This window comes from Nannobrachium achirus (genome assembly GCF_963921795.1).
Source record: "Nannobrachium achirus genome assembly, chromosome: 18".
Taxonomy (NCBI): domain Eukaryota; kingdom Metazoa; phylum Chordata; class Actinopteri; order Myctophiformes; family Myctophidae; genus Nannobrachium; species Nannobrachium achirus.
Window position 1 is genome coordinate 49796875 of NC_137825.1, and position 72089 is coordinate 49868963.

At 40.8% G+C, this 72089-nt stretch overlaps 3 protein-coding genes across 3 annotated transcripts; 2 read left to right on the top strand and 1 right to left on the bottom strand.

Annotated features, from left to right (window-relative positions):
* Nucleotides 1-12852: 12852 nt before the first annotated feature.
* LOC308303166 (calcium channel flower homolog) lies at nt 12853-20326 on the top strand (the record flags this gene model as incomplete). The annotated part of the gene is made up of 5 exons (XM_080747490.1): nt 12853-12967; nt 15845-15917; nt 17125-17250; nt 18450-18557; nt 20248-20326. 5 exons carry the CDS (start codon nt 12853-12855, stop codon nt 20324-20326), a joined length of 501 nt encoding a protein of 166 aa, XP_080603616.1.
* A 4866-nt stretch (nt 20327-25192) lies between these two features.
* Nucleotides 25193-36653, bottom strand: rexo4 (REX4 homolog, 3'-5' exonuclease). The gene is made up of 8 exons (XM_080747559.1): nt 36128-36653; nt 34961-35280; nt 33694-33846; nt 31820-32013; nt 28281-28369; nt 27231-27305; nt 26674-26748; nt 25193-25477 (listed from the first exon to the last, which is right to left on the bottom strand). The coding sequence occupies exons 1-8, from the start codon at nt 36359-36361 to the stop codon at nt 25334-25336; spliced, it is 1284 nt and encodes a 427-aa protein (XP_080603685.1). The 5' UTR covers nt 36362-36653; the 3' UTR covers nt 25193-25333.
* Nucleotides 36654-40266: 3613 nt separating this feature from the next.
* Nucleotides 40267-60392, top strand: LOC308303167 (P2X purinoceptor 5-like; the record flags this gene model as incomplete). The annotated part of the gene is made up of 12 exons (XM_080747491.1): nt 40267-40394; nt 41409-41559; nt 42060-42131; nt 47715-47790; nt 48122-48218; nt 50686-50766; nt 50989-51130; nt 52994-53130; nt 59092-59185; nt 59376-59441; nt 59635-59729; nt 60305-60392. The coding sequence occupies 12 exons, from the start codon at nt 40267-40269 to the stop codon at nt 60390-60392; spliced, it is 1227 nt and encodes a 408-aa protein (XP_080603617.1).
* Between the last annotated feature and the right edge of the window lie 11697 nt (nt 60393-72089).

The following is a 72089-nucleotide window of genomic DNA, read 5'->3' on the forward strand; positions in this document are numbered from 1 at the left end:
ATATAAGGCTTCGCGAGCGCATGCCTTGTCGGGTCGATTTAAAAAAAGAAAACGCCAGGGGTGTTCATTGATGATGTAACTAACGGGGGTAGTAGTTATGGAGGAACGCGTCTAGACTTTTCAACGGCCTCCGTTGATGCCCTGTGTGCGAGACGAGTGGAAGATGACACCATGTCCTTTTGAGATACTACCCCCCCCCCCACACACACACACGCGCGCGCGCCCGTGCGCGCGCTCACCCCCGTTCCACCTAGTTTTCTATATTATGTCTGCGTGAGCTGCCCTCCTCCGTCCCCCGATGGTTACACATCAACCTTCCATTTCAGGCCTTGACACCTCCGCTCAGAGGCGTCAATTGGGTATGGCACGGTATGGCAGCTGCCATACCTTTGGCTAAAGGGGGAAATAATAAAATGTACTTTTCATCGTGCCTGTTGCTAAGGTATGGCAACATGACTGGTGTCTTGCACGCGCGCGAGGGCGCGCGTGCAAGACACCAGTCATGTTGCCATACCTTAAGGTTTTTCTGAACTGACGCCACTGCCTCCGCTCTCCCAGTGCTGCCTCAATAAATACTACACACACACACACACACACACACACACACACACACACACACACACACACACACACACACACACACGCACCCATGAAACACAATACAAACACAGACAGGGTCAACCACGCAAAATGCCTATGGTGCATATAGATAGACAACAATTCACACACGGATACACCACAGGAACACACACACACACACACACACACACACACACACACACACACACACACACACACACACACACACACACACAGTGATGCTGATGAAAGCATAGAGACTGCTGTGATCTATTCTAGAGGATGCTGTGTGGAAACAACACCCACCCCCTTTGTGCAAACAGGATTTATGGTGTGAAATATCGGTTGCCATAATCAGTGTGCAATTCCATCGGAATATCGGGACATGTGTCGGAGTTATTAACTGTCATTGTAGGATATAACAGCTATAGGCTGACGATTCTGGCACAGCATCAGTAGCCACACTTGACAGGTTACAGGTAGGGATGGGACGATAATCGTAATTATCGTTTATCGTGATAAAAAAAAACACACTCACAATAATCGTATCATGGAGATTTACATTTATCTTGAAATTGTCCAAACCAAAATTCTCTTTTGATAAAAAGAAATAGTGGATCTACTAGCTCACAATGCTACCCAAATGTTCTGCAGCTCCAGGATAATGGCTGTTGGGGATATTTGGATTATCGCAATAATATCGTAGGCTACATCGCAATTGTTTTTGGTCACAATATTCGTGACATGAAATGTTCATATATCGTCGCATCCCTAGTTACAGGATATGAGGATAAATGTAGCACTTTGAGCAGATATAAAGCAGATACTTGTTGAATGTAGGGTTGGCCTACACACGGTGTGTTTTTTTCTCCCTTTCTTTTAAAGCGGGCCAAATATAGAGCGTTTGTTATTGGAGGTTGTATAAACGCAGAATAATGCCGCCACCACCAAAAAATACAGACATATACACCAGACAACGCCACGGTTAATACTCACTTGATCAAAGATCAATCAAAACGTAGTTGTCTTTTCTTTAAATTGTTCTTTATGATCTCAGAGAGATAGTATCCAGTGTGATCGCAGGCATTCATGCAGGAGATATTTCCACCCCCCGATTATAACACATCAAAATAAGATTACGCGCGCCTGTTGAAAACCAGGTCGTTGTTTTTTTTTTCTCACGTCGTTATTGCCGTTTATTGTTACTTATAGCTTATGGTCATGCTGATGATGGCGAGGGATGAGTCTCTCTTGTATGAAATGAGGCAGATGTCCCTCTTAAATCTATTTTCCTCGACACCAGCTAGTGTTCCCCCCTCTCTCTCTCTCTCTCTCTCTCTCTCTCTCTCTCTCTCCCACCTGCACGTTATTGCCAGGAGAAAAAAAAAACTAAAATAAATGCCAGCCTTTTCTTTTCTTTTTGCTTTTTAATGTCTCTACGCTTCCATGGGCGCAGGGTGTAGCTCTATTCAATTCTTCCTCTTAGCATCTCCCCCTCCCAAATGTTTCAATGGAGAGATCTGGCTTGTGGCGTGGATGGTGGAGACACCGTGCACCCTGTTCCTTCACGCACGCACGTTTCTCTTTCTCTTTCTCTCTCTCTGTCTCTCTCTCTCTCTCTCCCTGTTGCTTTGGAGGAGCGTCACCTTCTGCACTAGGCTATTATTCCCCCCCCTCTCAGACGATACATGTGGGCGGATTATAGAGAAAAGATAGAGGGGTGGGATAATATTATCATAGGCTACACCAGTGGTTCTCAACCATTGAAATTTCAAGGTCTCCCCTTAACTCTGACAGTGTACAAATGGAACCAAATGGACCCGTTACAGACTTGTATGGGCCAATTTAGACCCCCATAAAGGAACGAGAGTCCCAAATTTTTGATGTGGTGCTGAACTTGACAAATACATAATCAATGCCAAGTAATACACCAACCCTGGCATATAGTGATTGTGTTACGGTTAAATGTGTTTAAATCTGGTTATTTAAATTAATTTAATTTATTATCTATAAATTCTATTTATAGATTCTATACAGAAAAAGACAAACAAGAACATGCTAACACTATTTTGACTATAATAGAGCTTACCATCCTTGGCTGCATGCTGCTGTCATCACACACTGGTACCAAGCAGAGTGTGGTGATATAGCTATAGTATTCCCATCATGGTGATGATATTAGTAGAATTAGCCTATATATATATATATATATATATATATATATATATATATATATATATATATATATAATATTTAACGTACGTGCAAGTACAGCTTCTTAAACCACTTAAAAAATTGTGAAATATGAGATACATAAAGTGTGGTTCCAGTGTAAATAAGCCGTAAGGCTTTCTAGGATCTCTTTTTACTTGTACCAGTGATTTGTGCTGTCATGAAACTGTACTTTTTTTCTATTGCAAACTGCTAATAAATTCTTCAATCAATCAATCAATCAATCAAAAAAACATGGCTTGGCTAGCTGATCTAGATACTATAGATATAGGAGCTTGTAACCTGCTATTTCTTTAGAGAAAAAAGGAGAAAAAAAGTGAATGTGCCCAAATAGGCATGGGTTTAAAGTGGTTAAGAGCTGCCTCCCTGTTAAAGGGTGCCAAAGAAACTGTAAAAGCCCAATCATGTGATGATGTCCCAGACTGTTTAAAGCAGCTTAGCCAGACACAGCTGCATCTCTCTCTAGAACAGGGGCCTTTGACGTTTTCAGGCCAAGGACCCCTAATAGCGGAGAGAGAGAGAGGAAGCAGGGACCCCCAACAATCTTATCAGAGATTCCATGGTTTACATGAGTGTATTTTGGATTCATGACAATTCTTCAGAAATTCAGTTCTTTTTCCCCTCTACACCAAACCTCTTTGCCGAATATAGCAGATCTACAAGCTCACAACGCCTCACAGCGCTTGTAGATCAGCTATTTTTGGTTAAAGTTCTCAGATTATGAACAATATGGTTCAAGTGGTTAATATAAAAAAGAAAAAAGTTCCTATCACTCAAAGATTTGGAGGACCCCCTGTAGTAACTCTGAGGACCCCCTGTTGAAGACCCTGGCTCTAGAACCTGTTGCCAAGTGCACATTTCTTTGGAGCAAGGTAGATCCAAAAGGTACCACAAGAAGCATCCCAGAATGATGGGACGGATATCAGTGCGGCTTATAATTATATGTCACAAACACCAAAGTTGCTTCCTGGTATATTATAATTTAAGGCAGGGGTCTTCAACGTTTTCAGGCCAAGGACCCCTTAGTTGAGAGAGAAAGAGATGAAGCAGGGACCCCCACAACCTGTTCATAGATTCCATATGGTTTCATTGTTTGACAGCACAATCATCAGTGTATTTTGGATTCATGTCAATTTGTGTTATCAGATATGTAACCACTTGAACCGTCAATACTTAATAAACTTGACCTTTCACTCTGTACTTAGTCTGCTCTTTTCCCCCTCTACACCAAAGCTCTTTGCCAAAAAATAGCTGATCTACAAGCTGCTATTTTTGGCTTAAGTTCTCAGATTATGGACACTATAGGGTTCAAGCGGTTCATATTAAAAGAAAAAAAAGGAGAAAAAAGGTAACATCACACAGAGATTTGGAGGACGCCCTGTAGTAACTCTGAGGACCCCCTAGGGGTCCCGGACCCCCTGTTGAAGACCCTTGATTTAAGGACCCTCTCGAGATGATTATTGGGCTATTATTATCCTTTCAACAAAGGTAGGCTATATAATCATTTGCCACAAGGACTTCACTTCAGACAGCCCCTGCTCTATCAGAAAACTAAAGAGGGTGGAAATCATTCTGAATTCTGTGTGCATAATATGAATAATGCACAATTGGTTGAGTGGTGGTAAACGTTCACCAAGAAAATAGTTGGATCTTTTTCCACCCCTTCAAAATTCTCTACAGCCTATAGAACTATTAGCCTATAAAGCATACATGGGCAACTGGCAGCCCGGGGGCCACATGCGGCCCCCACCTTCACTTAATGTGGCCCTCAGGTTAATATTGGAATACTGAATATAGTATTGATTTCAGCTGTTACAATTCCAAACATGAACTGCTTTAATTCCGTCAGTCTATTTTAGTAGCTTAATGACTAGTTTACAATTTATTTTTTTATGTCCAATGTATTTGTATTTATTTAGGTTCATAAAGTTAACATGAGTATATAACTAAATGCGTTTGAAATGAAATCAAAATGTTACATTTCAGGATTCCAATTAAAAAATAACAAATATAATCCAGAGAGCTTGTAGATCTGCTATTTTTGCTTATTTTGTATGAGATACTAGAATGACAAAGTAGGACGTAGCAATATGCAATGTGGCCCTCTGGAGTGAGTGTGAAAATATAGTGGCCCTTTCCATCATCAAAGTTGCCCACCCCTGCTATAGAACTATAGCCTATAGGCTACTAGTTGATTTACCATTCTGCTTGACCAAACATAACCCCATAAAATAAGAACCTCATCCTTTCACTGCTTCTTCAAAGACAGCCGTCTGCATTCTGTTTTTGCCAACCTGCCTGGCAGAAATAATGAATGTGGCGCATATATTATTCATTTCAACTCGTCTTCAGAATCAAAAGTGAACAAGTCATCGGAGACATCCCGTTTTAGCCTCTTGGTGGCAGCAGTTGAACAGCACATGCATGGCACACAGAGGCGCTCAGGCTGCGGTCCCGTGGAGACATCGTGTGGCAGAGGAGAGAGTTGCAGCCATTTATGGGGTGGGGCTGACTGCCAAGGACAATGACTTGTTATTGTACCCTGCCTTGAAGGGTGTTGAGGTGACAAGCAACAGGGAATAGCAGTGGGCGTTTTCTAGTGCCACTAAAAAAAAATCGGCCATTCATTTTTCCCATATAGAGATGTACAAAATTATTGTATGAATTATTATTATTATTGGTGAATCGTGATCATACAATCTTTTGATTCTGTGAAAATTAAAAAAAAATAAACCTGCTAAACAAAGGGTATTTATTAAATGTAGTATAGGCCTATAATTAAATATACAAAAAAAAAAAAATCTCACAACATCAAAGGTTTTATGGTTATGATTCACCATTGAATTGATTCATTGAATTGATTGATTAATTGATAGGCTATATATATTTGTGTAAATCCCAATGGGAAAAAAATAATGGCCCATCGTTTAGTGGCACCAGAAAACCACGCCCACGGCTATGCTCTATACAATTGCAGACAATCTAAGTTTAAAAAGATGTAACATGATTTACGGGTAAAGAATGCATAACAATGATCATCTATCAGGCCTACTTTTCAATATGAGAGTAATAGCATTTGGATTAAGCCAATATCCAGTTAAGAATAATATCTATTGGATGCATTGGAGACTCAATGGGATCAATATACGTCAATAGAATGTGACACAGTAGGCTAGTTCATTATTGAGAGCAAGCACTATTCAATATGTCCTATCTTACAGCATGATATATTCAGGTCCACGATGGAAATAAGCCCTTGGGGGCTTGCTGTGTTCTCCCTTTAGCACCATTTGCATAATTTGTACCACTGTACCTTTTTTTGTAAACTGTTAATAAAGTATTCAGCATGTTATATGTACAGTTTATTTGTTGTTGTTTTTTGAGGTTCCTGTAGGTAGGCCTTGATAACGCTGACGAAGACCTACAAGGTCGAAACACGTCTGCATGTTCTTTTGAGCCGTAGGCCTACACCGAAAATACTTTTTCTAAATTGGAGTGTTGCGAGCTTTCTGCTTTGTCGCAGGCATCTTTCTCTACTAGGCCTATGAGCATTCATGGGCAACATCGTTCATATTGGAATACCGATATATTCAGTTACAATTCCAAACATGCAAAGATGACCCGCTTTAATTACGTCAATCTATATTAGTAGCTTAATGACTAGTACTAGTCTTTGTTTTATGTCCAATGTATTTGTATTTAAGATCATAAAGTTACATATAAATGTATTAATACAAAATATTAATGTTCAGGATTCCAATTAAAAAATAGCAAAGAATTATTCAGGATTACAATTCAAAAATAGCCAAAGTAAGCCATTTACCATGAGAGGGAGTGGGCTGTTGGCTGATTTACCACTGTTTTAAGCCAATCAGAATCCAGTATCTGAACATGTGACCACAAAAAGTGGTAGAACTACTATTTTTGGCTATTTCTGACTATATATGCATTGTGCCCTCTGGAGTGAGTGTGAAAATATAGTGGCCCTCTGGTCTACATCCTCAAAGTTGCCCAGCCCTGCCTCTATGAGGCCATGAAAGAATCTTCAGAAAAGCAATCACACAGGAGGCACACGTGTCATGGCGAGGAGAAAGGATTGCCGGCCCTGAGGTTGCAGCAGGCTGATTGCAAGAGAAGAAACGGTGCTTTGATGACTCGCCCCCGGACGTCTATCTTCGTCATACGTTACTGAGCATTGAGCAAGGCACCTGACCTGGACTGTTCAGAAACCCAGCGCTGAGGTATATAATGTACTCCAAGCATCTGTTCTGGGACCAAAACATGAATACAAAACATAAGGTTTCTTTACGACAGTGACAATATATGCTGTTACAATTCCAAACATGACCTGCTTTAATTCCGTCAGTCTATATTAGTAGCTTAATGACTAGTATAGTAGTATTAAAATGTATATTTTTATGTCTAATGTATTTGTACAGTATTTAAGTTCATAAAGTTAACATCAGTATATAATTAAATGCGTTTGAAATTAATCAAAATGTTACATTTCAGGATTCCAATTAAAAAATAACAAAAGATAATTCAGAGATTCCAATTCAAAAGAAGCAAAAATAGCTGATCTACAAGCTCAAAACGCATTGCAGTGCGATGCGTTTTGAGCTTGTAGATCTGCTATTTTTGCTTCTTTTTTCTATGAGATACTAGAATGACAAAGGACGTAGCAATATGCAATGCGGCCCTCTGGAGTGAAGGTGGAAATATAGTGACCCTCACCATCATCAAAGTTGCCCACCCCTGCTCTAGACACTTAAACTTTATGTTGGTTTGTTTACAGTTGAGTGAGAAAACAATGTTTCACATTAAGTTAATCATCTGGGGACACCCCCCCAAAATAATTGGGGGGGTCATGTGTGATGTGATTTCGTCATCAAACGATAAAGTCGACTTCAACTCAACTTTTTACTGAGTCGAGTCGACTTGCAAAAATCACAAGTCGTTAATGCCCCAACACACACATACACACGTTTCCTATATGCAATTGTGAAAATAGCAGATCTACAAGCTTGCGTTGTGAGATGGTAGGTCTGCTATAATGCTTGTAGATCTGTTATAATGACCTACAGATCATTATAGCAGATCTATTTGCACCATTTTATATAACTCAATGTTTGGGGGCCGGGGTTATAACACAATTATCTCTGCTGACATAACTTTACGAAGGGAACCCCTTCATAACATGAATGAACCTCAGTTTGACCAGGATGGTACAGGCTACAAATAATGCAGCAAAGTCATCAGTTTTAGACAAATGCATGCTCTGTCGCGCCAAGAATAGCAGAACTATAACTCATGCTTGTAGGTCAGCTATCTTCGGTGCACAATGCCGTGAGTATTAAATCAAGCTTTGACAGAAATGTCTTGCAAAATCCTCATATTATGCCAGTGTCCTGCTTGCACACCTGTCAAGACCTGCATGTGCACATAATATATCAGTATTCTGGTATTAACCTGCGGGCCGCATTAAGTGAAGGTGGGCACTTACATGTGGTTCAACTGGAAGATTGGCATCAACTGTGCGCAGTAGGCTACATGCCTCAAGATAGAGATGCCAGGGTTACAGTGCAATAACACTGAAGACTCCCGAATTGACACTTATTAGCCCGCAGACCCCCATTTGAAAAGATATAGCAGGGACCCCCATGAGAGAAGATTTATACGGCTCCAGCAGTGATTCTGAACCATTATAATTTCAAGGACCTCAATTTAAAGGAGTAGTCCACCCCCAAAATGACTTTTTTTTCCTCTATTGATTACTCATGCCATGGAGAGTAGAGTTCAATAATATTTTTTCGTTTTTTGTCACATTCCTAAGACAAAAATTTGATTCGAGTAAATTTACCCCCATTGATTCCGGATGGGGACCCGTTTCGAAACGGGTCCCCATCCGGAACGAATGGGGGTAAATTTATTGTTATCACATTTTTGTCTTAGGAATGTGACAAAAAACAAAAAATATCATTGAACTGAAAAAAGGTCATTTTGGGGGTGAACTACTCCTTTAATGGCATTTCTATCTCTGAGACCCTAATTTATTATGTAAAATCAATGTAACTCTGAGAGTGTACCGAAATGGGTCCATTTAGTTCCATTTGTACACTCTGAGTTACAGATCCATAAGGTTCCATTTGGTTCCTAACTGTTATTTAGCCGGGGACCCCCTGGAACGCCCTCAAGGACTCCTAGGGGTCCCCGGACCCCACTTTGAGAACCAATGCAGTAGATGCAAATCTTCCAATTGAAGTAGAAATTTCCCACCATCATCCTCTGGACTTCCAGACGCACTATATATAGCAAATTGGGTCATATAAAGTTTTGAATTGCCCAGCCAGGAACTGTATTTGAGTTTTGCACTTCCTTTAGAGAATAAGGTATGACTATGCATCATGTGCACCAAACTAGATGGGGAGCAGTGTTCATTTTGTTGACTAAGACTAAACTAAAAGACTAAAAGATTTTGATATTTTGTCGAAAAGACTAGACTAGACTAAAACAATTTCAGAAGAATAAGACAGGACTAAGACTATGTGGTGTGTTATTCAAAAGAGACTAAATAAAAACTTGCTGAAAAGATGAACATCGATGGGGAGATTACAGATTAAAAACTGTGATGTAGGATCATTTCCTCTGCGATAAGTTATCAGCAGTGGATGGTATCACCAAGCACGTCAGTTTTATATTACATAAGGTATTTTTATATGCCAAGCAGAACAAATTAATTGTAAAAAAAAAGAAAACTGGTCTTTGGAACAGCACCTTAAAAAACATTGTACCTGCTTCTTTCACCTGAATATTATGCTGTTTCAAAATAACATGGAAACACCTGCATACTGTATATCTCTGCTGTCGGGCCGAAACCTCGTAAATCCAAAATGTTCATTTTCGGGAAAATTAGCTCAAGTGGAGTTAGGAGGTTTTGTCCAAAGCACTTTTTACTACTTTCCATTGGTTCAATATTATTTTTAACCAACACAGAGACGTAAAGGGTGTTCAATAGCCCTGATTTGTAAAAAGTTGGCCAAACGGGTGGAGTTAGCTGGTTTGGCAGAATGTGTGGAGTTAGGAGGTTTTGTCCAAAGCACTTTTTACTCATTTCCATTGGTTTAATATTATTTCATTATTTTAATTTAAAAAAAACTCGAAAATGGAGGTTTTGTCCAGACAGTGACGATATGCTAACATTATAAATATCACCTTTATTGGTTCTCTATCTCTTCCCCTAAGCTCTCACTCTACTCTATCTTATGACGGAGGGGAAAAAAAAGAAAACTGTAAAACTGTGATACGACAAGAAAAAAGGATTCTCATTCTAAAATCGTGTAATCATCATAAGTAATAAAACATCTATTGCATTGCTTTTAATCTCGAGTCTTTGTGATTTGGTTCAGAACATTTTCACTCTGCTTTTCAAACTAATAAAGTCTGCCCATCACCTCCTGATACCTAAAACTATGACAATTTGCTTAGTAACTGAATCTTGGAATATCACCTCTCACTTAATAGTGCAGTGCATTGAGAAGACAAAAATGAAACCTTCATCAGAATGAGAATGGGAATACTGCTAGGTTCCTCAGGTATGTATTTGTAGCTTTCCAAAGAGTGCTTTTATCGCAGTGTTGTTTTTGACAGCAAATTTTGTTTTAGGTCTTTTTTAGGTCTTTTGAATAAAATATCATTTAGTCATAGTCACCTAAAAGTATTAGTTTTAGTCTAATTTTAGTCGACTACATTTCATACGATTTTAGGTGACTAAATCTACAGTTGAGTTGGTCAACTGAAATGTAATTTGGCGGGCCTTGATGGCATCGTAATGACTGATTTTACACTTGGTTGTGTGCTGAAATGTGTGCTGAAATGTCTAGATCTGCTATTTTCAGCATGCAACCAAGAGCTGAGAGCAACCAAACATAAAATGACTCTCTTCTCCACTAGTCCCTCCCTAACGTTTTAGTCTAGTTTTTATTTTGTTGACAGTATTGTCAATATAGGCTATTTAGTCTTAGTTTTAGTCATCACAGCTTAGTTTTTATTTCATTTTCGTCGGTGAAAAAAACCCAGTCGACAAACACTGAAGCTCTGTTCTCTTGTAAATCAACATTCACTCCAGCTACAGTATGTTTGGGCTCCTATGTGAAATGCTACCTCCAGCAGGGACATGCAGAGAATGTTAGAGAGGCAGGGGCTTTCTAAAAGGGCCTTTTGTTGGAAATATCGAAAATAGCAGACCTCCAAGCTCGCAAAGCATCGCGCTGCGACGCGGTGTGAGCTTGGATGTCGGCTATTTTTGTTGCGTGATACCACACTGTATAAGAACTATAAGCATAATCAAGTCAATACTGGAGATGTGGCGTAACAGCATGGATTTCTACACAGAGAGGGCAATTCTTTCAACGTAAGATGCTGCATTCAAGTTCAGGAGAGTTTGGACGAGGCAAGTCTCTTGAATGCTGCCTTCAGGTATGGCATGGAAAGAGGACATTTGCATTTCTTTCATGCAGTAAAAACTGCATTCATGGTCTGGACTCTGGAGAGGACACTTTTTACAGACGGATAAAAGGGCAGGGGCTCAAGCCCCCTTTGATGTCTATGTGAAATGCTACCTCCAGTTATCTGTGGTCTCATCCTCTACTCTACACATTTTCTCGGAAGGGGGGGGGGGGGGGGGGTCCCTCAGGGGCCTATCAGCGCTGCACTATAATGGTCACGGCCAGATCTGGGTCTGTGTCAAAAACAAAAAACAGAACAACAACCATGAATCAACTCATTTGGGTATTAGCTTACATTAGGGTCGGGTGATATAGACCCAATCAAATATTAAAATATTTATGACCAAGTACATCGACATTGATATTCTGGCAATGACTATTGGCTTTCACAAAATATTTGCATACAATGACGCCTGATTATGGATCCCACTGGGAAAGATGGATGGAAACGGCATAGAGTGCTCGTTTTCACAGTTATTGTCCACGACATTGCAAGCGGCGCGAAGGCCAGCGGACCTTGGGCCAGGGCCGCGCAAGTTACGAAGCCGTGGTGAATGCAATCGTTATATTTTTTATATATAAGCGCACGATAAACGCCATGATAAGGTTTTGGTGCACCTCGCGCGGTCCAAGTGACTACAACGGAACGCTCCCTACGTCCGGTTCAGCCAATCACAAGCTTCAAAAATGAGTCCAGGGCGTGGTTATCCATCTTTCCCAGTGGGATCCATAATCACGCTACAATGACACTTTTGATCAATAATCATCAGTAATTCTCATATAATAACAAAGTGGGTCGAACGGCTAGAACAGTCATGTAAATTCAGGAAATTACATGTTGTAAAGCAGCCTCTAATATCCCGAAATCAATCCCAGACGATATCTCATGTCTCATATGACAATATCGATACAATGTTGAAATATTGCCAGCCCCAGCTTACTTAACTACTGCACCATTATTTTAGTTTTTGCACATAGTGATACTGCTAAATAACCTAAGCCTTGAGGACAAAAACTAAGACTAAATATATTGGCAATTTCCTCAACAAATAAACACTAGACTAAAATGCTATAGGGAGGGACTAGTGGAGAAGAGATCCAGTACAACTGAAAGTCATTTTATGTTTGGTTGCGCTCGGATGTCCTACAAGCTCAGCTTTGAGCTTGTAACTCGGCTATTTTCAGCATGCAACCAAGTGTAAAATATGCCATTACAACACCATCATCTGGCCCGCCAAAATACATTTCAGTCGACAAAATCAGGTGTAGATTTAGTCGACTAAAACCTTGCATTTGGTCGACTAAAACTAGACTAAAACTAAAACTTTTCAGATGACTAAAATATGACTAAATCTAAATGGAATTTTATATATATTAAAAAGATCTATGGCTAAAGCTACAACAGAATTTGCTGTCAAAATCAACACTACTAAGCTAAGGCTCACTGGTTCATTGCGAGCAAGTGTTTGTGGCTAGGTAGGCACTGGGCTGTGTCACATCTAAATGATGCATGAGGTCGACCAGGTAGCCAGACACAATGAGCGCCGAGGAGGCTACCGCAGCGCCGACCAAAACCTCCCCGGAGGAAGGAGAAGACATATCATGGTGGTACCGATGTCTCTGCAAAATCGCCGGGGTGATTGGAGGAATATGTAAGTCTTTGATAAAGTTGTTTGTTTTGTATGGGGGGGGGGGGGGGGGGGAACACAATGGCAGACCGTCTGCTTACCACACCTTCTGGCCTCGCCTGGGTGATTATGGCTGTGTGGATACTGTAAACCCGAGTGGGAAATGCCACTTCAAAGTTACATTTAGCACGCTATTTAGCTGTTTGTTGAGTTAATGTGGCAGATGTGACTGACACTACCTTCCTTACAGGTTGCATTCAAAGTTGGCCATGATTCTGCTGTATGCCTACACCAGGGACGTGCAGAGAATGTTAGAGAGGCAGGGGCTGAAATTTCTAAAAGGGCCTTTTGGTGAAAATGTTGAAAATAGCCGACCTCCGAGCTCAGAGGTCGGCTATTTTCATACTTGATACCACACTAAACTAAGCATAGAAAAGTCAATACTGGAGATGTGGCGTACAGCATGGATTTCTACACAGAGAGGGCAATTCTTTCAACACAAGATGCTGTATTCAAGTTCAGGAGAGTTTGGACATGGCAATTCCCTTCTGTATGGCACAAAAAGCGGACATCTGCATTTCTTTCACCATTGTGAAAACTGTATTCATGGTCTGGAGAGGGCACTTTTTACAGACTGTTAAAAGGGCAGGGGCTCAAGCCCCCTTTCATGTCTATGTGCCTGACCTACACTGTTCTTTCCATAAAAGTCACCTACTAGTGGGCCTTTGAACTTGCCTGGTTAATAAACCAGACTCCATCACACACTTCGTTACACCGGTGCGGTCTGGTTTATTAACCAGGCTACCTTTGAACTACAATGAAAGGAGAAGTGAAAGCAGTGGGAAGTGAGATATCTACGTCTTTTTATTGAAGTGTGTTTATACACAACACCTACGTTCTGACGTAAAGCATGTCATTTAACAGCACTGCTGCTGGGCCAGACCAGCAGTGGAGTTTTCCATTATCTCTTTCCATCTAGTTAGTAGTAGTTGGTAGTAGTTAGTAAGCTCACACAGTTTAGTCTTACATTTGACGTAAACCGGTCTGTTCCAGGGAACAGACTTACTGACTCAGACATTACAGATAGTCAGGAGTGATATTTTGCATATTTTGCTCTGCTGGCCTCCTCCCCTCCCCTCCCCCACCCGTCCTTTTCTCTCTCTCTGTCACATTAGGCAGCCTACTGTCACCAGAGCAAGCGGGCCCTGTATCACATTCAGCCATTGGAACGTTGCATATTCAATGGGCTCTGTATTATTCAGGACGCTCGCGTGTTTAGGACGGCGGTCCAAATAGGCAACTGGCACGATACCGTACTCCTTTCCACGAGCACACATAGACATCAACGGGGGCTTGAGCCCCTGCCCTTTTGTCTGTCTGTAAAAACTGCCCTTTCCAGACCATGAATGCAATTTTTTTACTATGGTGAAAGAAATGCAAATGCCCTCTTTCCCTGCCATACCTGAAGGCAGCATTCAATAGAATTGCCTTGTCCAAACTCTCCTGAAGTTGAATGCAGCATCTTATGTTGAAAGAATTGCCCCCTCTGTGTAGAAACCCATGCCGTTACGCCACATCTCCAGTATTGACTTGGTTATGCTTAGTTCAGTGTGGTTTCACACACCGAAAATAGCCTACCTCCAAGCTCACAACGCGTCTTTGTGAACTTGGAGGTCGGCTATTTTCGGTGCTTCCACCAAAAGGCCCATTTGGAAATTCCGGCTCCTGCCTCTCTAACGTTCTCTGCACGTCCCTGCTCCTTTCTGTTTGGGGTTCCAGCTGATGCCTGTTTGACCACAGCAGGGCTGTCCTAATTCGTTTTGAGGGGAACATTCCCAAAAAGCACAAAAAACAAGCCCGCCGCCTTGTCTGTCACAACCAGTGGTGTAAAGTAACTGAGTACATTTACTCAAGTACTGTACTTCAGTACACTTTTGAGGTATTTGTACCCAGTATTTCCATTACTTTTACTTCTACCCCACTACATCTCAGAGGCAAATGTTGTACTTTTACTCCACTACAATTATTTGAAAACTGTAGTTACTATTTACTTTGTAGATTTTGATTATTGTTAAAACAGCATACATTAACCACTTCAGCCCATTTCAGCCTTTTGAAAATAGCCAATCTACAAGCTCACAATGCGCCATGATGCGACGCATTGTGAGCTTGTAGATCTGCCATTTCCAAAAGATTTTTTGAAAACGTCGTTCTGCATAATGAGTACGTTCTACTTTTGTACTTTAAGTATATTTTGATACCAATACTTTTGTACTTTTACTCTTTTGAATTCTACGTCTACATTGCAGTATTGATACTTTTACATAAAGGAGTATTTCACCACTTTTCAAACCTGTCTTCATATAATAGGTCCTCACTAATGTTCATGATAAAATATCACAATTTTTTTCTACTCAGTCCAAGTCTCCTAGGAAAGCTGTGGGAAGTTCAGAATCCATCGTCTTGTGACATCATCATTTTCCAGAAAAAAAATGTAATCAATATTTTTGAAAAAAATATTTAGATTTTTAATATCGCGAGAACAATGGCTTCCACTTTAAAATTGCAACTTTTCAGGAATAGAAAGCCTGCAGTTTCTATAAGCTGGATTGGTAATCGATGATGTCACAAGACTATGGGTTTCTGACCAGCCCACAGCCCTCCTGAAAAGCTATTTTTGAGTGAGGACCAATTATATGAACATAGGTTGAAAAGTGGTGGAGTGCCCCTTTAAGTAAAACGTAAGTACCTTTTCCCACCACGGCTCACAACATCCTTCTCGTTCCATCACAAGTCACTTCACACGTGCAACCTTCCCCACAGGCAGGTCATTGTGTAATTTCCCTGTGCTGTAGTAATTATTCCTCTCATTACTAACACTGTTTCTTTTCTTCCTCATAGCCTGTGCCACCCTAGGGATATGGAACTGTGTTACTGTGCATCCATTAAGCATTATTGCTGGAATCTGGATGATGTAAGTCTCCTTAACAGAGTCATAGAACCACTTTGTACATATAAACCTGGATTCATGTTTATTCTGACGCTAGCTAGTAAGCAGCAACTGTATATGGACCAATACTTAGGGCTGTCACGATTATTACATAATCGTCTAATAGCAATTATTTGACATAATCGCAATTATTTTGTAATAATCGTCATAATCGTTTACTTTACATGTTGAAAAATGTTTATCCACCCGTTTCCGCGGGAGTTTACTGGAGATTATTTGGACCTGTTTGCACCACACACTTCCGGTTTAACAGCAGACATACAAGCTCACGTTGCGTCGCAGATGCAACCGTTGTGAGCTTGTAAATCACACTCGGCTGCGGCGCCGGAAGCTCGGTACAGTGTCTGCGCAATGCACTATGGGGCGTTGGAAACTCGTGGATATATGTTAAAATATTAAAAAAATAGTGGAAACAGACGATCTACAAGCTCACAACACGTCGCAATGTGACACGTTGTGAGTTTGTAGATCGGCTAGTTCCACTATCAATGTTCTTTTTAAAGTGTAAAGTTGTCAAATAATTATGTCTTCATTTCTTTGTATATTTAGGTTATGTGTCATATCTGCCCTGTGCAACTTCAAAGCCTAAAAGCCAAACAGAAATGTAATTGTCAACGACAAAAAAAACAATTAAATCATTAATCGCAATTATTTGAGTGACAATTAATCGTCGTGTAAAATGTCATAGTCGTGAACGCCCTACCAATACTTGTTTTGATTAGCACTTTCAAAGCCTGTCTGTTATTTGTTATCCAATTGTCCAATTTCTGTTTGGCTTTTAGGCTTTGAATTTGCTCATGGCAGATGTGACACAAACTAAACATAAAAAGAAATTACTGAAATATTTGACAACTTTACACTTAAAAAAGAACATTGATGGTGGAAATAGCCGATCTACAAGCTCACAACGCGTCGCATCGTGAGCTTGTAGATCTGCCATTTTTGTAATTTTTTGAAAATATATGAACGTTTTTCAACATGGAAACGATTATGAAAAAGAATCGCGGTTATGTGAAATGATTGCGATTAGACGATTATGTAATAATTGTGACAGCCCTAGAACCAATACTTGTTTTGATTAGACCTTTCAAAGCCTGTCTGTTATTTGTTATCAAATGGTATGTACAAGACAAGTCACTGCTGTTTTCCCCCTCACCTCCTGCCTCTCAAGGTTGAATGCCTTCGTGCTGTTCCTTTGTGAAGTACCATTTTGCTGTCAGATGGTAGAGTTTTCTAACGTCGTAGCAAACCGGGCCAATAAACTCAAGTCCTGGCAGAAAGGAGTCTTCTACTGCGGGTGAGAAACATAGCGAGGCCTTTTGTATTTGCCTTTAGTATAGATCACAGTGGCATTATAAAACACTATTATGGAGTGTGAAGTCAAATGTATAGTATACTTACTGTACAAAGAAAAAGCAAATCGGCTGATCATGTGGACTTCTCAAAACTGAGTTGCGATACCTAATTTCTGCAATGTACTTAAAGTACAACTTTGTTTTTTTACAACAAGGATTCATATTTTAGATTGTAATCAGAGATGAGTGTTAAAATGTTTTCATTTAGCGATTTTAACTATTTTGATTTCAGTGGGTGGGGGCATGCGTACAAGTGGCTAAATATGTCTTTCCAAGATGCACCGCGATCTTTCATGCATGGGCAGATGTGACTTATGGGGGCTAGTAGTGTTACTGTACACAGTACCTAATAAAGAAATCGCCGGCTTATTGTGTCTAAAGACACAAGAAGTACACATGCCCCCAGCCACTGAAACCTAAATCGCTAAAACGATAGAAAACAGTACATGAAAACATTTTAACACTCATCTTTTCTTTTCTCAATCTAAAATGTGAACCCTTGTTGTAAAAAAAAGTTGTCCTTTAAAATGTCTCACATATGTATGCGATAAGGTCTTGCTGCGCGGTCATTATGGCTTATATGGACACGACGGGGGGAATTATCAGCCCTAAGTGTCCATATAAGCCATAATGACCAAGCAGCAAGACCTTATAGCACTTATTACCCGGCTAAAACATAAAATTAATAATTTGACTCAAAACTAAAATCAAAACAAAGTGTTTCCTTGTTTACAGACGGCTGAAAGTGCGTCCCCCCGAGCGCAACACGGTCGCCTTGGAAAACAAGGAAGTGCTGATCAAATAGAATCCATTTCTGTTACTGCGTCGTCTATTTCTCGCCTCAAATGTTTTTAAAGACATTCTTCAGAGCAACGTTTGGTTGTAAATGTCGCTGTGTGTTTGTTTACATGGCTGACATGTTGGATACGGCACGAAATCCACGCAGTGCAGCCTGAATACAACAGCTGCTCTGAGCCTTTGATTAGGCAGCGGTGAATTATAGAGCGGAGCGGTCATTATACGCTCATAATTCACCGCTGATTTCAGCGCTCTACCAATCAGAATCAAGCATTCAACCAAGCCGGGTAATAAATTGACGTAATCAGTTGTTGATGTTTCACCATTGGTTTCTAATCTACAGAATGGCTCTGGTACCCATACTCATCAGTTTCTCCATCACCACCTTGTTTGGAAATGCTGTTGCATTTGCTACAGGTGTTCTGTACGGCCTCGGCTCCCTGGGCAAAAGGTAAGACCCCCGTTACGTTCTAGGCAGGGGTCTTCAACGTTTTCAGGCCAAGGACCCATTAGTTGAGAGAGAGATGAAGCAGGGACCCCCACAACCTGTTCATAGATTCCATATAGTTTCATTGTTTGACAGCACAATCATCAGTGTATTTTGAATTCATATCAATTTGTGTTTTCAGATATTTAACCACTTGAACCGTTAATACTTAATAAACTTGAACTTTCACACTGTACTTAGTCTGCTCTTTTTCCCCTCTACGGCAAAGCTCTTTGCCAAAATTAGCCGATCTACAAGCTTGTAGATCTGCTATTTTTGGCTTAAGTTCTCAGAATATGGACGCTAGGGTTCAAGTGGTTAATATAAAAAAGGATGGGGAAAAAAAAGTGTTTCTATCCCTCAAAGATTTGGATGACCCCCTGTAGTAACTCTGGGGAATTATGTTTTAGCAAATTCAACATAAAAAAGGTGGAACCAGGGCGGGACAAGGCAGAAAGATGACAAAGGGTGAATTAGAGCAGTGTTTCTCAAACTTTTACATTTCAAGGTCTCCCCTTAAAGTAGTTCACCCCAAAATAACTTTTTTCTCCCCTATTGATTACTTACGTCATGGAGACTTGAATTCAATATATATATATATATATGTTTTTGTATTTGTCACAAGACAAAAAATGTATTATAGTAAATTTACCCCCATTGATTCCAGATGGAGACCCAAAAGGATTTGGGTTCCCATCTGGAATCAATGGGGTTACATTTATTGTAATCAAATCTTTGTCTTAGGAATGCGACAAAACAAAAAATATTATTGAACTCTCCATGGCGTGAGTAATCAATAGGGAAAAAAAGGTAATTTTGGGGGTGAACTACTTCTTTACCTCCGACAGTATACGCGTTAGGCCGGTTAGGGTCCATTTGTATACTGTTAACAGACCTTACAGAATTGTATGGGTCAATTTAGACCCCATAAAGAAACCCACAAAGTCCCTGGAAAACCACTGAATTAGAGTATTTGTTATGCTTTAAGGTTGTAGCTCCCAAAACGAACCGTGTTATTCATCCATTTCATGGTTTGTGTAAACCCCTCTGGTCATACTAGCCCCTTTTCGACTGCAGCTTTAGCACCACAACACACCACACCACACCACACCACACCACACCACACCACACCACACCGCACCGCACCACATAAAAATATCTACATTTTCCATTACACAAAAGTACCCCTATCGGTAAGAAACAAATTGACCCTTTTAACGGTGATTATAATACAATATAAATTTGTATTACAACTATCCTAAATTATAATACACTATCATGGATTATAACTGTAATTATAATACACTATAAAGTATTAATGTATTACTATGATAATTATAATACACAATAGTAGATTATAATAGTGGTTATAACACAATACAATCTATTATCATGTATTACAACTATATCCTGGTGGTCTAAATGCAAAAATCAGTGAGTGATCAGTCATTATGAAGTGTTTGGCCCTGTTTGGCCAAGCACAGACCTACTCTAGATTGGATACTTTTTAGTACCACGTTTAGTACCACTTTCACACCACTTTGTGGAGTGCTGTGGTGTTGGGCCTGTGGAAAAGGGGCTTATGTGCCTTCTTTGCAGTTTGCACTAGCTTCTTGTCTTCATATTCTTTTGTTCCTCCATCCTTCCCTCACAGGGGAGATCAGGCCTATGCCGGACTCCAGAAACAGGAGGAAGAACAGAAGATGGCGGGGACAGCAGAGGCGGCTCCTTAGATCATTTGGAATTCATCAATATCATTTCACTATGCTTAGTAAAAACAGACCTGATTTGCACTGTACTCGATGAGTTCTTTTTCCATCTACAGAAAACTCTCATCACCAAAAATAGCAGATCTACAAGCTCACGACACGTCACAACGTGGCGCGTCGTGAGCTTGTAGATGGGCTATTTTTGGTGAACCTTCCCCCAGAATAAGGATGCAGGGGTTCAAGTAGTTACACGTCAAGTATAAAGTTATTTTCAGTCAGTTTCTGAGGGAAACAGATAATGTCTCCGTGACATATCCATACCACATCTCAGGAGGAAATATGTGCATATTTAAGTCACATAATAGGATGTAAGATTCTAAAAATTAACAGTGTAATTCAGCGACGCCGTGGATTCAAAAGTTATTTACAGGGGTGCCGCGAGTCAAAAACGTTTGTCTGCTATTCCTTCCCTACGTCTTACTCATACAGAATTGGATAAATATGTTTTTAGACTTTGACCTACTTATTGAAACCACTGCTTTGTTGACTTGGCAAAGCATTATCTAGATATTAGATGTAAAGAGCAACTGTATCATATGATATGGCCATGTGTAAGGCGTGAAATGGAAACAAATCAATCAAAATAAAGTGAATCATATTTTTGTGCCCAAATAATTGGTCCATTATGCATACGCTAATAAAATAATTCAATTTGACAGATATTTTAATGTTTGAATGGAATAATATATCCTGGAAGATGGTAATCATCATAAGTTCCTCTTTATTATGTCTACCAGTATATAAATTGCTGTGATAAGATTTTCGAACATGAGGCAGATTCATCCCACCTATGAGCTAATCTGAACAGAATTAAATGATGTATTAAACATGTTCTACCCTCAAGAAATATGCATATTTCATTTCAAGTTCCCAATATAAATACTTGTATATCATTTGTTAGCTTTCAGAACGTTGTACCATTGGGGAATACAGTATATCCAATATTCACCTAAAGGAAACATAGAATGACCATCTGTTATAGCTGAGCAACACCACAGATCATCTGAAGCAGTGGAAATGTGTCTTTGTTCGAATGTTCAATCTATCCTTTGCTGTAAGAGATAATGGCCCGGTTTCCCAAAGCGGTTTTTAGCCCATCGTAGCTAACACATGGTCGTAGAGACTTAGCCCTGACAGTCATGTTCCTGTGTTTACATGGGTTCGGGCAGAGCGACTTATTTAGCCCCCTACAACTACACCATCATTCAGATTTCATAAAGCGCTTAATAAGGTCTCACTCCTGTCTAAATACGGTACGGCATTCTATAATTACCCGAATCCTCCGTGTTCTTTAATAAGAAGCATTTTTATCCAATCCCTTTTTGTTTTCCCATGTATTTCCTGACATTCCCCATGCGCACCAACCCCATTGAGATACACAGACAATGATCGGATAAAAATGCTTCTTATTAAAGAACAGTAAGAGTAGAGGTAATTATAGAAAGCCATATCGTATTTAGACAGGTGTGAGACTTTATTAAGCACTTGTGAAATCTGAAAGTTGGTGTAGTTGTAGGGGGCTAATTAGGTCGCCCTGCCCAAACCCATGGGAACATGACGGTCGGGGCTTGGTCTCTACGAACGACCATGCGTGAGCTATGATGGGCTAAAAAACGTTTTGGGAAACCCGGCCAATGTATATAATCTGTTTAATGATGTGAATCCTGTGTGAATTTGATTTGTTTCTGTCTTTGATGTTATAATCTGGACGATCAAGAACTACTGTTTCTACTAGCACTGCTTTCATGTTAACTCCTTGTGCAAAATTGTTTCCATACCTTGGAAAATAATAAAGTGTTATACCCTTTTTCAACAATGTCCTCTATTTGTTGTTCTCTCTTCACTTTTTATTCATGATAGTTTCCAGGAGAGTCTGCACCTCCTCCAAACCAAGAGGGTTGGATCAACATACAACTCTTCAATAACACAACATATAAAATATACCTGAAACATAGCGCAAAAATAAATTGTCATGGGCCAATGAATCTCAGGATCGCTGGTCCATGTGTACAAGTATCATATTTGGCCTACAGCATACACATTTAAAACAGATATTAATTCGCCTGGGTATCCTGCACATTTTTAGTAAATAACATTCCTAGAAGAACATTAGCAAAAATAATTTATAGTTATTATAAATTCATTCTATTAAGCCAGAGAATGGCCGAGGCAGGCATTTCCACACTACAGACCAAACAAAAACGCATTTACCACCACCGGTACCTGGCCTGAAGAGCAAAACTAGATATTGTTTTCAGATTTCCAACACTTTGCATGTCTTCTATAATCCCGTTTTGAATTAACGTAATACAGTATACTGTATCTGTATCTGCGTAGCACTTTATGGCCTTTTAAAACAAAGTGTATTATTACATCCTCACCATCGCCACCATTCTCACATCGGGTGTGCATATCGTTGTTGTCGGGTGGAAACCTTGTATGTCCAAAACCGTAAACCGTGAAAACGATTTAAACTAGTGAAAACAGCCAATCTATAAGCACACAACGCCTCACGGTGCGAGGCGTTGTGTGCTTGTAGATCGGCTGTTTTCACTACCTTTGTGCAACAGCCTTGTATGATGAAGCAGGGCTTTACTTGGTGAAAAAACGTACAAACTTGAAACTTGGGAGATACGAAGTTTCTACCCGACAGTGACGATATGATTTGCCTACTACAAACAAACTCATCACGTGGTCCTTGTCCAGTAGTGACATCTCTCTTCTTGCAGACTGGTTCCCTTTTACACATTGAGTGCCCAAGATGAAACAAAAATCCCATAGTGCCCAAAACGTTACTGCTTTTACATTATTTCGGAGGGATGTAATCCGAGTATGTCTTGTTTTTTGTTTTGCGATAGTATTTTCTTTCACTCAGAACAGAAAAATAACAACCGCGGCCATCAGTGCTTTTCTAACGGCCGGTAGAAAAGGGCTCGTTTTTAACACTGCTACTGCTGTCTATTGCCATGTTTCCATAAGCTTATTCGGAAATAGGAAGCGAATTATGATAAATTTGCATTAAGACAATTGAATTTAGCCTGTTTCCATTTGCGGGTGTCATTCGAATTAGCGACGGTCGCATGAGTTGATCGGGCTGATTTTTTCAGACCCAACCGAGACGTGAGCACTGCACGTCTGACTGCTGTGACTTGATCGCTGCACACACAGTGCACACACATCCTGCAAGTTTCAGCGTCCTCTGGAAGGTGGCCGATCTGCAAGCTCACAGCGCGGCGCGGAGACGCGGATGCGAGCTGCTGTGAGCTTGTAGATCGGACAATTTTGGCACGCAAAACCGCGTGATGAGGAAGGGTTAGCCACGGATGGCTAGACTCCGGGAGGTGAAAACGGGAGGAATTTACACACGGTCCGTGTCACTCCGTGTGTAACAAACGACCGGTTTGTTTTGTGGGCTAACACTATAGAATGGACGTTAAGCGGCAAGGGAAAGTGTTAAGTTGGAGGACTATATGGACCTAATAATCTATTCGCATTTATTGTCCGACTTGTTTCCATACACAAATGCGCATTTAGTTTATTCGATAAAGCCTCAAAATCCACCTCCTCCAAGCGGATAAAAGTTTTTGCGGATAATGAAAGTTTATTCGAATTTTGAAGTGTTTCCATAAGAATATTTAAGCGAAAAAAGCTTAATGCGCATTAAGAGGATTTATGGAAACGCCACTTAACTCATTCCCTGCCAGGCCCGATAGTCCCGAGATTATTCCAATGTCTTTCCCCGCCAGGCCCGATAGTCCCGAGAATAAAAAAAAAAAAAGATTTTTGACCCCCAAAAATGGAGTAGGCATGATAGCAATCGCGAAATTGCATGTTTAACCCCCATAGCAACCCCATCTTTCAAGCATGGCAGCCATTTTGGCAGCCATCTTTGTTAAACATAGTGGCTGTTATCTCATGAATGCCTGAACGGATTTCCATTCGGATTTTTTTGTTTGAAAGCTGTGAGCAATGTGGACACACGTGGTGCATTATCTAGGCATGGGTGTGCATGATCCGTGCACACCCAATTACATGGAAGTCTATGGAGACGAATGGCAGGTGGGAGTACGGAGGTATGTTAAAATGGCGGTCAATGTGTTAAGAAGGAACCGGATTTCCCGGTCACGTGATACCCCGTAACCCGTTGCATTTGGGAATTGGAGTGTTTCTCTACACGCGGCTGCCTCATACAGTAAGCTACAGTTCAATATAAAATAATAGCAGACATGCCAAACGCGTCGTGGCACTGTCCATTATCAACATCGGCCACATAGTTTATATCAATCCTGACAATTTCCCCCCAAATTGCTTTATTTTTTTTAGATATCGTGATTGGTTATGTTTTGTTTATATTCAATAAAAAGAATGTACCTGAACATTGTTGTTGGTGCTCATGCTAAAATGTCAGTTTGACATACATTTTAATGGCTTGTAATAGAGTAATACAGTCACTTTAGACCAAATATATGGTTTTTCAAAAGGTTGAATTACGAATACCTAGCAACTTTAAAGGACCAGGTCACCTCTGGGACAACCAGATCTTATTTTATTGTTGTGTGGGACACGATCAACACAATCCTGAGTTATTTTTTGTGTTCAATCTGTGTTTTTAGATAATTTAGTATTTCAGCCGATTTCAGCATGCTACAACTGGTCATATGATGCAAAATGCATCATATGACCAGTTGTAGCATGCTGAAATACTAACATATCTAAAAACACAGATTGAACACAAAAAATACAAAAAATAATTCAGGATTGTGTTGATCGTGTCCCACACAACAATAAAATAAGATCTGGTTGTCCCAGAGGTGACCTGGTCCTTTAAAGACAACTCGCAGACAGTTTGTCCAACACATCAAGGGCAGTGAAGGACACTTTTAAATGCTGAGATCTAGTATACACGGCATACACTTATGAATAGAAGTCGATATTAGACTGTTATTGTCCGTCAAGGGCCAGGTGAGATGGTTAAACTTGTTCACCAGGGACAACAGGGGCTTCCTTCTGTCTTTCTGTGTACGATTCTCTTTTCCTATATTTATCTCTTATGTCTGCTTCCCACCTTTTCTTCACCATTGTGTACAGCCTCATGGTCGCTTGAGCATCTTGGACCTGGAAAACAATGGAATAAAGAGTAAGGACATCAGTCAGAAGTATGTTCACATACAAAGGAGTTAAAGCACAGATATAAAAAGCTAGATGCCTCGTTCACCTCTGCGGTTCATTGGAGTGACGTGCAACAATTGAGTACCTGAGACGAATAACAGTCTAATATATATATATATATTTTTTTTTAATATAGATATTTTTTGATTTACCAGACTGTAAGCCACAAACTAGTCACGTTTAATCTGTTAAATTGTTAATGCACTCCCTCCTCAGTTTGTTCAATTGTCTGTTTTAATGTTATCTGCTCCCTTTGAATGCTGAATATTGCTTGTACGGACTTACACTGCTGTTCCACAAACGGTTGGAGATATACTGTTTTTCCACTTTCAGTATTATGTCTTATAATTCCTAATATATATGAGTTAAGTAAAATGAATATAATTCAACACAATGAGGGGGGTGTGCATCAAGAATTTAACAGATTAAAAACTTCTAGTTTGTGGTTTACAGTCTGGTAAATCAAAAGATTATCTATATTCAAATCTTTAAAAATATGGACTTAGACTGTTTTCCATCTGCCTCTGATTGGCCTAGTAACTTCCCTATGCGTGACGCACGTGGAAGCGATGCACAAGGATTCCCTTGGTCCCTCGATACATATGAACCAGAGCCGAAGGAAGCGTCTACCTTTCTATGTCTAAATCCCAAGACTGAAATTTATTTTCAGACCATGTCCCAATAAGTCTTATTTTTTAAACATGGTGCGTGCAGGACACACCAATATTTGGGGTGTTTCCCTGAAATTCTAAACTTTATAGAAGTGTCTTCTGAAGTTCTGTTGTATTCTATGCCAGTCTGGCCAATTCAAATACTCATATCTTGAAAGTATAACTGCTTTTTAGTTTGGAGACCACTTGACTAGCATTTTGATGACTTTAGTAATATGCATATTACATTATTATTACGTATTACATTCTAATTCATGCAGTGATGTTCATCATTGTAACTGTAGCACAGAAAGGCAATGGTTAGTGATTACAATAATAAGCCTAAAAGATCGTTTTACATGTTTCTGTTCTCATGAGAAAGCAGAGCAAATAATGAATAATAACTAAATATGCTGTATGGATGGCCGATATCACAATGAATTTATTAAAGTATAGGGACCTCAAAAGGGACTTTTCCTGAGGTTGACTTACGGATGAATGTTCCCCCTTTTGGACATCCACATTGAGTATCTTTCGGCTGAGGAGTTTCAGCGAGGGTCGACTACTCTAAAGGAGAGAGAGAGAAACAAAATACGTGAAAAGGTCATCTCGGGAGTTGGCCCGTCACAATTATTATGTGATTGTCCAATCGCAATTATTTGAGATAATCGCAATTATTTTGCATAATCGTTTCCATGTAGAAAAATTGAAAAAATAGCAGAAAAGGCAGATCTACAAGCTTACAACGCAGCTTGGAGATCTGTTATTTCCGCTATTTTCAACGAAAGAAAAAATAGTATGAGTATAAAATTAAAAAGTATAAAATTATTAAATATGTCATTAGTCTGCCCTGTGCGGTTTGTGATTGTGAAGCCTAAATTGCAGAAATTAAGTTTGTATCATATGTTCCAGTCTTCAACGCCAAACACACAATTAAATCGTTATTTGCGTGACAATTAATCATCAAGTAAAATTCATAATCATGACAGCTCTACTCAGGAGCAGAAACACAGAACCCTCCGCAAGCAACAGTGTTAAGTTTCCAGTACCTTCACTTGCTTCTTAAATGGTTTATATTTCTGGGTGTCTCTGATGTTCTTCTTGGGGTGATCCAAGAGTAAGATCTGAAAAGAGAATGTTCAGAGTTGGTTCATGAATGACTGCTGAAAACAACAGATGAAACCGGTCCAGTCCATGCTAGGGATGGGACCATAAGCGATATTATCGTTCATCGTGATAAAAAACACTCACAATAATCATATTGTGGAGGTTTAATTCATCGTGATATTGTCCTCCGTCATGCACTGGGATCAATTCACCTTTTATTTGCCGAGCTGCATATCCGGTACCACTTAAACCCTCTAGAATTGGGTAAAAGGTACTTATAATATACATACTTGATAGTCTTTTTTTCACACTCCATCAAATGTCTTTGCTAAAAAATAGACAATCTACAAGCTCACAACGCGTCGCAACGTGTTGTGTGAGCTTGTAGATATGCTATTTTTTGGCAAATGTTCCGCCCCAGGATAATGGATTTTGATTATCGCGATAATATCATTAATCGCATTAATTGTCACAATACTCTTTTGTCACTTTACTGTAGAATAACAAATGTAGTTTGTATGCCATTCTTCCTTCCATTTCATTCTGTTGTTATACACAACGATTTCCAAAAGCATTCTTTGATTGTGCAAATAATTGAAAGTGGCAATGTGAAACCCATAAATTGTATGGAAAACCATACGGGTGGGTCAATGAATATTTAAATGGGGCAATTCACTTGTCTACACAGACTACAGAGGGATTTATTTAGCTACACAAGGAATATGTGTACAACTTGAAAGATGGGTTTGTTCCCATCCGTGAGGGGGAATGCATACAGACGGACACATTAGATCCCGACTACTATGTTTGATTGGGAAAAAGCGCTGCCTGTCTCCAGACTGGGTTCCGCCCAAAATCCCTTCTGTGATCTTGGTCAGTGACAGACTCAGAAGCGTAGCGACTCTGAGGCTGTCTCGAGAGATTACAATAATGGTGATATGACATTTTCATATGGTCCCATCCCTAGTCCATGCCATCAGACGCAGGCTAACCTTTATGTCATTGTGCACAGCGTGGCCCACCAGGATCCTCCCCTTCAGGATGTCAGCAACCTCCTTCTGGACAGTAAGCACCTCCTCCCCTGCAGCACAGAATAACATGGAACACACATGTATGCCAACTCAGGATATAGTACAAGTAATACACAGTAGTACACAGAATGACATGGAACACACATGTATGCCAACTCAGGATATAGTACCAGTAATACACAGTAGTACACAGAATGACATGGAACACACATGTATGCCAACTCAGGATATAGTACCAGTAATACACAGTAGTACACAGAATGACATGGGACACACATGTATGCCAACTCAGGATATAGTACCAGTAATACACAGTAGTACACAGAATGACATGGAACACACATGTATGCTAACTCAGGATATAGTACCAGTAATACACAGTAGTACACAGAATGACATGGAACACACATGTATGCTAACTCAGGATATAGTACCAGTAATACACAGTAGTACACAGAATGACATGGAACAAACATGTATGCCAACTCAGAATATAGTACCAGTAATACACAGTAGTACACAGAATGACATGGAACACACATGTATGCCAACTCAGGATATAGTACCAGTAATACACAGTAGTACACAGAATGACATGGAACACACATGTATGCCAACTCAGGATATAGTACCAGTAATACACAGTAGTACACAGAATGACATGGAACACACATGTATGCCAACTCAGGATATAGTACCAGTAATACACAGTAGTACACAGAATGACATGGAACACACATGTATGCCAACTCAGGATATAGTACCAGTAATACACAGTAGTACACAGAATGACATGGGACACACATGTATGCTAACTCAGGATATAGTACCAGTAATACACAGTAGTACACAGAATGACATGGAACACACATGTATGCTAACTCAGGATATAGTACCAGTAATACACAGTAGTACAGGTACACAGAATGACATGGAACACACATGTATGCTAACTCAGGATATAGTACCAGTTGAAAAACGAGGAAACTTGAATCTGCCCTCTCCCTCTGTAAGAAGACAGCTCCACTGGTTACAATTCGTCTTCAAATGTATTAATTTTAATTATCCACAATATCTAAAACAATACTTGTCTCCATTTTTTAAAATTGTACCATTTTTGGCCACTGGGGGGCACTGTTCACTAATATATGAGACAGCAATGTGTTCACTGCTCTCTGGGCTGCCTGTGATACTGATAAAAAAATATAAAAAATGAATTCATGTAATCAGCTTTCTGCACACCTTCTTCAAAATGGCCGCCAAAATGGCCGCCATCCACATGCTGTAATTGTTTGTGTGTTAATCTAAAAATGGATTTTTCTTGGGGTTGATTATATTTTTCTGCCAACTGCAAGGGGGCAATGGACATCTTCTGAGAGCTTATTTTTTTCAATTTTTTTATGGCTGAAATTTCTTAGATAGAGGTTTGGCAAAACCCTTGGCAGGGAATGTGTTAATATGATTAAAAAATAGCTGTCTTCTTATTATGAGAGTACATGTACATGTTTTTAACTTATAATAATGAATAACTTTTGCATAACTTTAGAGTTACAACTTTATATCTTATCCTTTATTAAGTATGACTTTATTATATACTATCACAACAGTTATGACATCCATTATTCTGCTTTTTAATGATCCAGTCTTTGTTTGACGGTTCTGTTTTCCTTGTTGTCCTGTTTGTTTACTTGTATTGTCTATTATTCTTTCTATTGTAGGGTTGATTTGTTTTGTTTTATGTTTGAGTTATGTTCTCAGGGTTCCCACACATTTTTACCAATTAATTTCCAAAACTTTTCCAGAATATTTAACCCGATTTCCAGGACTATATAACAATAATTCATCTCAATAACGAGTCGCTTACTCCTATGCGCAATGCCCAAAGACAGGTAGTGTATGCCAGTGGTTCTCAACCTTTTCAGGTTCGTGTCCCCCGAAATAATCATATTTTAACTGGGGACCCCGGCACCCTGACGAGCACTAAGAGTAGAGGAATTTTGTATAACACGGTTTTATAAGGCGTTGTGAGCATGTAGATCGGCTATTTTCACAATATTTGAGAATTTGGCCAATGTTTAATTTGTCATTTCAGAGGTATTAACAAAATCAATAACCAAAGACAATGCATAGCTATTTTTTTCCAGGACCTTCCAGGACCCTTGATCAATTCCAAAACGTTTCCAGTACCAGGGAGATAAGCGACCCTCAGGTCGCTTGTTTACACGCAGCCTCATGGTGGCGCTAGAACAGAACTGAACATGTGCAGGTAGACGTGAAGATTTTAAGTGGCATGTATGCCTATGGGTTGAGGGAATGTGCGTGGCTAATTGCAAGGACAAGGCATGTGGTGTTCATGATTTGCGGAGGGAGCAATCCAGCAACCTCTAAAAGGCAATCGTAGCCTATCAGGAGGGAATATGGGAAATGGGACAGATGCATGTTGATGACATGAGTTGCGTCTCGCTGTGCGTGGTTTTTAGGCAACATCTGTAGGAGCGGTGTCCATTAATGTTGTCTGCAAAAAGCAACCTCATGGTGGCGCTAGAAGAGGGGCATGTGAGAAATCAGGGGCGGAGGTTGTGGTTTGCCAGTCAAGGAGTGTGTGTGCAAAGTTTGGCATGGATAGGGGCAACGGTGCCGGAGATAAGAGTAGGGCCAAAAGTGTGACGTGACGTGACGGACAGGCGGAGGGACTGAGCGGACAGCCAGTGGAGGTTATGATGTTTTACTGAAATTAAATATCGGGAAAAAATATCGGGAAAAAAATGCACACCAGAGTGCGGTTCAGTGTTGGTGTGAATGCAATCTGTGTCAAATGCAGGAAATGTACCACAACGTGGCATAGTGGGTTGAAGAATCTTTCAACACAGGGGGAAAAAGCGCACAGGTACGTACAGGAGTGAATGCAAATGCACTAAATTAAGAATGCAAATATTTTTGCAACTTCACCCCCCAATCGCACCGAGTCTACCCAATTAACACTTCCGCAGCCTAACCCGGCTGACGGCTGTAGTTGGGTTGGCAGTGCCATGGTTACCAAGGTAAACAGACGCTTGCTGCGGGTGCTTGTGAAAGGCGCTGGTGCATAAGTCATGACGCAACGCGCACAGAAGCAAAACGGAGCGTCTATGCTCCATTGACTCCTATTCTATGCTCCAACATAAAAACGTCTGTATCTCTGAATAAGGTGCAAATAACGCCGAATAGGCAGAGAGACACTCTTTTTCACACCATCACTCAATCCTGATCTCCTTCCTGTATTCGTCAGATTACACACATGTGCACATGCAGACAGCTTCTGGGGCTCTTCCTAGCTCTTCAAAATAAAACGACCGGCTATGGCAGCAGGCGTTGTGTTAAGGGTGTGAATCTGCCCTGAGAAAATTATAAGGCAATATTAACCTAAAAAGAAAACGTGACAACACAGTGACAAAAAGGTCTTAGCGTTTGCGTCAAGTGAATTCCAGAAGCGCAAATGTGAACGCTGTCTGTCAACTTACCGTTTACAATGTCCTCCGGTCGGATGCCACTGACAAATGTCCTGTAGTCTGTCACTTCCTCCGTGGGCTTGACGAATTTGTCGTAGATGCACTTCCCGAACTGGTTGACGAGGGACACGCGTGCCACTATGCTGTCCTCTCCATCGGGGCCCACTCCCACCATCTCACAGTCCATGGCCACCGCTCTCGTGATGCTGACGGTTGCCATGGTAGACAGGAGAAATGGAAAAGTGGAAAAGTGCCTTGATCATAGGGCTGTCACGATTATGACATTTTACGTGACGATTAATTGTGACTCAAACAATTGCGATTAACGATTTAATTGTGTATTTGCCGTTGACAATTACATTTCTGTTTGGCTTGCAGGCTTTGAAGTTGCACATGGCAGATATGACACACTAAATATACAAAGAAATGACTGACATATTTGACAACTTTATACTTTAAAGAAATAACATCGATAGTAGCATCACACCGCGTTGTGAGCTTGTAGATCTGCCATTTCCACTACTTTTTGAAAGTGTTTGAACCTATATGAACATTTCTCAACATGGAAACGATTATGACGATTATGCAAAATAATTGCGATTACCTCAAATAATTGCGATAAGGCGATTATGTAATAATTGTGACAGGCCTTCTTGATCACGGCTGTTTTGTTATCCCACACCGTGCACGTGTGGAGGTCAGATAGGTTAAATCAACATTAAATAACGTCATAAAACTGGTAATAATCGTTTCAAAACGAGGGCTATCGCCTTCTATGTCTGGGGGGTGCGAGACACCAGTGTTTATCAGTTACCTGGTACTGATAAAAGAAAAAAATCTGTTTGTGACTTTTTAGGTTTTCCCCTTTCAATATTCGCGTTTCTAAAGAATCAATACAGCACAGAACATCATAATTATGCCCATGGCATAGTATTATTATAATTTTAGCTATAGCGTTGCAGGCAAGCTTTTAACCCGTCTGGAACGCATCTGTGTCACTTTAGATTTTAACCACTTTAACCATTATTTTGTACTTTAGCTATTCAAACATAGCAGATCTACAAGCTCATAGCGCGGCACCGAGTGCCATGCTTGTAGATCTGCTATTTTTGAAAAAAAAAAACATGAAAATGTGTGCAAAATCTACAAATCTTTGAAGATATGTAACATGTACTGTATATATTTTAATGTAACTCAAATCTTTGCTTCTCAACATATTTTGAGACGGGGGTCGGCGGTCAAACACATAATTCTGGGGTTCCTTGACATGAAAAAGTTTTGAGAACCACTGATCATAGCAACATAAAGTTTTTCAAAAAACTGTTAGGATTTAGAAGACATCTTGTAGAATAGAGTACTGATGTTTAGGCCTAGAATTATTGAATGCTTTAATTATTGAAAAATAACAGATATACAAGCTCGCAGCGCGGCACAGCTTGTATATCGAGCTTGTAGATCTGCTATTTTTTTTTCCAAAATCATGAAAATGTGTGCAAATCTTTCGATATACATATGTATTTTTAAAGCGAACGTTTGTTACTAAAATTTTGCTTTTGGGGGGTCCCTGGGACTAAATATTTTGAGATGGGGGTCCGTGGCCAAATACATATCATTTTGGGGGTCCTTGACATGAAAAAGTTTGCGCACCGCCGACATAGAAACATATCTTTTTCAAAAAACCTTAGAAGGATTCAGAAGACACAAAGAAGTACACAAATGTTCAAGATTTTTCAAAAATAGCAGATCTACCAGCTCGCACTGCAGCACTCGGTGGCCATGCTGTGAGCTTGTATATCTGCTATTTATTAATAGCTAAAGCATAAAATGACAGGCAATAATGCGTACCTGGTCTAAATGGGAAACCAAAGCCATGTGACTTAACTCACCCCTCGAAAGCTCTCTCTTTGACGAGGGCACTCTCAGTGTCCTGGGAGGGCTTCCTCTGAATGCCTTTCTTCTTCCTCATGATGTCTCCTGCCTCCGCTCCCAACGCCTCCTCCACGTCGTCAGGGTCCACGTCGTCAAACCAAAGGTCCACTCTGCAGCGGCACAGTGGAAAAGAGTGTGTGTCAGCGACGGAAGCTGCCGGACATGTTCCTTAGCTTCTACTTTGCTCAATAGCTAAGGCCTTGTTTAAGTTTTGTCTAGGAATGGGACGATATGAAAATGTCATATCACGATTATTGTGACAAAACGGTATTATCGCGGTAATCAAAATCCATTATCCCGGGGTGGAACATTTGCCAAAAAATAGCAGATCTACAAGCTCACAACGCGTCGCAGCGCGTTGTGGGCTTGTAGATCGGCTATATTTTGGCAAAGACATTTGATAGGAGAGTGAAAAAAGACTGTAACAAGTACATATATTATAAGTACCTTTTACCAATTATAGAGGATTTAAATGGTACCGGATATGCAGCTCGGCAATGCAGCCCAGTGCATGACGGAGCACGATAAATTAAATCTCCACGATACGATTATCGTGAGTGATTTTTATCACGATAAATGATAATATCATCGTGTATCTTCCCATCCCTAGTTTTGGCGCAAGATATTTGTTGCTTTGAGTTCCTATTGTATGCCTAATTGCCTATGTGTGTCTTTATGCTTATTTTAGTTGTTTTGTTTCTCGCTAATGATTCTCTCTGGTTTATTGTGATTCTTGTTGCTGTCTCTGACATTTTCTGTAAAGCACTTTGGTCAACTCTGTTGTTTTTAAACGTGTTCTGTAAATTAAATTGGATTGGATAATGTTGCTTGTCGAAAATAAATAATTTCCGAGCAAGAAGTACTTACACTTTTAACTCAACCCAATACACCTTTTTTCATATGTTAAAAAATAAGCAAGCCCACAGATCGCAACACGTTGGGCGCTTGTAGATTTTTGTTGAATGTTCAATTTTAAATGAATGCTGAATGTTTTCATTCACAACTGCTTGGCTGAAGATCCATTGATTCTATAGCCCATGTCATTTTATCGGCTCTGTTCAGACCAGCACTGATCCGAGTGGACCAGACCCCTCGTGCCGTCGGATTTTCAGGCCGTCGGAATATCGAGATTTAGCCATGCCCAGTCAAGGATGTTAAGGTTTCTCTGGTTAATGCAGCTTCATAACAAAAGAGACAAATGTGTATTTAAAGCTGTATACTTACTCCGTGGGCTTCTTCTCTTCCGGCGGCGCAACTTTCTTTTTCTTGGACGCGTGATCCGAAAATGTTTTTCCAGCCTCGTGTTTCCTTTTGATGGCTTTAGATTGTGGTGGATTTGAGGCAGCCGGACCATTGACATTCAATTTGGAGCCCTCTGGGACAGGTTTGCTCGGAACAGATTTGTTTTCACCAGTTTTTATAGTCTTTGATTGTGCGTGAGAGGTGTGTTTCTTAGAATTCTCTTTTGGTTGTTTTGTCAGTGTTTTTAAAGCAGGACTCTGCTTCACGGGCTCCTTCTTCTCTGGTGGATTGTCCTTAAGCAGCTGTAGAAAATAGGAAGTAAACCGTAAATATAATCCTTAACAGTGGTGGGGAGAAAGTACTCAAATGTTTTACTTAACCCATTTAGGCCTAAGTCCGATTTGAAAATTACCAACAGTTTTACTAGAAAATGTATTACACAGCCTCTGTAGCAGCTAGAAACAAAATTCCAAAATTATTTGATAGCTTTACCTTTGGCTTTTCATAGAATAATAAATAAACACAATACTGTACTACATACTGTACATGTACTGTAATACACAAAAATATGTTCCTGGCCTGAGGAGGTAATACACTTTAATGTGTACCCGACCGTGAAAGTATAGATACAGCAATGTAGAAATACTATGTTACAAGTGAAAGTCTGGAATTCAGCATTTACTTGAGTACAATAACAAACGTATTGGTATCACGAATCGATGTACTTAAAAGTACAAAAGTAGAAAGAACTTTGCAGAATGTCTCATTTCACAAGTTTTCAAATGTATAAAATGTATACACGTAATCATCTTTTGAAACTAGCAGATCTACAAGCAAGCTTACAATGTGTCGACTCGCATGGCGATGCATTGTGAGCTTGTAGATCCGCTATTTTCAAATGGCCTAAATGTAGCCTAGCTAAAGTTGTCAAATGTAGTGGAGTTAAAGTACAATATTTGGATCCAATATGTAGTGGAGTAAAAGAAGTACAAGTATTGGAAAATGGAAATACCCAAGTAAAGTACACATACCTCAAAAGTGTACTTTAGTTACTTTACACCACTGATTAATAACTGTGGTGGTGAAATTACCAAAGATTAAAACTTCACTTTACACAAAGTTAACTGACACAGATGTCCAAACCCTTACCTCTAACAACTGTTTCCAGTTGGCAGAGAACTCCTGGGTGTCTTTGGGAGGTATGGTGGGCTTCCCCGGGTCCTTGGGTGGTGCAGGCTTTTTCTTTTTGGAGTTGTGATGATTCTGCTTCATCCAGTCTCGCCTTCTCTCCTTGGCGTTGCCTTTATTGTTCCCCACTGATGTCGATTGCCCTGCTTTAGCTGTGGCAGCAGAGGCTGCTTTTTGGGGCTTTGCCTTGGACATGATCGTCTCTCTTGTGGGTTCGAAAGGTTAGATTTTTGGATCGATCAGGCTCGGCTCTGGAGTAACGTTGCACACCCTCCGCTTGCTGCTGGCAGACTTGCTAACTACTAGTAGCTACCTACACGTTTTAACGCCACAAGAAGCTATAGTCAAGTCTGATCGCACTTTATTTTCCCCGAATCTAAAATCTACTTAATACCGGCGATAACACATGACTGAGTTATTTTTGCCAACATGTTGTTGAAGTTACTGTAGTAGTCTACTTACTGCTTGCTGCTGAAACAAGCGTGCCATGCTGTACTGTGTACTTCCGTGGTGTGTAACAGCAAGACGAGTCCGGCGGAAACACTTGTAGTAGCATGTGACAACAAATATTATTCTCAGTCACACATGGCAAGTCATGTACAACAATTAGCCAAGTTTAACATAATTTATATACATCTTATGCATAATAGACATAATAGGCAACCGTATTTTATTTTTTAGCATAAGCCCTAAAACATGACGGTCGCTGTCTGATAACATGACATATGACCGTCATGGGTCAGGATTCACCTGTGTTGGTGGAGGCGTATTGAAACGCCCATACAAACTACACAAACATTCAGATTTCACAAACAAAGTGCTTTATAAAGTCATACCCCCTTTTAAATCTTGGCCGGCATTGTATAATTACCCGGATCCTCCGTGTTCTTTTATAAGAAGCCTTTTTATCAGATATTGTTTCTGTTTTCCCATGTATTTCCGGACCCCTTTTTTTGCAAGGCCACGCCCACATTTCAGTGTGGTTGGTGCGCATGTGGAACGCCAGGAAATACATGGGAAAACAGAAAAATATTGGATAAAAAGGCTTCTTATTAAAGAACACGGAGGATCCGTGCCGGATTGCCGGCCAAGGTTTAGAACGGGTTGTGAGTGTGACTTAATAAAACACTTTTGTTTGGTGAAATCTGAATGTTTGTGTAGTTTGTATTGTATGGGCTTTTGAATTCGCCTCCACCAACGCACGTAAATCCTGACCCATGACGATCGTACGTCATGTAATGTGGGTTCCCAGAAGCTTCTCATTTTCGCCACTAGGGGGCGCGGGGGGAGTGCGTCATGTTATCAGCGACCGTCATGTTTCAGCCATGGAAACCTTACAAGTTGAGAAAGCAGACTGCAAGTGGTGCACCCCATATGTTGAAAATATATATAAAAATGGTCTCATTCTTTAGTGCTGGATGTGCTCTAATCTGTGCCATTGAAATCATCAATTGTGTTTTTTATATATATTTACACTTATTATTATTATTATTACCCTTATTACCCTTATTATTATTATTATTATTATGTAACAGCCAGGCCTGCAATTTCTTCATTTTAGGGGCAAGGCCGCTTGGCCTTTGGTGTTGTCCATCTTTTGAGGGCACAAAGCAAGGCCAAATGCCAGGGCAGGAAGGCCATCAAATAAAACAAGATTTTAGTCCATTGAAAGAATTTGTTGTACTATTTATTTATTGTTTAAGTATTTACAATCTGATCCATGCTCAGCTCTGCACCAATCAAAGTCACTGGATTGGTTTAAAGATGGGGACTCGGGGAGTTAAGATTTCAGAATCTCAAGAAAAGAAACTGGTGTCTACATGACAAGAAAGATTGAAGAAGAAGAATTTATTAGAAGTTTGCAATAGAAAAAAGTACAGTTTCATGACAGTACAAATCACTGGTACAAGGTCAACTAAAAGTAGATCCTATAAAGCCGAGGCTTATTTCCACAGGAACCACACTTTAAGTATCTCATATAACATTGAAAGACAGACGGATAGAACATAGTACTTTATCTAGGATAATATCAGTTTCAAAAGCATAACATCAAAAACAAAAAAAGAGAAAAAGGGGGGGGGGGGGGGGGGGGGGAGCATGGGGGCTTAGTCTATTTACAAGTCACGGGTAGCAGCTGTCTGAAGGTGACTTTTCATACCAATTTTGAAGGAGGCTAGGGATTTGCTCTCCTTTAGGGCTTGTGGAAGGGCGTTCCACATGTTGATGGTGTAGCAGGAGAACGAGTTAGAGCCTTGTTTAGTGTTAAATCTACGTTGATGATGATTAGTGGAGCTGCCTCTGGTGTTGTGATTGTGAACATCCTTGACCTTTAAGAAGTAGTTTGTCAGGTACATGGGAATCTTGGAGGTGTAGTGTATCTTGTACACCAGGCCCATTGCAAGATGCTGTACTCTGTCAGCTACTTTGAGCCATCCCACGCTTTCGTGGTGATGATCGGTAAGGTGGGTCTGAGGAGGGAGACCAAGCACAGCCCTAATTAGTTTGTTTTGGGCTGTTTGGAGCTTTAACTTTAAGGCAGCTGGGGCGTCGCGATACCAGACAAGGACTCCGTAATCAATGAGGGGCCCAATAAGAGCACCTCCTAGTGTCTTTCGGGATTTAATATTGATCAGCGGGGCAACCCTTTGCAAGAAGCGAATTCGTTGGTTGACTTTATTGATTACCTTGGTGGTCATTTTTTCACTGGATAGGTTAGCCTCCAGGATGCAACCCAGGTAGCAGATGTAGTTTTTTCTTTCTATCACAGTGTCACCTACTTTAATTGTGAAGTTCTCAACTAGGCTAAGTTTCTGACTAGATCCAAAGAGGATACATTCAGTTTTGCCTAGGTGAATTGATAGTCTGTTGTCAAGAGACACCGGTGTCTACTGTTTACATATTGACCTGAAAGAGACAGAGGAGAAAGTGGTACAGTCAGCTGGGGCATTAAGGCCACTGTGGCCTCAGGTCATGCCATTGGTTTGAGGGGCACAAGGCCAAACAGAGGGGCAACGGCGGCCATGGCCTTCATGGCCTCCATGAAATTCCTGCCCTGGTAACAGCATATCATAGTAAAACAATTATTACATAATCGTCTAATCGCGATTATTTGACATATAGGGCTCTATTATGATCCAGGTCTTGTGCCTTATGCCTTAACCTCTTTGGCTTTTTTTACTATATAGACATATTTTTTTTAATATTTCAAATAGCTGATCTGCAAGCTCACAACGTGCAGATGTAGATCAGCATTTGAAGTATTTAAAAATGTTTTTCAAAATAGAAAAAAAGGCAAAGAAGTTAAGGCATAAGACCTGGATCATAATAGAGCCCATAGTGTCAACATAAATACGGAATAAATATAAATATGGGTGGCGTAAATGGTGCGGCACTAGTTACGTGCCAAACTTTGGGGAAACGCCATGTCTGTCCGGCCGGCTTAAGTATGAGCGAGTACAATAAGTGTTTTGCCATTGCATGGCAGGCACACTTAATGACAATATCTAAAGTGTGCTCGCCTTTCAGGCGAGCCCACAATTACAGATTTAAAAGTTCAATAACAGTAGAATACAGTAGAATACCACAAAAGGGGCAGCTGTGCAATGAAGAGATAAAAACACAGAAACTGCACAAAAGAACAAAAGACAAGAGAAAAAGAAAAAAGAACATTAAGATAACACATCAGTAAACTAAATCATGTTGACTACAGTAGGCCTAAGGACGAAATAAGATATAGCTTTAGATGTTTTTTGAATACTGGCAAGGATATTGTTGACTTCAGTGAAGCATCTAGACAGTTCCACAAATGAGGGCCTCTAAATTTGATAAATGATTGATGTTTTGAAGTACGACAAAAAGGTAAATCAAAATCATCCCTTTGCCTTGTGGGGTAGGAGTGAATGTCAGAAGTTAACTGAAAAAAATTATGAAAAGAAGATGGAATGTCTTGTTTGCATTTTTTTAATTTAAACATGCGTGCCGGTGCGTGCGACAAACAGATTCCTGCCAGGCCAAGACCTGTCAAGTGCATTTAAGTTCCAACACAGAGTTGCCAGTCTAGTGTGCTGCTCAGCTGAGCCTGAGTCACACCCGTGCTCAAGATGGCTTGGAAAACTCGCTTCCTTTCGTTATTTGACTACAACACAGCTAAGTACATTCGGACCAAAAACAAGAAAGTTGGAATCCTGTATAGATGTATACAATTGGTCTTTATCGGTTACCTTATTGGGTGAGAGATCAATATCATCTTTTAATTTTATTGTATTGTCGTTATTGTGCACTTATAAGCAGCAGGCTTATAAATACATGTTGAAATTGAGAAGGGTGTTAACTTGTAGCTAGAGGCCAGGGCATGCAGGATCATACAGCCACTATTTTGATTCAGAATTTATACATTTCAGCAATGTTAATTATTATTAATTATTATATTATTGTTATTATTATTATGTCATAACCTAAACCTATGTCTTCATACTTGCACAGACTGCACTGCAGTTAGACTATAATAGACCGCATTCTTCTCTTGAGGTTGACATTTAATATCTTAAAGGAGTAGTTCACCCCCAAAATGACTTTTTTTTCCTATTGATTAGTCACACCATGGAGACTCGAGTTAAAAAAAAATATATATATATATATATTTGTCGTTGTTGCATTCCAAAAATATTATTATAGTAAATGTACCCCCATTGATTCTGGGTGGGGACCCAAATGCATTTGTGTGAGAATAAATCGGGGTAAATTTAGGGTCAAGAGTCAAGTAAATTGATTCTGACCCAAATGTATTCGGGTCCCCATCCAGGGCCTTATTTGGGTCCCCATCCAGGCCCATGAATGTAGGTCCCCATCCAGAATCAATGGGGGTAAATTTACTATAATCATTTGTTTGTCTTTAGAATGCGACAAATACAACAAAATACATATATATATATATATATATATATATATATATATATATATATATATATATATATATATAATTGAACTAAGTCTCCATGGTATGACTAATCAATAGAAAAAAAGTCATTTTGGGGGTGAACGTGAACTACTCCTTTAAGAGATGAATTGTATATTTATCAACGCATTAAAGCCACACATAGCCTATATAGCCTACACTGTTCTGTTGGCATTATTAGATTTAATTTAGCTTTTGAGTATTAAATCAACACTTTCTGGCCACACACAGTCCTTGTCAGAAGACCTGGTTGAGAAACATGTTTTAAAGTTTCCCTTCTTCATGCAGGTGGGTTTTTGTGATCAATAAAGGTTATCAGGACGTAGATGAGGCAGTCCAGAGCTCTGTTATGACCAAACTCAAGGGAGTTTCGGTTACAAACACCACCGGGTCTGGCCTGCTGGTGTGGGGTCCAGAGGACTATGTCATCCCACCACAGGTAGTAATAATAATGATGATAATAATAATCATCATCATCATCATCATCATCATCATCAAAATAAGAATAATCACAATAATAACAATAAATTCTTATTCTTATTATTACTATTATTATTGTTATTAAAACATATGTAATACATAATAACAACAACAATAATAACCGTTACAAATGTGCATGAACTGTTTATGCTACTCCACAAAACAAGAAGAATTGTAATTTTCAGATTTGTCACTGTATTTGCGATTCAGTCACCTAATTTGCCATGTAGCCTCATTTATTTATTCATTTTTTTTATTGTATGTCAATCAAGGACATAATTCTTTAGGCTAATGTGGCATAATGCCTGTAGGCTTTTCCTATTCCTATTACACAACAGGACAAAGCCTATACATATTACCATAAGGGCTAATGGGACAATACAATGCAGAATCTGCTCTCAGTTCAAAGATGCATGTTATACCATGATTATAACATTGTGTTTTTTTATTTTTTTACAGGGGGAATCTGTTCTGTTCATTGTCACCAATTTCATAGAGACCCCAAATCAAAAGCAGGGTCACTGTGCTGAGGTAAGGGCATTTTATTACTAGTAAGACGCCCTAAGGGAGAGAAGATACCTCGCCCTGAGGGTGAAGTTACGATCTCCATATATGGGCATAAAATCTCCATATATGGGCATATATTGATGACATCAGGGATCTCCATATATGGGCTTAAAATGGGGCGTGACATGAGGCCGTGACACAGTGACATGAGCTGGCCGTTTTCATACTAACTGCGACCTACTGTTACTGTATGGTCACAACTATTGTACTTTGTACTTGAGTTGCGAAACAGTTGTACTGTCTTCTAAGTTATCAGCTCAACCCAGCTGATCGTAGCCTTCAACTGCATGCTGCATTTATATAAATGCACAGCCATCTATCATTAGAACAGAACCTACTGAACTCACATAGATGACATCATGACAATGTATAAACATTGCCCAGTCTACTATACTCTAGCTCTGAGTCTGTACTTTATATTTAGATCCTAATGATTGATTCATCAGATCACAGACAGTACAATCTCTGTGTGTGTGTGTTATGATGGTATAATGCTGGGCAAGACTTAGCAGTATGTCATATTTTCCACAGGAAGGATATCACCCACGCACCCACGTCCTGTGCGTGGGTGCGTCTGTCTGTCTGTACATGTGTAGCTGCAGTGACATGGTTAATTTCCAGAGCGTTGGCGGTATGTGAACTGTTCTGCAGTCAAGTGTAGTGGTAACCGCAAGCCTGTAAAAGTGCTGTATTACCACAATCATAAAGATGTTCCCTTGTATACATTTACCTGCCTACGATCACTGTGTTGCCCATTCTTGGGTGGTAGTTGTCTCCACCAGCCGAAGGCATGGGGGAGAGTATGTTTTCCCCTTTGTCCGTCCGTGTGTCCGTGCGTGCGTCCGTGCGTGCGTCCGTCCGTGCGTCCGTGCGTCCTCGCAGTTTGTGTGCAACTAATCTCAGTCGCCGTTGGCCCGGTCGCTGCCAAAGTGAGCACACACATTCCCTGGATGCCAATCTAGAACCTCTGCCCTAAATTTGTCAAATGGGCCTTTTCTAGCGCCACCTAGTGGCCGATGTTCGCAAAACACATTTCTGTGCACTACTCCAAAAATCCTACAAATCGGTAGGCAGTATCTCGACAGTCATGTGATCGACACGGATCCGTCCGATTTTGCATATTCCATCCTGATTGGCTAAGATTGGCTTCCAAAGTTTGTAGGATTGAGCCGTTTTGAACAAAATGCCTCAAATCCCAAACGCAAAGTGCAATTATCATGAAATCGCACGCACACACGTTCCCACTAGGTCGAGGAAGAAATGCCACTTCAAATTTTTGAAATCAGCCTCATGGTGGGGCTATAACAGGCCAATTTGTGGTTTTACCTATAACTCCACCGATCCACCCCTTTCCCTGCATTTTTCACATCAGCCTTTTATAGCGCCACCAGGAGGCCGACTTATGTAAAACACAATTTTTCCTATTATTCCTTGAGATTTTATCCAAAAATCATGCAAATTGGTACACAGTATCTCTATAGTCATGTGATCAAGTCCGATCCGTCTGATATTTCATATTCCATCCTAATTGGCTAATATTGGCTTCCAAAGTTTGCAAGATTGCTCAGTTTTTGAACAAAATGCTTCAAATCATCAACGAAGCTATCGATTACCGTGAAATTTGCCACACATATTCCCACTATGTCAAGGAACAAATGCTACCCTTTTCACGTTGGCCTGTTATAGCGCCACCAGCAGGTAGACTTTAGCAAAACACATTTTTGGAACACAATGCCTCAAATCATGCATGCAGTGTCCGATTGCCATGAAAGGCCTAAGGTGAAGAACATATGCCAGCCTTTTTACATCGGCCTATTATACAGTATCACCACCAGGACGCCTGGCCTGGTGGAGACCTGTGCTCGGAAGAGCACTGCTTCTAGTTTGAGCTGTTATCATCATTTCACATCAAACACATTAGCTGGGTCTACATCAATGTTTTTCTAGCTCAACCAGTTCTGTTTAAAATCTGTCATCGCCATGTAAACAGTCGTTCTTATCTGTCCACTGCACCAAACCGTTCTATCGCTCCAATATGCATGGCATTATTGCATTATTGGCGTCATTAGAACACAAATTTATGTTTTATTTCATAGCAGCAAGCAATGGAACTGAAAAAGTGTTCAGTTCCCACAGGAAGTCCCACATTTTTCAGAGCAACTGCTCAGTGTTAATTTTTTCAGCAAATTTTGATTTAGGCTTAGTCACCATTTAGTCTTAGTCCTGTCTTAGTCTTTTGAAATTGTTTTTGTCTAGTCTAGTCATAGTCAACTAAATATCAAAACATTTTAGTCTTATTCTTAGTCTTTTGGGATTAGTCTCAGACTTTTAGTCTTTGTCTTTTAGGATACGTTTTTTAGCCTAATATAACCACATAACTCTGAATAAGTTATTTATTTAATAAGTAATTTCATTGCAGTTACATACCAATGTCAACTTTTGCAGCCATTAGTCTTAGTCTTAGTCTTTTGAAACTGTTTTAGTCTAGTCTAGTCTTATCGTCAAAATACCAAAATCTTGTAGTCTTTTAGTCTTAGTCGACGAAATTAACACTGCAACTGCTTATTACTTTAGTACACATACATGGCTTTACTTTAGTGTCTAGTATCCAAACAACAACTGCTGAGGCATGGGTCTGTTTGCATGTCTTTAAAGCTTGGCTGCTAAACGAGGTCATTGTGGTTATAAGGTGGAGCTTGCATTTCCAGTATAACGGTTGCAACTTAAGCTAACAACCTAAAACCTAGCTAGGCCTGGGAACACATTTAAAGCAGCACAACAACAATGTTTTGTTTGGCCCCAATTTGGCATTTCGAACCACAAATTCATTAAAGTGACCTGGCTGTGTGACTCATTTGACAATGACTTTCTCGTCAAACACAGGTAGGCCCACTTTGTAGTTAAGTTTTCATCTGCTGAAAGGGTGTTCAATCTGCACACATACTGTATCAGTGTTTCATTATCTTACAATAAATGCAACACATCATTGCGTGTATGTAATCCGCGTATCTCGAAAACTGTTCGTCCCACCGGCTTCAGATTCGGCACTCGCGTTCCCCGCCGCGGCGCGGAGTGCAGTGCCCGGCCTCGACCTGACCCGATAGGCGCTTTTCTGGAACCGGCGCGAAACGTTCGGAATCTCCATATGCGGAACTCCATATATGGGCATTAAATGGACGCAGACAGACAGATACAGATATCGACATCAGGGTTTTCCGGAACCGGCACTGTGTCTGCATAGATCTCCATATATGGGCATAAAATTGGTGCAGACAGACAGATACAGATATCTCCATGTATGGGCATAATTGGACACAGGCAAACAGATGGTCAAAGATCTCCATTTATGGGCATAAAATGGACGCAGACATACAGATACAGATATCTCCATATATGGGCATAAATGGATCACAGGCAAACAGATGGTCAAAACTGGTCCTATGACAATAGGTATAATGGGGGTTGCATTAAAGGGGTGACCGGCACTGTGTCTGCAAGACAGTCGGAGGCACAGACAGACACAGAGATCTCCATAATGGGCATAAAGGGACACAGACAAACAGATACAGATATCTCCATATATGGGTATAAAATGGATGCAGACAGACAGATACAGATATCTCCATATATGAGTATAAATGGACACAGGCAAACAGATGGTCAAAAGGGGTCCTACAGAGATCTCCATATATCGGCATAAAATGGATGCAGACTGATAGATAACTTAAATAATAACTTAAATAAATATGGATATGGATAAATCCATAACCAAAACTAGAAGCAGTGCTCTTCCGAGCACAGGTCTCCACCAGGCCGTGCGTCCTGGTGGTGCTACTGTATAATAGGCCAATGTAAAAAGGCTGGCATATGTTCTTCACCTTAAACCTTTCATGGCAATCGGACGCTGCATGCATGATTTGAAGCATTGTGTTCCAAAAATGTGTTTTGCTAAAGTCTACCTGCTGGTGGCGCTATAACAGGCCAATGTGAAAAAGGTAGCATTTGTTCCTTGACCTAGTGGGAATATGTGTGGCAAATTTCACGGTAATCGCAAGCTGCGTTGATGATTTGAGGCATTTTGTTCAAAAACGGAGCAATCCTGCAAACTTTGGAAGCTAATATTAGCCAATCAGGATGGAATATGAAATATCAGACGGATCGGACTTGATCACAGGACTATAGAGATACTGTGTACCGATTTGCGTGATTTTTGGATAAAATCTCAAGGAGTAATATCCAAAAATGTGTTTTACATAAGTCGGCCCAAAGGTGGCACTATAAAAGGCTGATGTGAAAAATGCAGGGCAAAGGTTTATTCTTAGCCTATAGGGAGTGCGCTTACAAAGTTTGAAACTGATCGGTGGAGTTATAGGTAAAACCACAAATCAGCCTGTTATAGCGCCACCATGAGGCTGATTTAAAAAAATGTAAGTGACATTTCTTCCTCGGCCTAGTGGGAACATGTGTGCGCGTGCGATTTCATGATAATTGCACTTTGCGTTTGTGATTTGAGGCATTTTGTTCAAAACGGCTCAATCCTACAAACTTTGGAAGACAATCGTAGCCAATCAGGATGGAATATGCAAAATCAGACAGATCCGTGTCGATCACATGACTGTCGAGATACTGCCTACCGATTTGTAGGATTATTGGTCAAAATCTGTAAGAGTAGTGCACAGAAATGTGTTTTGCAAACATCGGCCACTAGGTGGCGCTAGAAAAGGCCCATTTGAAAAAGTTAGGGCAGAGGTTCTAGATTGGCATCCAGAGAATGTGTGTGCTCACTTTGGCAGCGACCGGACCAACGGCGACTGAGATTAGGTGCTCACAAACTGCGAGGACGCACACACGGACGGCACGGACGGACGCACGGACGGACACACGGACGGACGGAGGGGAAAACATACTCTCCCCCATGCCTTCGGCTGGTGGAGACAATAAGACAGAGACGTGCCAAAGGACAATCAATAAATTGCTGTATTGAAGAGAGTCAGACAAAGAGACAGACAGTGAGCATACCATCCTAGTGGCAGCTTGCTAATTCTCTCTTCCAAAGATGGTGGAAGACATACAGTAAAGAGTACAGTATATGACATTAAGATCGTGGGGCTCATTGATTGGTCCCCATATCATAACAAGAAGACAGAGACACGTAGAGTGTTGGTAATTTTCCACTAGTCAGAACTTACAGTACAACCAAAACATGGTCTCCTATACTGTAAGTTCAGACAGTAGTTCACATAATATAACCCTTATCATGCCTCATACATGTCATGAATCATACATTTATGTATCATAAATCATATCTAACAATCAATATGAATTGATAAAAGGATGATATCAACCACAACAAAATACCCATCACAGACAGACAGATAACTCCATATATGGACTAGACACTTCTAGTTTTACAAAAAACTATGTTCAAGGGGGTTGTCGAGATTGTTGGTCAGTGGTGCCTGCCACCCACAGTAGAAGCCAATGAAGCTCTGCTCAGAAGTGTCAGTTCACTGAACTGCAGCTATATTGTGTTATGTTTGTCTGCAGAGTTTCAAGGTGTTTGATGGCCACTGTAGAGGCAACGAGGACTGTGAGGGGGGAGAGACTGTCGTGGCTGGACATGGTGGGTTGTACGCCAGTGGTGTTTACTTTTTCCTTTTTTCTCTCTTTTGCATGCACTGTAATATATTTGAAATGAGATTGTGTTTTATAGTGTTGAATGTTGACAGACTGGATAGCTTGGCTTATATTGTTGAAAGACTAATTAGTTCACTGTTCTATTAATACTAATACGTTAAACCAGAAATACTAACTGGATAATGGGGATAATGGGGAACGTTTTATTTCAACCAATTTGTCTTTTTCCACCTCTGTACTTTATACATTGATATCAGACAGACTCTCCATTTAAATCTCTCCCATGGACTAATTCATTTTTATGATGCTCTCTGAAGGAGTTATGACTGGTCGGTGTTTGAAAAAGGATAAAAACTCCACTGGTACCTGTGAAATATATGGCTGGTGTCCTGTTGAGAGACATGTCAAAGCACAGTAAGGAACAGCACTAGTACACAGAAACATACATGCGTTTTTTATTTTATTTTTATTATTGTCTCCACCAGCCGAAGGCATGGGGGAGAGTATGTTTTCCCCTCCGTCCGTCCGTGTGTCCGTCCGTGCGTGCGTCCGTCCGTCCGTCCGTGCGTCCTCGCAGTTTGTGAGCACCTAATCTCAGTCGCCGTTGGCACGGTCGCTGCCAAAGTCAACACACACATTCCCTGGATGCCAATCTAGAACCTCTGCCCTAAATTTTTCAAATGGGCCTTTTCTAGCGCCACCTAGTGGCCGTTATTCACAAAACACATTTCTGTACACTACTCTTACAGATTTTGGCCAAAAATCCTACAAATCGGTAGGCAGTATCTCGACAGTCATGTGATCGACACGGATCTGTCCGATTTTGCATATTCCAACCTGATTGGCTAAGATTGGCTTCCAAGGTTTATAGGATTGAGCCGTTTTGAACAAAATGCCTCAAATCACAAACGCAAAGTGCAATTATCATGAAATCGCGCACACACGTTCCTACTAGGCCGAAGAAGAAATGCCACTTAAATCTTTTTAAATCAGCCTCATGGTGGCGCTATAACAGGCCGATTTGTGGTTTTATCTATAACTCCACCGATCAGTTTCAAACTTTGTAAGCGCACTCCTTAGAGGCTAAGGATAAACCTTTGCCCTGCATTTTTCACATCAGCCTTTTATAGCGCCACCTTTGGGCCGACTTATGTAAAACACATTTTTGGATATTACTCCTTGAGATTTAATCCAAAAATCATGCAAATCGGTACACAGTATCTCTATAGTCATGTGATCAACTCCGATCCATCTGATATTTCATATTCCATCCTGATTGGCTAATATTAGCTTCCAAAGTTTGCAGGATTGCTCAGTTTTTGAACAAAATGCCTCAAATCATCAACGCAGCTTGCAACTAGAAGCAGTGCTCTTCCGAGCACAGGTCTCCACCAGGCCGTGCGTCCTGGTGGTGCAATCCTGCAAACTTTGGAAGCTAATATTGGCCAATCAGGATGGCATATGAAATATCAGACGGATCGGACTTGATCACATGACTATAGAGATACTGTGTACCGATTTGCGTGATTTTTGGATAAAATCTCAAGGAGTAATATCCAAAAATGTGTTTTACATAAGTCGGCCCAAAGGTGGCGCTATAAAAGGCTTATGTGAAAAATGCAGGGCAAAGGTTTATCCTTAGCTTCTAGGGAGTGCGCTTACAAAGTTTGAAACTGATCGGTGGAGTTATAGGTAAAACCACAAATCGGCCTGTTATAGCGCCACCATGAGGCTGATTTAAAAGAAATTACGTGGCATTTCTTCCTCGGCCTAGTGGGAATGTGTGTGCGCGATTTCATGATAATTGCACTTTGCGTTTGTGATTTGAGGCATTTTGTTCAAAACGGCTCGATCCTACAAACTTTGGAAGCCAATCTTAGCCAATCAGGATGGAATATGCAAAATCGGACAGATCCGTGTCGATCACATGACTGTCGAGATACTGCCTACCGATTTGTAGGATTAATGGACACAATCTATAAGAGTAGTGCACAGAAATGTGTTTCGGCCACTAGGTGGCGCTAGAAAAGGCCCATTTGAAAGATTTAGGGCAGAGGTTCTAGATTGGCATCCAGGGAATGTGTGTGCTCACTTTGGCAGCGACCGGACCTACGGCGACTGAGATTAGGTGCTCACAAACTGTGAGGACGCACGGACGGACGGACGGACGGACGGACGCACGGACGGACGGACGGACGGACGGAGGGGAAAACATACTCTCCCCCATGCCTTCGGCTGGTGGAGACAATTACCGTGAAATTTGCCACACATATTCCCACTGGGTCAAGGAACAAATGCTACCTTTTTCACATTGGCCTGTTATAGCGCCACCAGCAGGTAGACTTTAGCAAAACACATTTTTGGAACACAATGCTTCAAATCATGCATACAGCGTCCGATTGCCATGAAAGATCTAAGGTGAAGAACATATGCCACCCTTTTTACATTGGCCTATTATACAGTAGCACCACCAGGACGCATGGCCTGGTGGAGACCTGTGCTCGGAAGAGCACTGCTTCTAGTTATTATTGCAAAGCTTTACCTAATACCTGAAACTTGACTTTGGAACTCTGTTCCACGCTTGTGGGTTTGTTTCTTGCAAATCGCATCATGACACACACAGGAAGTGTGTATCTGAGACCTGAGGTTTTCTTGGTTTGCTGTACGGAGTACACATGGCCACAGGTTGAAACTTGTATTTGTGTCTACCTCTCATAAGAATTATTATATTAGAGTTTCAGACACCATTTTTGAATGCAAACCGTCACATTTTTTGTGTCCTTCTTTTGCTATTAAGAATACAAATAAGACATAAGTAATCCACAGTTCTACACACATTAACAGCCTGTGTAATGGAATAACAAACCCTACTCTTTTACAGAGGACCTCTGTTGACAAAGGCAGAAAACTTCACCATCTACATCAAGAACTTCATTCGTTTCCCCAAATTTGACTTTTCAAAGTAAGCAATTTAAAACAATGGCCCGGATTCTTTTAAAAGTTGTATTTATTTACTAAATACCTTCGATCATTATGCAATGTACAGTATGTGTTACCTACTCCATCTGATGCAATGTAAAGTGTGTGAGTGTGTGTGTGTGTGTGTGTGTGTGTGTGTGTGTGTGTGTGTGTGTGTGTGTGTGTGTGTGTGTGTGTGTGTGCCTGTTTGTTCTTCAAAACTCAGGTCCAATGTCGCAGAGACCACTGATGAATCTTATCTGAAGAGATGTCGGTATGATGAGGTCTCACATCCCTACTGCCCCATCTTTCGCCTGGGAGACATTGCAAACCGAGCGGGACACAACTTCCAGGACATGGCCACTTTAGTTAGTTTTACAGATCATTTTTAGTTTTATTTGTCTCAGTATTTAACATGTATTATTGCGACCGTAGGTCGCATTTACTACCAAAACCTCCACCGGCTGTCTGTCTGTCTCTCCGTCCGTCACACGTCACACGTCACACTTTTGCCCTGCTCATATCTCCACAACCGTTGCCCCCATCCATGCCAAATTTTGCACACACACTCCTTACCTGCCAAACTACAACCTCCAAGGACCCCCGGAGCTTCAGGGACCCCCAGGTCCCTGGGGGACCCCCAGGTGTAAAAAATGACCAAATGTGCAAAAATGACCAAATGACCACCCCAACGGGGCTGCTCACGGGGAATTCCTGGGGACCACCCACTCCTGGTGCTCCAGAACGGATGCAAAAGTGGTGGCGCCCCCAGTGGAGGACCCCCTCCACTGCAGCTCACATAAAATGCCGTAACTCGGGCTAGGAGCGTCCGGGAGAGCCGGGGCCGGTACCTATTCGTCCGCCAAGGCAACGCGGAGACCCCACCCCTCATTTCTCACATGGCCCTCTTCTAGCGCCACCTTCAGGCCGATTTTTAAAACACATTTTTGGACACTGCTCCTACAGTTTTTGCCCTAAAATCACGCAAATCGCTACACAGTATGTCTACACTCATCCCATCAACATGAATCTATCCCATATAGCGCCACCTTCAGGCCGATTTTTAAAAACACATTTTTGGACACTGCTCCTACAGATTTTGCCCTAAAATCACGAAAATCACTACACAGCATGTCTACACTCATGTCATCAACATGGATCAGGAAGATTTTGGAAAAACAAATTTTTGCCCTATTTGTGGAGATAAGCGACCTATGGTCGCTTATCTCCCGATTAGGGAGGCTTACTGGTATTTGTTAAGTCTTTTGTGAAGTTCAACCTTTAATGGTTCTTCATGCACCTTCTGATGTCATGTCACCTAACTTGCTACAGAAAATAGATTCAGAACTCAAAAAAGTGCTTTGGGGCACAGGTCTCTGCTGGTTATTGTGGGCCAGCAATGTTCAGAATTTGCCAATCAGGATGGAATATGAAAAATCTGACTATCCATCTTGATCACATGCCTATAGACATAATGTGTACTGATTTGTGTGATGTTTGGACAAAATGTGTCAGACTAATATACCATTTTTTGTGCAAAAATGGGCCTCCTGGTGGCACTGTATAGGGCAATGTTAAAAGGGTGGCATTTGTTCCTTAACATAGTGCGAATGTGCGTGCAAAGTTTCACGCAGTTCGGTGCAGTTATAGGTAAAAACACAAATCTGCCTTTTATAGCGCCACCAGGAGGCTGAAATGTTTACACCTGCTGTGTGTCTAAACAAATGGCGCCTGCAGTAACATGGCATACATGGCTAGTATGAGAACCAGCAGAAATTGGCTTACAGGGTATATAAACTCTGTGCATAACAGTAAACCCAGGTTTCCAGAAGGTGGCATATCGGTTTCCTTTCCGTTTCATTTTCTAATAGCTCCATTTGGCTCCATTTGAGGTTTTAACTGTAAACAAGTGAAGGTGTCATGAGTATTTCTGGTTCAAAACGCTGTTATATGTGAGACTAGAGTTAATTGACCTCATATCAGTAGGACTGGAATTGTGTCACTTGTCCTATCCAAAAGGTGCATGTTGAGATCGTGTTGATCAAAAAACTATTCCAAAAACGTCAAGGAAGAAGATTTACCTTGAGATTATATATTTATATATATGTGGAAGATTTGAGTTAGCCTATAAATTGTAAGTTCATAACAATGGCTTTGCATATACAGCATTTGGTATTTCTTCTCATTTGTAATGATTGATTGCTTGTAAACTGTGCTCTCTTTTTTTCAAGGGAGGGTCGATTGTCATTCTAATAGAGTGGAACTGTGACCTTGACAAGGGATATTCTCATTGTCATCCACGTTATCACTTCACTCGTCTGGACATCAGTGCCTCCAACAAATCCATAACGACAGGTTTTAACTTCAGGTGAATTGCACATCAGTCAGTTAGACAATATGGCTCCCTGTGTCTTCTGGAATCAATGGTGTAAGTGATATTTTTGTGTTAAAGTAAGTGACAAGCTCAGTAACAAAGGTCTCACCATCTCTGCAATTCTTTAATAAACAGAAAATACATTTTCAGGTCGGGATACTAATAAAGGATACAGGACAACTATGAAATTGGAAGTTATAATACAAAAGAATTAGCAGACATTGAGACCCCCAAAATGACTTTTTTTCCCTATTGATTAGTCACGCCATGGAGACTTGAGTTCAATCATTATTGTTTTATATTTGTCGCATTCCTAAGGCCACAATCACATATTATAGTCAGGTCCACTACGTATTTTTGTTGGATTTTTTTGGAGATTAGTAAAACTATACATTTCTGGAATCTTCAGACCATGGGGAATCCAAATATCTTTGTTTGCATTTGCACAGACACCTGCAAAGCCGCCATTTTGGACGTTCAAAATGGCCGACATAAAATACATAATTTGTGCTATCTTGGCTTCTAGACAACCTAGAAACTTAATTAAACATGCCAATCCTATGTTTTCTGGGTCAAGGAATCGACTGAGTAAATGATGGGTGTAAAATGTTCCGGACCCCCACCCCCTTTCTTGGGGTTATCTATTTTGGGACCTCCCAGAACAGTACGCTAGCCAGTTAATGTCTTTTTCATAATATTAGAGTTTTGTAGGTTGATTCATTAGACTTTTAAAGCAGCCAGAATAACCGTTCTGACTTTTGGTTGGGGTCTTTCCTCACCTGGGACCCCCTAGACAGACCCATGATCCTATCACAGTAATCGCTCTGCTCCTGCTCCAGAACAATGTAAAATTAGATCATAATTGAAGCATAAAAGTTGTTGTAGCTGGGCTCTGAAAACAAAAATGAGTAAGCAAAATACCAGAGGTCTTCCTCAGGGGGTCCGGGACCCTTGGGGGGTCCTCATAGTTACTACAGGGGGCCCACCAAATCTTAATGGGAAAGGATTTTCTTTTTTATGTATGTTTTTATGTATCCTGGGTTTATGTATTGTACTTCGATGATTTATTAGTATTCTCAGTATTATTTATACAATTTTTGTGTTAGACAGTTATGATTGACAGGTGTTACTGCAGGGATTAAGGTATTACTTCTCACTTTGGGTGTGCAGACTAACGTGTCCATTTATTGCACTGCACTCACACTGACAAAACGCACGCACGCACGCACGCACGCACGCACGCACACATACACACGCACGCACGCACGCACGCACACCTCTTTGTTAATCGTCACCCCAAAACCCTCACCCTATCCTCTTAAAGAGCTCATGGTCAATTATGCCCAAAGAGATTCACTAAAATACTGTACATGTCCTCCCTAATTTGCAAGACATAAGTGTTGACAGTCTCCACCATAGCATTTGCAGGGAGGAGTGCAACCTGCTTTGCAGCCAAATTTGATGGGCTCAAGTACTGCCTTTGGAGCAGGGAGGGCAAGACACCTGACTGGAACATTCCCTCCACTCTCTATTTTCTTCGATTGATCGAAGCTTGGGGCAATTTGTCAGGTATGACAAAGTAGGCATCATAATACGATACCTTCATCAAGGGACATGATGTGTCCCTTGATGCACTTCCACATGATTGTGGAAGTGCACACACATATTCAAGCAAGTTCAAGTTACTGGATGTCACAAATGTCAAGGGTTCCTTGGCCTACATGATTTTTCTGGTGCTGGCTGGGGAAGAGAATTTTGTTGGAATCTCCAAAAAGACATGGGTCAATGCCTACTTGAAGCCTGGTGATGATGACCAAGTCATTAACCACTTCAAGGACCTTAAAGGGTTCCATTCCTCCTGAGCTTATTATTGGTGAGCTTCCATCAACATTGCAGTCATTGGAGCATTTTGCATGCCATGTTTACAGTTCAAAAGGTCCAACAACCCTGCGATTACTCAGATGGGAACTATTTCTGTCAAAGAACTGAGGGTGAGATGCTACCTCCAACTCGTGCTGCACTGCTACCACATCTGTGCCAACTATGTCACAATGCAGGATAAATCATACCTGACAAATTGCCCTGAGCTTCCACCAATTGAAGAAAATAGATGGAATTCAGAGAGTGGAGGGTATTTTCCAGTCAGGTGTCTTGCCCTCCCTGCTCCAAAGGCAGTACTTGAGCTCATCAAATATGGCTGCAGCTGCTCAAGTAACCTGCCTTTCACTCCATGGTGGAGACTGTGTGAACACTATTAGGTTGGACATTGAAGATGACAATGATGAAGACAATAGATCCTGCAATAGATCCTGCATTGTAGTGAATCTTTTTGGGCATAATTGACCATGGGCTCTTTAAGAGGATAGGGTGAGGGTTTTGGGGTGACAATAACAAAGAGGTGTGTATGTGTGTGTGTGTGTGTGTGTGTGTTGTGTTGTCAGTGTGAGTGCAGTGCAATAAATGGACACGTTAGTCTGCACAAGTGAGAAGTTGCAATACTTTCATTATGTCAAATTCTGTGTCTGGCCCTTGCCCTTCCCCTGTTCTACCACACTTTGCTCGCACCCTCCCCTCCTGTGAACCTGATTGTCAATCTGAACTCCTCCCGGCTTCACAGCTGTGAGCTGTTGCCGGATGACTACCTAGTTGTCCTTTTATGGTTCCCCTGGCATCACAGGGATCTCCATATATGGGCATAAAGGGGATTTGGTTCCCTGACATCACAGTGATGTCAGAGCGGGATGCCAGAGTGTGAGAGTCAATCAACAAAAAAACGTTACCCGTCCAGACAGACAGATAGATACGGTCAAGATGTGACGGTTCTGATAGTAAACTGTGACCTATGGTCGCAAACTGCGACCTATGGCCGCAATAAACCCAGGATACATAAAAACATTCAAAGTTTCAGTTTCAAATGTAAAAAAAAAAAGATCCCATCAAGATTGGCAGGCCCCCTGTAGTAACTCTGAGGACCCAGCAAGGGTCCCGGACCCCCTGTGGAAGACCCCTGGTATTTGCTACTACTCATTTTTGTTTTCATAGCCCAGCTACAACAACTTTTATGCTTCAATTATGATCTAATTTAACATTGTTCTGGAGCAGTAGCAGAGCGATTACTGAGACAGACCCCTAGACAGGGGTCTCTCTAGGGGGTCCCAGGTGAGGAAAGACCCCAACCAAAAGTCAGAAAGGTTATTCTGGCTGCTTTAAAAGTCTAATAAATGAACTTGGGATGTTTTAAAACCTACAAAACAACTCTAATATTATGAAAATCGGACATTAACTGGCTAGCGTACTGTTCTGGGAGGTCCCAAAATAGATAACCCCCAGAAAGGGGGTGGGGGTCCAGAACATTTTACATCCATCATTCATTCATTCGATTCCTTGACCCAGAAAACATAGGATTAGCATGTTTAATTACATTTCTAGGTTGTCTAGAAGCCAAGATAGCACAAATTGTGTATTTTATGTCGGCCATTTTGAACGTCCAAAATGGAGGCTTTGCAGGTGTCTGTGCAAATGCAAACAAAGATTTTTGGATTCCCCATGCTCTGAAGATTCCAAAAATGTATAGTTTTACAAATCTCCAAAAAAATCCAACGAATAAACCTTTATTAACATAGCAGACCTGACTATTAAGAACATTTGCTCTGTGCATGATCTGTGCTCTTTCAAAGTTGCATCTAAGTCTCTTCCAAAAAATAATACATTTCCCACAATGCTTTGCGGAAAATGGGCAGTTCCACTAGAGGAGGAAGTAGATGTGGATTTTGGCCATGTAGTTCTTTTGGAATTGTCATCGGGTGAAGGCAGAGTGGTGCTGCTTTTTGGTGACACATAAAATGGATCTACAAGCTCACAGCATGCCGCCATGCAACACTTTGTGAGCTTGTAGATCTGCTATTTAAAAAATACTTTAGGTACTTAAAGTACATTCTGATGCCAACACAATACTTTTACTCAAGTACATTTTGAATTCCAGGCTTTTACTTGTAACAAAGTATTTCTATTTTGCAGTATTGATACTTTTACTTAAGCAACGAATGTGAGTATTTTTTTAAATATTTTTTTCCACCACTGTACATGACTAAAAGCTTCAATTTTATTATGAATAGCACATTTAATCAATTGCATCTGTGTAGGCATCACTATGTCACTATGTATGACACGACAAGAAATGTTTTATATTAATTGTTATTGTCGAATGTTTATGCATGTTCTAATCACAAACTTTACTTTACTTAAAGCTATACTGTGTAAGTTGCTCAACTAGTGGTCTGTAGCAATATAGCAAACCGCGGTCGCGTCTGCCGTTGTTTGCCGCGGACCGGGCCTTCAGACCACCGCGTCCGCCTCGCCTCGCCGAGACGCATCCATAGAGGTCTCTCGTGTCCCTCTACGAGCAGCGGTTGGGGATTTACATGCTAGACTTCTAGACCAGCGTAAACAAAGCTGTTGAAGCAAGCTATTTCCTGAAGAGACGCAAGATGCACTGTAATTGGCCGGTAGTGTATCATGTGTGTATGATCCGCAATGTGATTGGCCAACGTATACACAACGTATACAGATGATGCAGATGACGTAATTTTTCCGCGAAATCCGGACCCCGGCAAGGATCATAGAAAACATATAAAGAGAAGGCTTTAGTTTAGAAGCTGAAAATAACGGAGTGGGTGTTCTAAAACTTTAGCGATTTAACAGTTGGGACAATTTTAAGATTTGTTTTATAAAAAAGAAAGTTACATGGTATAACTTTAAAATAATTTTCATTCTGAAATGGAGGTTTCATGTCACTGCAGACAGGCTCTGCTGCTGTAGAGTACAGACTACAAGTGAGTGACTACAAGTGAACACAGCTGTGTGGGATCACATCACAGCCTTTCTGTCCTATTGGTTGGCAGTTGAACCCTGCCCTCCTGTCTCATCAAGGCTCCCCCGTTGCAGCTTGGGTGCTCTGCCTACAACTTGCTCTGTGCTTGCACTATGCAAGTCCTTTGGTGCTCTCTGTGCAACCAAGAAGTTCTTCAAACCATGTGACTTCCATCTAGCCTAGTTCCAGACCCTGAATCGCTAGCCACCCCCCTTTACATTTTTGTTTTGGCGATTCAGGGAACTAGAATTCCTCTCATTGAAGAGGCCTTCCTCGTTCGAAAATCTGTACGGCGAATCAGCGTCGTGAATCAGCGTCTTGTGATCAGCGTGGTTGGGGGTTTCCCAGAACTCATGTGCGTTTCCAAGTACCGCCTCCCCCCAGAACTCTGAAAGAGCAAATGTTCTTAATGTCTGTAGCCGGCCTAAGACAAAAAATGTATTACAATAAATGTATCATTTACCCCCATTGATTCCAGATGGGGGACCCAAATGCATTTGGGTCAATATATTTACTATAATCACATTTTTGTCGTAGGAATGTGACAAATAATTTTTTCTTTATTTATTGAACTCAAGTCTCCATGGCGTGAGTAATCAATAGAAAACAAGTCATTTTGGGGGTGAACTACTCGTTTAATATGTCTGATTCTAAATTATTTCCATGGAAACATGTTTTACAATTATTATTATATATATATTTTTTAACCAGAAGATATCACTTACATCACCTTTGAAGTCCATCTACTTGTTTATAAAGCTGCTATAATGTATTAGGGCTGGTTGTTTAAAATGTTCTATTGTGGCATGCTAGATATCCCAGATTATGGAACACCTAAAGAGATTAGAGAGACAGGCTCTGTAGAAATTGATCAAAATATATATCTTTAACCAAGCCTTTATATAGCCCTACTTCTCACCCTTTTAACACATGTTATTTCATTTTTACTGGTTGATTATGTGCTTCACTTTAGCTGCGTGCGTGCGTGCGTGTGTGCGTGCACATGTGTGTGTGGATTGATACATATATTGTTAAATATTGTATGGACATAAATATTGAACAGTAATATGCTGTTATTTTAACAGACACGCTCGCTATTACAAAAATGCTGCAGGGGAAAGTTACCGAACCTTATTCAAAGTCTACGGCGTGCGCTTTGACATCATGATACATGGAAAGGTATGGGAAATACAACACCTGACAGAAACTTGTCAATTGAAATGTTCAAGAAAACGTGTAACAACTGTCGTTTATTCTTGGATATGGAGATTATTTTGGACGATGGCAACCCTGTCTTTTTGTGTGTGCATGTGACACACTATGTGTGACTCTTTTTTAACCATCTTGTTATTTCCACTGTCTTTCTTAGGCTGGAAAGTTCAATATAATCCCAACATGCATCAATATAGGCTCAGGATTGGCGTTGATGGGTGCTGTAAGTGTAATTAAACACTTTGCTAAGAATTTACATAAAAATGACAGATCTATAGTTTTTGGGTATAATGTTATGCAATCTATGATGCCATGATGCATATCCTAAACAACACAAATTTGATCCTTTATTTTCTTTAATATCTGCTCCATATGAAATTACATGCCTCAATTTGTACAATTTAAAAATTCAACAGGGAGTATTCATCTGTGACAAGGTCCTACTCCTTCTGATGAAGAAAAGCACTTTGTATCGGGAAAGCAAATATGAGAAACAACATGGTGAAACAAAGTATGTCAATATAACACGTTGTTGCTTTTGTGCCATTTGGTGTTGTAATGTGACATCAGCTAAACAGCATGACAAACTAACTGAAAGTAGATTTCAAGGATTCCTGTGATATCATTATGCTAAGCTAATCAACATAAAATTATCACAATTATTAATTGGGTAATTAACAGCCACAACTTAGCAAACTACAAATGTTATTAAAGTTTCTTTAACTCTCAAATACCTGGAACGCGCCCGAGTCGCGTTAGATTTGAACCACTTTAACCATTATTTTAAGCTTTAACTATTGAAAAATAGCAGATATACAAGCTCACAGCGCGGCACCGAGTGCCGCGCTGCGAGCTTGTAGATCTGCTATTTTTGAAAAATCGTGAAAATGTGTGCAAGTCTTTGAATATTTCAATAATTGTAGGCCTAAATGGGTTAAAAAAAAACATTTGAGGAAATCAGACTTTGGCAAGTACTGTACAGTATATATTTCATATTGCTTGTCGCACACAACCATAATGACAAAAGTGGGGGCGATTTTCAAATCTCCCTATAACGTTCTGTCACTCTTGCCTTTCCTTCCACAGAAATAAGGGTGCATCTCAACACAATGATACAGAAGACACAAAAGGATTGGAACAGCAGCAGCTGACAGACCTGTCACCAGAGAATTAATCACCATGGACACTAGATCAGTGGCCTACAACCAGGGGCGTCACACCAAATTCTGGGCCCTGGGTACAAGGATTCACTGCGGGGCCCCCCATGAATGTTAACTATTGAAAAATAGCAGATATACAAGCTCACAGCGCGGCACCGAGTGCCGCGCTGCGAGCTTGTATATCTGCTATTTTTTTTTTTTAATCGTGAAAATGTGTGCAAGAAACCTATGTCAAGGACCCCCAAGATGATATTTATTTGGCCACGGACCCCGATCTCAAAATATTTCGTTCCAGGGACCCCCAGAAGCAGAATTTGAGTTAGAAATGGTTTGCTTAAAAAATACATATATTCAAAGATTTTCACACATTTTCACAACTTTTCAAAAATAGCAGATCTACAAGCTTGCAGCGCGGCACTCGGTGCCGCGCTGTGAGCTTGTATATCTGCTATTTTTCAATAGATAAAGTTATTAGGGCCCCTCCACCTTGGGCCCCAGTAACTCAGTCCCACTTTCCTACCCCTTGTGACGCCCCTGCCTACAACAGCCGAATAAGATGCATGTCACCGGGGGCGTCACAAGGGGGGGGAAGTGGAACTGAGTTACTAGGGCCCAAGGTGGAGGGGTCTTAATTATTTTATACAAGCTGTGATATTTTGAGATGGGGGTTCGTGGCCAAATACATATCATTTTGGGGCTCCTTCACATGAAAAGGTTTGATCACCACTCATGCACCACTGACATAGGTTTTTCAAAGGATTTGAAATATTCAAAGACTTGCAAAAAAGTTCAAGATTTTTCAAAAATAGTCAAGGCACAAAATAGGGCGTAATAATGTGTTCCCAGTCTAAATGGGTTAAATCCCCTCCCCCTATTTGAAGAACATTCATGGGGGGCCCCGCAGTGAATCCTTGTACCCAGGGCCCAGAATTTGGTGCGACACCCCTGACAACAACAGCCCAATAAGATGCACCATGTCACGTTGCCACCTGAGACACCCTCCCAGCTATAACGGTCGCAATCACTGAACTGGTGGGCAGCGGTTTGTTACATAGTGTTATTATCACTGACCTGGTGGGCAGCGGTTTGTTACATAGTGTTATTATCACTGACCTGGTGGGCAGCAGTTTGTTACATAGTGTTATTATCACTGACCTGGTGGGCAGCGGTTTGTTACATAGTGTTATTATCACTGACCTGGTGGGCAGCGGTTTGTTACATAGTGTTATTATCACTGACCTGGTGGGCAGCAGTTTGCCACAGATGCCATACACGCAGTGCTCGTCGTCTCCGTGCACCTCTGCGTGGTTCATCAGGGAGCCTCGGTGGCTGAACGTCATGTCGCACACCTTGCACAGGCACGGCGCCGCCGGGCCGCCCTCCCCCGCTAGCTCCGCCTCTGCGTCCACGCAGGGCTGTCAGTCACAGCACGACACGATGACATGTTAGAGCAGTGAGGGTCTCAAAGTGGGGATAATTAGTTCATTCTTCTGCCTACTAGGGATGGGCCGAACATCATTATCGACATGTTTTTAGGGATGGGACGATACACAATATTATCGTTTATCACAATAAAAAACACTCACGATAATCGTATTGTGGAGATTTAATTTAGCGTGATATCTTCCTCTGTCATGCACTGGGATCAATTCACCTTTTATTTGCAGAGCTGCATATCCGGAATTGGTAAAAGGTACTTATAATATATGTACTTGATACAGTCTTTTTTCACTCTATCAAATGTCTTTGCCAAAAAAATGCCGATCTACAAGCTCACAACACATCGCGTTGCGACCCGTTGTGAGTTTGTAGATCTGCTATTTTTTGGCAAATGTTCCGCCCCAGGATAATGGATTTCGATTATCGCGATAATATTGCAAATCGCGATATCTTTTGTCACAATAATCGTGATATGAAATGTTCATATCATCTCATCCCTACATGTTTTCCACAACATTTTGCCCCATTTCCTCGCCTTTCAGAATTATAATATGGTGCAATAATGAGCTTTCTTTTTTTTTCTTTTTGGTGAATATTACTCCCAGAATAGGGATGCAAAGAATAATTTATTAGAAGTTTGCAATAGAAAAAAGTACAGTTTCATGACAGTACAAATCACTGGTACAAGGTCAACTAAAAGGAGATCCTAGAAAGCCGAGGCTTATTTCCACAGGAACCACACTTTAAGTATCTCATTGTGATGGCTTGGACCACAGCCACACATTGAGACAAGACTCCTGATATCCATATTCACATTTGCATTATATTATACCCTTTTGTATTGTCAGATGTACTAAAAATACCTTTTTCTCTTTGTGCAGTGTGTTCCTGAGCATGGGGGTGGAGCCAGGATGGACCATACCAAGGCACTTGATTGAGAGGGGGGGATGGGCATTGGTTTGGTTTTGTCTAGTTATTGTTAAGTTCTGTCCTCCCCTATGTGTATTTATTGGTTTGGTCCACCACTATATAAGTCCCCTCATGTCTCAGTATGTCAGGTCTGTTAGTTTAGTTCATTTCCTGTTTTGCTGCACTGCATGTTATTTTCATTTATAGTTATGTTTTGTTGACCTCTTAAAGAGCCCTATAACTTTTGTTTAGATCTTCTGTTGATTATTTGTTATTTTTGAAAATTAAAACAAACATTGAGTTTGAAAACCTGTGTTTGCCTGCTTTGACTACTCGGTCCCTCACACTCATATAACATTGAAAGACAGACGGATAGAACATAGTACTTTATCTAGGATATTATCAGTTTCAAAAGCATAACATCAAATACAAAGGCAGAAAAAAGAAAAGGGGGGGAGCATGGGGGCTTAGTCTATTTACAAGTCACGGGTAGCAGCTGTCTGAAGGTGACTTTTCATACCAATTTTGAAGGAGGCTAGGGATTTGCTCTCCTTTAAGGCTTGTGGAAGGGTGTTCCACATGTTGATGGTATAGCAGGAGAACGAGTTAGAGCCTTGTTTAGTGTTAAATCTACGTTGATGATGATTAGTGGAGCTGCCTCTGGTGTTGTGATCGTGAACATCCTTGACCTTTAAGAAGTAGTTTGTCAGGTACATGGGTATCTTGGAGGTGTAGTGTATCTTGTACACCAGGCCCATTGCAAGATGCTGTACTCTGTCAGCTACTTTGAGCCACCCCACGCTTTCGTGGTGATGATCGGTAAGGTGGGTCTGAGGAGGGAGACCAAGCACAACCCTAATTAGTTTGTTTTGGGCTGTTTGGAGCTTTAACTTTAAGGTAGCTAGGGCGTCGCGATACCAGACAAGGACTCCGTAATCAATTAGGGGCCCAATAAGAGCACCTCCTAGTATCTTTCGGGATTTAATATTGATCAGCGGGGCAACCCTTTGCAAGAAACGAATTCGTTGGTTGACTTTATTGATTACCTTGGTAGTCATTTTTTCACTGGATAGGTTAGCCTCCAGGATGCAACCCAGGTAGCAGATGTGTTTTTTTCTTTCTATCAGAGTGTCACCTACTTTAATTGTGAAGTTCTCAACTAGGCTAAGTTTCTGACTAGATCCAAAAAGGATACATTCAGTTTTACCTAGGTGAATTGAGAGTCTGTTGTCATTGAGCCAGGTGCAGATCATGTTTAGTTCACAGTTAAGGGCCTTTTCAACCTGCAATATGTCTCTGCCTGAGACTAGGAGAGCCGAGTCATCCGCAAACAGAAACAGATTGCAGTCACAAGCAGATGACATGTCGTTTACGTATATTAAGAACAACAGTGGTCCTAGTATACTCCCTTGAGGTACTCCACAGTTTACTGGGAGGGGGGGGGATTGATTGAGTGTGTGAACAGGGGTCTTTTATACAGGTAACAACGTAAAACGTGGGTCAATAGGATGAATGAATACAGGTAATGATTGTAGAATAGGAGGACTGCTTAAAATATTTGTCAGTTCTGTGAGAGCCAGAATTCTTGCTGATTGGTAGGCATATCTAATACTTATTTCTTGCAATGAAATGCAAATTAATTATTTAAAAATCAAACCTCGGTTCGAAGTGAAGCGGTGAACTGTTATTCTATGTGTTCTAGAGTTATGAACTATGTGATCTGTACATTCTTTATATTCTGAATGAATGAATGATTTTATCTGGAGGGCCGAATTGTCATGTGAAGCTTGACCAATCCTCAAAGTATCCAATCATCAGACCGGGACGGACACTACACACATATTCTGGACGTACGGGACAGATAAAACCTGTTCATTCTGGACTGAAATGACCATATATGGACATGAGCTGACAGACATTTTGTTTTTGATAAAACCTGTTCATTCTGGACTGAAATGACCATATATGGACATGGGACACACATTTTGTTTTTGAAAAAACCTGTTCATTCTGGACTGAAATGACCATATATGGACATGGGACACACAAAGCCACTCCTTGGACGCGGCTTTCACCGCTTCAAAAATCATACAATGTGATTTCCTGGAATTTCTTTTTAGATTCTGTCACTCATAGTTGAAGTATAGATACGATAAAAATTGCAGACCTCTCCATTTTTTGGAAGTGGGAAAACCTGCTAAATCGGCAGTGTATCCAATACTTATTTCCCCCATTGTACGTTTTATGCCCATATATGGAGATTCCTATATTATCAATATTAAGGACATTATTAAGGATATTATGTTATCAATATCAAGGACATATCTGGGAATGCCCATATTTGGTAATGCCCATATATGGGCATGTTTTGACATAACATGTTGACTATCATGCAGGGGTCTCCATATATGAGTAACTGGTCCCATATAGCATACTGTACATCACATCACTGGCCAGATGGGCAAGAATTGGCGCGACCTCACGTCACCCTAAGGGGTCTTACTAACCTCCATGACGTTGGCACCCCATATGTTGAAAACATATATAAAAATGGTGTAATTCTTTAGTGCTGGATTTGTGCTGAATTGTGCTGTACATTTTATAATTTGTGCTGGTATCATTTTTGAGATATTCTAAGTTATAGTTTTGCTGCACCGAAAAAATGGTCTCATTCATTAGTGCTGCATGTGCTCTAATTTGTGCCTTCGAAATCATCAATTGTGTTTATAGTATATATATGTCACGGTTTGATAGAGAAACAGTACGATCGAGAAACGGAGCACTCGTCGTGCGGCACGGGGCGGAACAAGCGGTCGCTTTGAGCCACAACAACGTCGCGTCGGCAGGAATGATAGCGCCTCACCCCACGGAGGTTAGGGTTAGGGTTAGGGTTAGGCATAGTTTTACTGAGGTTAAGGTTAGGGTTAGGGTTAGAGTAAGGCATAGTAAGCTAATGGCTAAACACTGCCGAGCTAGGCTAGTAAATAAAGAAAGAGAGTCGCAAACGAGTGACGTCAGCGCCTTCACTAGTGAATGGCTGTCGTCGCCATCTGGTGGTGATTGGTGTGTGGTGAACGACAAAACAAGCGCTCTTACCATGAACGTACTGAGTTACCCAAACGTACTGTAACATATATATATGTGTATACTATATATATATGGTTATGAATTAGCAGATTTAGCAGCAGTATAGTGATTGCACTACAGAGGGCGGTGTAGAGCTGCAGTATTTCATTGTAGAACATAGGATCAGTGCATAGATTCCATATACCGGTAGTTTAATCGTTTGACAGCAAGTTCAACAGTGTATTTTGGATTCATGTTAATGTGTGTTTTCAGATATTTAACCATTTGAACCGTCAATACATAATAAACCTGACCTTTTACTCTGTACTTAATCTGCTATTTTTCCCCTCTACAACAAAGCTCTTTTCCAAAAATAGCCGATCTACAAGCTCACAACGCCTCAGCATTGTTGTGAGCTTGTAAATCGGCTATTTTTGGCTAAAGAATATGGACGTTAAGTGGTTAATATAAAAAGGAGAAAAAATGTTTCTATCACTCAAAGATTTGGAGGACCCCCTGTAGTAACTCTGGGGACCCCTAGGGGTCCCGGACCCCCTGTTGAAGACCCCTGGTGTAGAATATCTCAATAATGATAACAGCACAAATTATAAAATGTATGGCACAATTCAGCACTAAAGAATCACACCATTTTTATATGTTTACATCATGGGGTGCCAACTTCACAGAGGTGTCTTACTAGTATATCATCTGGATGATGACTTGCAGCAGGTCCTCATGGGTCTGTCCCAGGTGACCAGCCTGTCCAGGATGCGCCACCACCATGCAGGCTGTGGAGGTCCCTATCCCTGCTCGGCGTCTAGTGGATACCCAAGGCGGTTTAGGACATGGTTTAGGACCCAAGCTTGTGATTGGCTGAACCGGAGGTAGGGAGCGCTCCATTGTAGTCACTTGGACCGCGGCAGAGGTGCACCAAAACCTAACCCTAACCCTCAGTAAAACTAACGCTAGTGCTAACCTGGTGAAATGAAAAGTACATCTTTTTTTAATCCAAGGCACCCCTACATTATAATTTTCACTCCCAGCACCTTATATTTATAGCATATCGTCGTCGGGTGGAAACCTTGTATGTCCAAAACGATTAGTTTTGTATTTATCATCTATAAAATGTACTAAACTAGTGAAAACAGATCGGCTGTTTTCACAAGTTTTGTGTGACAGTCTTGTATGATGAAGCAGGGCTTTGCTTTACCAAAAGACATACACATTTGAAACTTGGAGATACGAGGTTTCTGCCCGACAGTGGTGATATTTTAGTGATTATGTTGCGAGGAAAACGTTGAGATAATAGCCATTTTGGTTAGAAGTGACTGAAAATAACTTTGTACTTCGATACTAAATATTTTTTCAAGTGTCCAAATAAATTCCAAATATCAAATTATCTCGCAGCACCCCTGGACAGCCGTCACAGCACCCCAGGGTGCCCCGTCACCCACTTTGAAAAACCCTGATCTAGAGTCTAGACACTAAAACCCCTTTATGCCTATTATAACCAAACAAATAAACTATGGGTTTGAGCTGTGCTGTCATCAAGGTAGAACAGAGTACGTTTTAAAGGTAGAACAGGGTAACATTAGCGGCCAGGAACAAAATGAAACACATATTCTTCAAAAGAAACATGAACATTTTTTTTTATCAAGAACTGCATATCATACAAAGGTATAATAATAATAAAAAATATATAATTGGTACAAAAACCCACCACCAACAACCACCAGCCATCAAAAAAACAAACCGTGTATAAAAGGACTATTCTAGTTACGGCACTGTTTATATTATACAAACGTATAATAATTATAACCACACAAATAAACTATGGGTTTGAGCTGTGCTGTCATCAAGGGTTCACGTTCAGTTTATTATCTTATTCCTTTACATTTCAAAACGTTCAGTGACCCAAAAAATCTCCAAAATCAAATATTGCCTTGTTTTGTACAGGGATACAGGAAAATGAACAGTAATTGCCATGTGCCAATTTGGGACCCAACTCTGTAGCTATGCTATGCAATTAAATAGCACTATTTAATTTTAGACGGTGCCATTCGACCATGGTGAACATTAAGGGAGACAAAGGGAGCTCTGGATTTCTTTATCGCCGTATCTCAACAGCTGGGGGGACAGATGACAGAAATGTAAACAAAAGACATCTGAGAGAATGGGAATACACTATGCCGCTTTCAGAAAGAATATATGGTAACATTGTATGCTAAAGGTAGAACAGAGTAACATTAGCGGCCAGGAACAAAATGAAACACGCATTCTTCAAAAGAAACATGACATTTTTTTTATCAAGAACTGCACGCACTGTATATCATACAAAGGTATAATAATGGCGAAAAAAATATTAATTGGTACAAAAACCCACCACAAACAACCACCAGCCATCAAAAAAAACAAACTGACCGTGTATAAAATGACTATTCTAGTTACGGCACTGTTTATATTATACAAACGTATAATAATGGCGAAAAAAAATATATAATTGGTACAAAAACCAACCAACAGCCATAAAATAAAATAAAAACTGACCGTGTATAAAAGGACTAGTCTAGTTACGGTACATTTGCGTTTGTTCTAGAACGGAAAACAAGCCATAAAGGCTTTTAGGATGCTACAACCAGTAACCTGGACCCCAACCTGGGTTCTCGTTGTGCAGCGTGTAACGTGGAGCCCAACCTGGGTTCTTCGTGTTGTACAGCTCGTACAACTTAAGGGTATCCAACTCGACGACCTGTTTCCAGCCCTTGCTGTGGACGTAGTACACGGCGACACTTCCGCCGCTGTAGGCGTCACGGTATGTGGCATTGTAGACGGCACGGAGGGCCAAATCGAAAGCCCACACCAACTTTTCTCGCTTGGTGCCGGTGACGGAGGTCTCGTCGCGGAGGCCGGCGTCCATCACGCCGTAGGCGTACTCTTGGCCCGAGCCCACCGCGAACATGTCGCCACACACCCTGTTCCCCTCCGAGTCGACGTAGTACAGGCCTGTTGCAGAAAGGATGAGACAAACAAAAGGTAGAGAATGGTCAAAATGGCTGTAAAGGGCAGTGCTATGGTGTGTTAGTGTTTCTCAAACTTTCAAATGTAAAGGTCTCCCCCAGTGTACACTGCATTTCCATTTTTGTACACTGTTAAGAGCTAGAGTTACACTTGTATGGGTCAATTTAGACCTCCCTAAAGGAACCTACAGTCCCTGGAATCCAGGAGAGGCAGTAGATTAAGAAAAAAGCCGCCTTTTTTCTTTTACAGCTGTGGGGAGATGCAGTCACTTTCAACTTGCACCGCATGTCGTTAGCTCACCATTATAATGGCTCAGCACTTGCCTGTACACGGGGGGTCATTTAACAATTAGCCTTATTCACAGCCTTATTCACGGCCCGCCCACTCAGCATCCCCCGGGTGCTGAAGTCACATTTTGAAGGGGAAAATCCTACTATAGCCTATAGAGTTAACACAGAAATCGCAAATTTAATGCAATTTCCGAATAGTAAAGTATAAAATACGGCTAGCATGATCAAGAACAAGAGATAGTAAAAGGCACAAAGCATTATAATTTACTTTACCGTTCGAAATAATGATTTGTTGGCTTTAAGTCCAGCTATTTCTGTTATAGTTTCCCCTTCTAAATTGATGTCAGCACCCGGGGGATGCTGAGAAATTTGCTGAGTGGGCGGGCCGTGAATAAGGCTTATTTGGGGCCTGTCTGCTCCTCTTGAAAACTGTGAAGGACTGGTTAAAAACATAAATAGGCAGGGTGAGAGTTCTAAATGCAGGCTCTCGTGAGGAGTGGCACGGCTACTGGTGGTGAGAGGAGGAGGATGAGCACTCTCCAGTTGGGGAGAAGTGTACAGATCCTTCTCATAAAATTATGTATTTGTGTAAAAGTTCATTTTCTTCTGTAATATAATTATAATTTTTTAACTTTCATATATTTTAGGTTAATTGAGCATGTAGTGTAGTCACAGTGTAGTGGAGTGAATATACAAATGGCCATAACTTTTTTTTGCGATGTTTCCGGCAGAGCAGGCCTCTCATTCTGTGTACCTTAATGACCAAACTAATAGATAAAACAGAAATAAAAAGTACGGCAGAAAATCACATGTCCTACCCTATTCCTTGAGCTTTTGGCCTTGTGGGTCCCCGGCTACTGCCAAGGACCTGCCAATCCAAAAACTATTTAGTGACAAATTAGCCAAGCCACACGACTGACAAAAACTAAACGTCTCTGAAAACAACCCTGCAGTAGTTATTCTCAAACCACGTAAAAACTTTAAGTAGCATGTGAGGGGTCAAACTGGGGGTTCTTCGTGATTCTGAATCCATTGCAAGCATTTGTTTTGCATGAAAAACATTCCTTGGGCTACATTTCGACGCCAGAAAATGGTGAAAAGTGATGAGTCATAAAAAAAAGTTTAAAAAAATCCATTGAAAGCATTTGTTTTGCATGAAAAACATTCCTTGGGCAAAAATTCAGACCCAGAAAACGGTGAAAAGTGATGAATCATCACCTTTTTTTTTTACTTTTTTTGATGACTCATCACCTTTCACCATTTTCTGGGGTCGAAATGTAGCCCAAGGAATGTTTTTCATGCAAAACAAATGCTTGCAATGGATTCAGAATCATGAAGAACCCCCAGTTTGACCCCTCACATGCTACTTAAAGCAGATTCTTTTCTTTTTTAATATTTTTCTTTTCCTGTGTAGTCACAGTGTAGTGGAGTCAATGGGACAGTGAATATACAAATGGCCATAACTATTTTTCGCGATGTTTCCAGCAGAGCAGGCCTCTCATTCTGTGGACCTTAATGACCAAACTAATAGATAAAACAGAAATAAAAAGTACGGCAGAAAATCACATGTCCTACCCTATTCCTTGAGCTTTTGGGCTTGTGGGTCCCCGGCTACTACAGCTGAAAGATCGTTTTAAGAGTTCATTTACCTGGCCCCTTCTTGTCGTAGCCACACACCATGGTGTACATACTGATGCCCGTGCCTTTGTGCTGATACAGCATGTTGGACAGTAGTTTTGAAGCGGCTGCCACTGAGATTTTCTCCTTGTTGCGAAGCTCGTAGATTCTAGCTTGGCGAGCCAGGTTGCGCCCCCAGAAGATGTTGTCGGCACACGATCCGCACGAGGTACCGAGCATGTAGGGGTTGATTTTGTAGACCTTCTTCTCCGAATTGGAGTGGATTTTGTTGCCTATTGTAGACCTCGTGTCCACGGCAACAACAACAACATTGTCGAACTGAAACACAAAAATGGTTGGTAAATAGACTGCAAAAAGACAGGAGGGGCGAGTATATGTTGGTAAATGTGAAAGTCTCTAAGAAATCTGAGTTCAGTTAGTTTCTCCATCCGTTTTAAAAAAAAGAAAAAGGTGAGTTGTCGTCTGTACATCCAGGCTGGGCAGGCAATGCCCCTCATCCTACATACACCTCAAAGGACTGTAATGCAAGAATTAAAGTCAAAGCCCTCTTCTCCCCTGCTGTAGCTACAGTGTCCCTCTATACTTTTTAAACAGCAACCGAAGCTGATGGTCGATTATCCTGGTCCACTTCTTGCAGTCACACCGCACCTGCTCCGCTACCAGACGCGTCACCCTCCAGCATGAATGGTCGACGAACTCCGGCGCCGCCAGGACCGGTGTGCTACAACAAAGAAGTGCCTACAGGCGTTAAACAATTAACAGCCTCCTACAACCATTTTAGAGTATTCATATGCTCATTCCCTGTGTCTGAAAAAGATGATAATAACCCTTGTATCACTCAATGCTGGTGTTAACACAGCGACCTCCCACGCCCGCAGCCCAAGGACCTGCCAATCCAAAAACAATTTAGTGACAAATTAGCCAAGCCACACGACTGACAAAAACTAAACGTCTCTGAAAACAACCCTGCAGTAGTTATTCTCAAACCACGTAAAAACTTTAAGTAGCATGTGAGGGGTCAAACTGGGGGTTCTTCGTGATTCTGAATCCATTGCAAGCATTTGTTTTGCATGAAAAACATTCCTTGGGCTACATTTCGACGCCAGAAAATGGTGAAAAGTGATGAGTCATCAAAAAAAGTTTAAAAAAAATCCATTGAAAGCATTTGTTTTGCATGAAAAACATTCCTTGGGGCAAAAATTCAGACCCAGAAAACGGTGAAAAGTGATGAATCATCACCTTTTTTTTTACTTTTTTTGATGACTCATCACCTTTCACCATTTTCTGGGGTCGAAATGTAGCCCAAGGAATGTTTTTCATGCAAAACAAATGCTTGCAATGGATTCAGAA

What these genes read in the sequence shown, in the direction of transcription:
- rexo4 (XM_080747559.1), bottom strand. Translation starts at nt 36,361, where the DNA reads ATGTCCAAGGCAAAGCCCCAAAAAGCAGCCTCTGCTGCCACAGCTAAA. An exon ending in ACCGGAGGACATTGTAAACG is followed by an intron (nt 28,370 to 31,819) that starts GTAAGTTGACAG and finishes TCTGTGCTGCAG; the next exon opens with GGGAGGAGGTGCTTACTGTC. An exon ending in CATTTAAGAAGCAAGTGAAG is followed by an intron (nt 26,749 to 27,230) that starts GTACTGGAAACT and finishes TCTCTCCTTTAG; the next exon opens with AGTAGTCGACCCTCGCTGAA.